The 72,089-nt window shown below is 33.1% G+C and overlaps 1 protein-coding gene and 1 long non-coding RNA gene across 2 annotated transcripts; both read right to left on the bottom strand.

Annotated features, from left to right (window-relative positions):
* Nucleotides 1-3,585: 3,585 nt before the first annotated feature.
* Nucleotides 3,586-21,315, bottom strand: LOC144442088 (uncharacterized). Its single transcript, XM_078131358.1, has 10 exons — nt 21,226-21,315; nt 20,075-20,098; nt 17,684-17,879; nt 11,611-11,906; nt 10,753-10,867; nt 9,028-9,170; nt 5,477-6,767; nt 5,154-5,184; nt 3,634-3,900; nt 3,586-3,589 (listed from the first exon to the last, which is right to left on the bottom strand). Exons 1-10 carry the CDS (start codon nt 21,247-21,249, stop codon nt 3,586-3,588), a joined length of 2,391 nt encoding a protein of 796 aa, XP_077987484.1. The 5' UTR covers nt 21,250-21,315.
* Nucleotides 21,316-29,212: 7,897 nt separating this feature from the next.
* Nucleotides 29,213-68,768, bottom strand: LOC144442182 (uncharacterized). The gene is made up of 3 exons (XR_013481607.1): nt 68,717-68,768; nt 68,456-68,588; nt 29,213-29,376 (listed from the first exon to the last, which is right to left on the bottom strand). It is a non-coding gene; the product is annotated as an uncharacterized LOC144442182 (long non-coding RNA).
* Nucleotides 68,769-72,089: the final 3,321 nt, after the last annotated feature.

The raw sequence follows: 72,089 nt of genomic DNA, 5'->3' as shown, positions 1-72,089 counted from the left end.
AAAATATAGTTTTTATCATTTTCAACAAAATGTTTTCTTTGATTACAGGGCACACTAGTCAGGTCTGCACTATCTCATAACTTTGTGAAATCTATGGTTTAGTCTTCAAACTGTCCTGGCATACAGTACAATTTATTTCAAGTGGTGTTGATGTACCTGTGACTGTTATGCCACTGTTGAGACGTGATAAAACCATGGATACTAATCATCTCAGATAATGCAATGCAAAATTCTATACAGGCCCAGGTCTGCTCTATCTAGTTATATGTATATAACCTTGTGAACTCTATGGTTCAGCCTATACACTGTACTGGCAAACAGTAAAATTTATTTCAAGTAGTATTGATCTGTGACCTTTATGCCACTGTTGACACATAACAAAAACTTGGACAAATAACAATTTTGTTGGAAATGTGTGAAAACATTTCTGTTTACAAATTACATTGAATTTTAGTCATTTCATGAAGACTATATTTGTTCTCTTACAAGTCAGGTACTGAAACAAATCAAATTAAGTAAGCAAACCTTGGTCAACATAAAGAATACTGACTATGTTCTCTAATTTATAAATGACATGTACCATACAGAATGAATGTTACAAAACAAATATCTGATGTGGTGAATATGGCTTGATTTCTGTATTTGCCTCTATTTACTTCATTAAGTGTTGTGATGTGATGTTTATTTTAGATTTTGTGGTTCTGGGACTGGTCCCTACAATAACCCAAAAGAACGACAAAATCAAAAACTGATGACACTAAATGAAGGAAATATTTGACATTAAGAGTTAAAAAGTATTTAATACATGTCAGAATTTTAGTAAAACAACAATGTAAAACAAACTTGGTGGTTCCAGAATTAAAACTGGTGATTTAAATTTTATAAAAAATATTTGGCTTGGCTTCCTTTGGGGTGTGCAGCAATCCCATGTGTCGATGCCATTCACAAGTTTATGATTTTTGAATTCAAAGATATTCAGTTTTAAATTGACAATATTAATTTCTGATGTTTAAGTTAGGAGAATTACCTCAGTACAGACTTCACTTGGGAGAAGCAAACAATAATAGCATTACAATAAACTGTTCAACTTCTCCTCTGAATAGTCTGTGTATGACTCAGCCCTGCTAGTTCAGAATACAATAATTGAATTGCAAAATGTAATCACTGAGTGTATCTTAATGGAACTACAAATGTACATGCACACTGACTAAAATAATGAACACTGACTAAAAATAGTAAAATAATGAAAGATGGAAATAAACTGCTAACTTTACTTCAGGTTTACTTGCTGTATACACATGTGTACAATAACATATAGCAACGCACACTATATAAGTCTCACTTTTGACTTCTTCTCAGATCAGGTGAGTTGCAACTTCTCCGGTTATGCTTATTTGAGGCTTCCCCCTGATAATCAGAAGTGCCAGTAATACCTATTTGAAGACAAGATAAAACAAAATTAATGTTCCTGAAATCATGGATTTACCTTAATACAGAGTTCATTAGGACATTAATTGAAATGGCATATTGAAGTTTAGAACCTACATATCATGATTGCTCTAGTCTAGTTCCCATACGGTGTCAATATTTACGATATAAAAGTTAGTGTTCATATGTAATATCCATATATGGTATATTTGTCAGCTTAGGATGCTACATACACTATTTACATCACTATAACAGATGGGGTTCACTGATTGCAGGAACATCTTGTTGTGTTGATTGATTGACTTTGACCAGACATGGTTTAGGTAGAGACCATGTTGGCATACTGACTGATGCTTGATCTTGTACATCTGTACATGTGTACTGGTACATAAATTTCGAAAAGTATGATTCTTTGCATCCCAATACCAGGTGTCAATTAGTCTGCAATTTTAATCAAAGAGTTGTGAAACTATTGCCTATCTGCAGGCGTGTAAGACTAATTCTACAACACTATTTCCGCTATCCTAAACTGATATTTCCATTGTTACCACAACTGAACTGATAAGGCTCAGCAGTGCTATAGGCATGACATAGTGTCTGTCTAGCTGTACGACTGTGTGTGTATAAACACCTGAAAGTCAATAACTGCTAGGCCGATAACCATAATATTTTGTGAATATATTACCTTGGGTGTCTAGATGGGAAATTGTTCAAATCAAAATGATCTTACAGCATATGTGTGATTTGGGTCAAAAATGTGGTTTTTGGTCAAAAAACTTAAACTCCAAAACTTCTGGACAGATTGGTCTGAAATTTGGTGGGAACGTTCTGAGGGATGTTTAGATTAAGAATGGTTCATGACGTAAGGATCCTATCAGTGATCATTGCATGGTGAATGGGGCTGAATTTTGATGGGAATGTTTCTGGAGGGTTAGTCAGCAGTTATTGTTTAAAACATTTTGGCCACACTGACCATATCAACCATGACAATGCCCTTACCAACAGTGAAATGATGATGTACATTACAAAGATAACAACAGGGATGGGTAGGTAAGTGAATAAAGATTTTAAAAATGTATGCAAATAAGGCTAGCAACAAGACCACACCCATAGTAACAGCCAAATGGTTGTTTATATTGCAATGATGAAAACTGGGAAGGGTTGGCAAGTGAATAAACATTCCAAAAATCTGTGATGTATTTCACAAAGATAACAACAGGGATTAATAGGCAATTGAATAAACATTCAAAAAATGTATGTATGTACATGTTGCCTAGCAATAAGACGCCAATAGCAACAGCCAAATGATCAAGTATATTGCAAAGATAACGGATTACATAGACAAATTAATAAACATTACAAAATGTATACAAATATGCTTAGCAACATGACCATGCCCATAGCAATAACCAAATACAATTGTGCTACAATGCCATTGGCGCTATTTTTTGAATTTTCTCTCTATCCAACAAGTCCACAATGATCACTGTGTCACACTTGTCTCGAATGGTATTCTTGTATAGACAATTTTTGAATGAATGCATGAATAAAACATATTTAAATTGTGCCATCAGCTCACATGATGAATCCACAATTAGGTGCCATCACGGAAAAGCGACCTCAATATAATTATGTACACCATCTTCTATTCAAATGTACGCTAATGTTTTGCAAAAGTTTTGTGTGGTGAGGTATGGCTTCTAGACCAGTGTGACGATCAGCTATCATTGTAGACAATTATTGGACAAAACGAAAATTAATAAAATCAACATGTCAGTTAGGATATCGGAAATAGTTGTTGTAGCATTAGTCCTACATGTCTACAGGTAGGCTAGTGAAAATACACTACCAAATACACTCATCTGAAAGATAGATGTAATATTGTTTTATGATGACTTGAATACATGGTGTATGTTACCTTATATCAGATTACATGAACATTTCCGTTGTCTTGATGCTTCAGCTGTAGGTTGGGGAGCAGCTTCTGTAGAATCATTTTCCTCATCAGTGACAAGTTCAACCACTGTATCTGTAGGTTGGGGAGCAGCCTGTGTAGAATCATTTTCCTCATCAGTGACAAGTTCAACCACTGTATCTGTAGGTTGGGGAGCAGCCTGTGTAGAATCATTTTCCTCATCAGTGACAAGTTCAACCAATTCAGCTGTAGGTTGGGGAGCAGCCTGTGTAGAATCATTTTCCTCATACTCAGTGACAAGTTCAACCAATGGACGTCTGTGTATTTTGGTTAACAATTCTCTCAGGAATCCAAGATTCTTCTTCCCAATGAGCCCTCTCTCTTCCAGTGCAGCAAATATTTGAGCAGGACCTCCTAGTCTTTCCAGTTCTCGTTTTGGCAGTTGACGGCCAGATAGTAAATTTCTTAATTTGTATTCATCCTCTTCACCAAGGCCGCCCTCTAGTTGCTGGTAGAGTTCTGATAAAGGATCTATTCTACTTGCACAATTTTCAGATCTGATAGCAGATTGGTAAAAGAACATTAGAGAAAAAATCTAATATGAAGTGAAAAGTGAGATCTTGGGAAAATAGCTACATTATAGTTTAACACAGCAGAATACAGAATTTAAGTATAAAAATGATTCACATTCATAGATAATAATATGTAATGGTGGTGTAGTAATATGAATTTTTTATGAAGATGACTTTTTATCAGGGCCTGACAGGGTTACATGACTGGCCATTTTTTGAAAATGTCATCTTTCCTTTGCATATATATAGCTTTTGCCATATGGGGTAGAGATGGGTGTTGTCAGATGATGGTCTTAATGTTCAAAATACTTTCTCACAGAAATTACCTTCTCGATCCCGTTTTACAAATGTTAGGGAATAGTACTACAATATGTCACTTTTTGAAAGTCTTGTTAGTTTCACCAAAATAATTTACAGCATTTGTACTTAGTAATAATGGGTTGAAAATGGGGTGTCATTATACTTGCTTCCATGATAATAATTCATGTAAAAAATCAAAACTCATAAACTCATTGTCCTAATCAAGGACTCGTTGTAAAAAAGGAACAAATAATTGAAAAGTTGATTTTTTTTAAAGTAATTAATTGTGACAGCCATCATTGCAACATAAATTAAGATTTAATTTTGAAAGAATGCAGACAAAGGAGAACAAGTCAACATCTAAATGTCTACAAAAGTTTACCTAGATTTCTTTGTAATAATGAATTTGAATTTTCTGGAATTTTACAGTTTAATGGCTTTTTGAATGAGAAATTTGAAAATGCAAAGACATTGATGTCCCTCCACAAGTAAATTAAAATGAGATTAGAAGCCATTTTATATCAATTTCTGTTAACTTAGGGAGTCCACAATTGTGTGTATAAAAGAGGTACTTATTGTTCAAATTGTCAGAATATTAATATTGCATTTTAAGCTAAATAGTAAAGAAATTAAGTTTAATAATCAACCTATAGCTTTTGTATGAGATAAATGACCCTCAAGGTTTGTCATTATTATTCAATTGTAATCTGCACTTTCACAATTTTTATGATCACTAGTCTAGCAAGGCCAATTATTGAACAGCTTTGAACCAATTTTTATTGTGCACAGATCAAAATGTGCATATGAATTTGGCATACTTCCAAACTTCTCCTTAAATACACTATTTGCACATACACCTATTAATCTCTAAAGATATTTTTAGTGTGTGTAGCATGGGGGTAATGTACATGCATGTCATTATTTAGTTATTTACTCACTCAATATCCACATCTTCTTTTCGTTGAGTACCTAAAAATATAAAAGATAAGGAAATCAAATTTACGACTAAATATTGTTACATAATAACAATAGTAATTTAAAAACATTTATTTATTTATTTATTTATTTATTTGAGGTAATAATCACTGTTAAAACCAGAAAGTTTCCTATTTGCTTGTACACCCCTACCAACATCAATTTCAATCAAGATGGCAAAAAGATACAAATTAATACAAATTGTATGTGAATTTTGTTTATGTGCATGAAATTGTCACCTCTTCATGATCTGTCACATATTCAAATAAAGTGAATATCAACTTACTGGTGCTATTGTACCATACGTACAAGTCAGGTTCCTTGCGAGGTACACCTCCCTTATCACATGTCACAACATCTGTCTTGATTGTACCACTTTGGGTTACTTCAATGGCAATGCAGTTGTCATCAACATCTCTACCACCAGAAACCAGCTGTCCAGGTTTGTGATAAGGACAAGTACACTTCAGGCAGGTCCTGTAGGATAGTCCAGGTGAGAAGTTTCGAATCAGCTGGGATAATTCTTTCTCTATTCTTCTTCGAACATCTGTAACTCTCTGGGGTTGTAGTTTATTTTGCTTTTCTCCCTCAGGTGGAATATTCAGTGCTCTTATCTCAATATCAGAGCCTATTTTGCATATGGTAATACTGAGATGTTCATCATTATTGACCAGGATGCGACAGCGGTGTTTGAACAATGACATCCATTGTGACCATTGCTTGAAGCACCTTACAACCAGTCTGTAGTAAAGTCCATCAGGAAGAAAATTACCAGGGAAGTGAAAGTAGAGTGGGCAGCAGGTTGAACTCTCTTTTGGACAGATGACATCTTTCTCTTCATGTCTTTGAAGGAGGTATGGCAAATAGTAGATATCTGATTGAGGATCTTCATTTGATGACTTAGGTTTCTTACAGATGACATCATACATTTCAAGTATCTTCAGCAGAACTTGTTTATCTTCTATTCGGCGATGATCTTTGAGGATGTACTCCACCAGTTCTTCATGTAATCTCCCATCAATGAACAATTCATCAACTAAGTTGTGGACCCTTGCTGGAGTTTGAGGGTTCTTCCTATAAATAGACGGTTGTGTGATCACCAACTTGAATAAACCAACCAGCCATCCCATGTCAAGGATTACTGTATTCTTTAGGTCTGGATCCTCAGAAAAGTGTAAAATCTCACCAACACTGTGGTAAAACTTCAAAGCCTTGTCTACTTCACTTCTGTCCAGGTCAATCTCCTCTCCTATCTTGTACACTTCTTCCAGCTTCATCATCTCCTTCTTCATCTTCCTCAGAGTCAGTTCAAGATGAATCCACTTCACAGGTATTTCACCAAGGAAGAAATGCTCCACTGCAAGCTTCTTTATCAGTTTTCGAAGTTCTTCTATCATGGGGTCATTTGCATATCCTGCTTCCCTAGATTTGTTGTCAACAGCAATCTTGGCTACAATATGATCACTGGCCTTAATAATGTTTGTCCTTAGATAATCTCCAATAGCCATCAGTCGTTTATTTGCTTCTTCCTCTATATCCCTTTGATGTTCATGCTCTTCTTCCTTTGTAGAGCATTCCTGAAAAGAAAGGGTCATGTCTTTTAGCACAAATGAACTTATGTTCAGTGCTATAGGCATGGCTAAGTGTCTGTCTGTCTGTCTGTCTGTTTGTCTGTGTGTGTGTGTGTGTGTGTGTGTGTGTGTGTGTGTGTGTGTGTGTGTGTGTGTGTGTGTGTGTGTGTGTAAACAACTTAAAGTCAAAAACTGCTGAACTGATTGCCATGATATTTTTGGGGTATATTACCTTTGGTGACTAGTTGAGAAATTGTTCAAATCAAAATGATCTTACCATCAGTGTGTGATTTGGGGAAAAGATACGAGTTTTGGTCAAAAAACTGAAACTCCAAAACTACTGAGCTGTATTGGGATGTACATACATTTACATCCCTATAGACATCTCCATTAAATTTCATCCCAGTCTGCCCAGTAGATTTCAATTATAGGCTTTCAACCAAAAGACACATCTTAGCCCTAATTTGCATATCGCTGATGGGATCATCATGTTATGAACAATTCTTAAATTAAACACCCCTAAAAACGTTCCCACCAAATTTCAGTCAAATCTGCTCTGTAGTTTTGGAGTTACAGATTTATGACCAATATAATACATTGTTAGCCCTAATTTGCATATCACTGATGCAATCATCATATCAAGAATACATCTTAATCTAAACACCCCTCAGAACATTCCCACCATATCTTAGCTTCATCGGCTCAGTAATTTTTGGTAAAATAGACTTGACCAAAACGACACATTTTTAGGCTTAATTTGCATATCACTGATGGGATCATCATGTCATGTACAATTCTTAAACTAAATACCCCACTATGTGGCAATATTTATACAACTTACTTACTTCATAGGTTAGCTTAAAGTGCCTCCTTCCCATACAGGTTTTAGCCTTCAATGGCTACAAAAATTACCTGTGTCCATCCATCTGTAGGCATTGATTTTATCTCTGACAGACTAGTTTCAACCAAATGTGACACAATTATCAGAAACAGTAGAGTATATGTGTGCACATCACTTTCCTTTTGTGAACTTGAACAACAACATATTTATCATAAAACGTAAACAATTTTACCACAACTCAAGAACCTGAATACATCTAGATATCAATGCCAATATTTTCTCGGGTAAGTTTCTTTTTTATAACTCGACCTATGACCTCATCCTTCAAGATAAAATAGGATTTTGTTTATATCCAGAGATTGCACAAATTTATGTTTAGAGAGGCTCACACTTTCAAGCCATTGACATTTGACAGCCTACATCTTCAAGGTCAAATAGAAATTCGGTGTACCCAGATAAATAACTCGAGTGCCTGCACCTAAAATTTACTAATTCGACACTTAACTTTGACCTTCATATTCACAGTCTTTGTTACCAAACCTCTCACTGCTGGTGGCTCTGTCTATGTACATCTCCCCAAATGAGAGTGAGGGGAAACCATGTTCCAACTACCCCCAGACTGAAGTCACACAGTACATTTCTTCCAAGCATAAAAAATAAGTTTAGGTGGCCAGTGTTTGTTGTAATATATTTCAGTCACTTGTGAAGTGATAATCTGTAGCAAAGGTACCTAAATCGTTCAGCCTGCAATGTTGGATGTGACGTACTCCCCATGATGCACTGCTCCATAGTCTACTTCCTGTGTGGGATAGTTGGCATCTCATTTCCCCAGACTCTCGTTTGGGGTGGTCTCATAGGCAGAGCCCCCAGCGGCGAGAAGGTGAGTAACCGAGATTATCATATTCAAGGTCAAATAAAATGACCATGGTTACTAGGGCCAGTTGTGTCACTAAATGTTGAACAATGTCTACAGAATAACACCTCCAGAAACATCCCCAACTAATTTAACCATTCACCATGTAATTTTTAAAAAGTTTTTCACCAAAATTACATATTGCTGATGGGATTATTATGTTGTGAATACACCTTCAGAACTACACATCTGCAGATATATCCCCATTCAATTTCAGCTGAATCTGTATGACAGTTTTGCAATAAAAGGTTTTTCGACCAAAAGCTACATTTTAGACCTAATTTGCATATCACAAATGAAGAATTCTTATTTAATCTACTCATCACTAAGAATGTTCCCAACACATTTCAGAACAATCTGCCCTGTTGTCTGATTTTTTTTACCACAAATGACATTTTTGACCAAAATCACATCCCTGTTATGTGAACAGTTTGCTTTCAATAATTTCCAAACTAGACACCAAAAATAATGTCTCCACTGAATACCAAGACAGTTTTTAAGTTTAATTTTACCTTAATGAGTAAATCTTTCTTTGCTCCAACTATGATAACAGGTGGTGATGCTGTTATCTGTCTTTCTGACTTTGAGCCTCTAAATGGGTCAGGTTCAGGTGTTCCATGTGCATGAATAGAATTCATCCAGAATGATAGGAATTCTAAAAAGGGGAAGATCAACGTATATTGAGAATAGGTACAAACATTAATATTGCTTGAAAAAGTATCAAAATGCAAAATGGTGGCAATGGCATTGCAGCACAACTGACTTTTCTGAAAATTTATGATTTGCAGTTGCTGTGGCCATGGTTGCTGGAGATTACAGAAATTATTGCTGAATATTTATTTTCTAAAATGCATATGGCAATAATACATGTCATTGAACATGCTCACATCTATATTTAAAATAGTATTACTTTTACAGTGGCATATATTACAAGCAATGTAAGTGAGACATGAAAGAGGTCTTCTAACAATCTGTCACTGTGAAGTAGTAAAAACTACAAACTCAATTGCAGCCATACAATACATATCAAATACAAATTAATCTATTCATTCATTTTGTTTTTTAAATTTTATAACAGTATACGTTTTTGAAGATGATAGTTTTTCAAATTTCTGGTGACAGTAATTTGCTCATTTAGTGTACTTGTTATTTTATGATACATGTATTAGAACACATGACAATTCTTTGCATGATATTTCATATCGTGAGATGGTAAATGAAATGTTATTATATGATATAATAGCATGAAAATGTTGTTTTGCACTAAAATTATTGTAATGTAAACCATGTGTATAGGAAAAGCAAGGAGGTGCAGTAGCAATGATGAATTTCCTGTATACAGTAGATACCACATTTTCATTTACATCCACCTCGTGCTGCTGGTAAAAGTAGCAATGACTAGTTCTCAAATTCATTATCATATTTCCTTGAGCTTTGTGTATTTATAGGTGTGTACAATAGTATTCGCATTGTGGATTATGTCTGACTTGTTCATCAATGATTTGATAACAGTGTAAGTGCACACTCAACCTAATACATGTAGTGTCTCAAGGGACAATAGTGATGACAGTTTATTTAAAGATTCTTACTTTTGTCAAAGAAACATCTTCTTTCTTACTGTCTATCTTGTTTTGTTGGCCAGCAACTAACTAGATGGCCGGGACTGCCACAGCTTTTTCAAATCAATTGTACTATTACATCACTCATTCTTCAATCAGTCAATGTCATCATATGTATGATGAAATTAATCGACAAATTAGTTCTACCATTACACTTCACAAAGTTCAATTGGTTAATATAAAATATAAATAATGTAATCCTACAATATGTGCAAGTTTGAATTCCCATAAACTAAAATCAATGTTGTGAAAAATTATCAAATGCATTGTAATATTACTGTGACTGAGATAGGCAGCTAGACTTTCAAATCAGGTAAGTTTTCATGTCCAATGGTAGACGATAATTATATTGAATTGTGTTGTTTCATCATATTGTGTTTGGGATTCCTATGTCATTTATTACACTATGGTTATTTCAATGGGGACATGGCTAATGTATGCAAACAGCTCAATCCTGACAATCAATCATGTTAACTGCCTTCTATTGTGTGTGGCTTGTCAGCGAAGGTTGGTTGCCATTGGTAACATCATATAAACTTATATATATATTGGTTAAATTAATTAAACTAAAATTGATTCAATTAGTAATCCAGTAATTTGTATATGCTCATGTCAAACCTTTGACTGTCCAATCATCCCTTATAGGCCCTTCTGTGTTTGATGAGATGATGTCATCCAGTGCTTTCGTGAGATCTGTTACAAGAATGTAGATAACTCTGTGTGCTAGGAATACCTGCAATGCACAAATAGAAATCGACAATGCCGACACTACGATTCATATCAAAATAAATTATATTTAACTCTTCCATTGACACCTTATTTTTCTCACCACTTTAAAATCTCCCCACTCCTCATTTTCTATATCTTTGTATGTCTTTTTTGAACATGTCTCCTTTTGGTAGTGTAAGTTCAGCAATTTGTGATATCCTGCTGTAGTCTGTCTGTCTGTCTGTCTGTCTGTCTGTCCCTCTCTCTCTCTCTCTCTCTCTCTCTCTCTCTCTCTCTCTCTCTCTCTCTTTCTTATTTTGTGTCTTTTACTCACCCATTCATTCACTGATACAAGGGCATAACTCAAAACAATCATAGATTGCAATTGATATATACATTTTGCTATTTTCGTCCAAAACCTGTATGGTACACGATGCTAAACTGCCATCCTTTTCAAATGTTAATTTTTATTCTTCCACAATATCCCTCTTTTTGTTGGTAGTTATATAAGTTCTCAATGTAAATTAAACCCTAATTGATATGTGTATTATAAAGTGAGAGCGAAACCCTCGTTACATATAATTTATGAGGGTAAAATTATTCACATATCATTACTTAGTTATCTGCTGAACATCATTGTCAACAATGAAACACTTAGAAATTTTAATTTAATACTGTAAGAAAATTAATGTTTTCAAGGTCAAATTGATTCCCCAGGTTTAGAGAAAATATTGGATAGATATTACAACAATGCTATACAGGTTGTACCTGATGTGTTATATAATATAAAATCTGTCCAGCAGTATCCCACAGACTGAAGAACAGATCTGGCTTATCAACATCCTCGACAGTTTTCAAACGTTCATCTATACGTCTACAAAAATCATTATCAGTCTCAGCTGTTGATTTTAAATCTTCTAGAATCTTCCTCGTTTTGGTCGTAGCTGGTTGCATACCGATGAATGATTCATCATCATCTTGTTGCTTTTTGATTCCAGACACAACTGCATCTTCCATCATCTGTCTTGTTTCATCCAATGACTGCTCTCCTTGGTATTCATAGTCTGTCAAATGAAATAAATATTAACATCATTAAACTTTATATTCTGACTACAATACAATTGTTAAAATACAGTGAAAGTGGAAGGGGTGTTTGAAAAACAATAATTGATTACTTACATTTTATATCCATTATTTAATCTTGGTCGATTACGCAAATTATATAAATTCTAATTTTGTGTCCTGGCACTAGTAGATTGCTAATTAATGAGCTAACTAATGTGTGTAAATATCTTGAAATCAAAAGTTACTGAGTCTTAGTGTATTGTCGACGTTCTGTTAGAAATTTGGTTCTACATGCAACTAAACTGCAACACCTCAATATGTATTCAGTGTTCTACTTAAAGTGCCAAAGGTCTAAATTGTCTAATAAAGTGTGTGGTTCCATTGAACAGGGTAACAAAATATACTTGCAATTACATAGTGATGCCATTGCAATGATGAAATAATAGTGCAGGTTTCATGTATATACAGCAAGAAACAACAGTGACACTTTCTATTGTAAACTTTGATTATTTCCTTTATATTAAAAATGGGAAATTTGATATCTTGTATTGTGCAAAACTGGCAAGAATGACAGTAATTACTTCGTTCACATTACTGAAAATCTTGGTTATGGCCTGGTTCCAGTAAACAAATTAACCTCGGCTTAAATTTTGTTTTGCTTTTTGTGTCCATCCAGGCACTGATAAGTAACACATTTACTTATCTGTGATCCAGGCTGGGACAAAAAGCAGTGCACAGAGCCCGTCAGCACTGTACCATTGTCAACATGGCTGACTTCGACAACAGAATGCTTTTTGTAGTGTTCCTGATTTGTTTTACGTGTTTTGCATTTCCAGAGGAAAATGTTGACAAGTTGGAGATTTCAAAGTAGTCTGTCAAGATAGTTTGATGAAGCGACGCATCAAGGAGCTGAACTATCTAGACTGTATCGTCATTTTAGACATTGCTTTCCGGTGATTCAGACTTTTTCTTACTATCCCTGTATGCATGTGTTTCTTTGATAGAAACTGTGAATCAAACTATTTGGTCACGTTTATGTAGCAAGAGTTGGTGGGAAGATCCATGTCATATACTGCTGTAAGGATTTGTATTTAGTATTCATCTAGGACCAGGTCTGTGTTCACCTCAGCAAATTTGGTCCAGACCATGACCTGGGAATGGCAGGTTAAACCACCCTTTGCTCCGGGCCTTAGCCAGGGTCACAAAAACAAGTGTGAACGGTTTTGCCCTGGCCTGGCCATACACAAAATGTGCAATTTGAAGTGTTCAACTCTCTGTAATAATATACCAAGTATTTTATGACATATTTGTTGACCAAAATAAATGTTTTGTACCTAAGCTTCATTGCAGAGATCATATCAAAATATTAGTGACATTGATGTTGAAAAATTTATCATCATATATTACTGTATTATTGAATTACTTCTCAAGAAATACTTAAGCACCCATAAAATAATTATTGTAACCTAGTGATGTATTCCCACAGCTTTTCTATCTCTGCAGGTCAGTTCAACGTCATGACGTTCAAAGTTATGAGTTTAGAAAGAAATGATGCGAAGCTAGTGAAAGTCAATTCTGAATTATTGTAATATATCAATTTCTGTCACTGAAGTAAACATCTTTTTTGTGTATTGCTGAAATGAAGATATGTACTTTAAGGGCAAAGTCAATATTTCAATATTGGATAAAAAAATAATGGTTAAGCTTGGGAGTTGGGGTGAGGAGTTGGACCATTTAAGTTCCCATCCAACAAAATAATGCTACGATGGGGTTGAGTGTTCTACGCATGGTGAAATGTGTGCATGTGTGTGTGTATGTATGTATGTATGTATGTAGAAAAAAAATACATAAGGAACGAATTATACAGTCCAAATAAATAAATACAATCCGACGCTTGGAATCAAAATTCATTATCTACAATATCAACGCATGATATAAAGCACCCGACTATATATCTGAATTATATATATATATATATATATATATATATATATATATATATATATATATATATATATATATATATATATATATATATATATATATATATATATATATATATATATATATATACTAATTCAATGTAAGAGGTAAGTCATAAACTGAAGGAAAAGCGCTCAATACTGCGAAGTAGAGCTGTATTTACACAAAATACACAAGTTATGGTACGGAGCCGTTACTCAGAGTTTCACGCTTGAATGCGATGATCGTCCGATGATCGCATTCAAGCGTGAAACTCTGAGTAACGGCTCCGTACCATAACTTGTGTATTTTGTGTATATATATATATATTTAACGGTAAGGAAACGCAGATACTATATTCCATTCTACCCCTGATGAGTGAGGACTACGCACCTTACGAAACGGTTCTGTAGGGTCTATAGCATATAATTTGGTTCAAATTTTCAAAACCTGTATATAATTCGCTCTACTACCCGTATTGAGCACTTTTATGTGGTTTTATCTACATCCAGTCAATTATATATATATATATATATATATATATATATATATATATATATATATATATATATATATATATATATATATATATAATATCCTATAAGTATGTATGTATGTATGTATGTTCTACAAAAAAAGTAGATCAAAACATGTGTTTGCTTGTTGCTTAAGAAAGCTTTTGATAGTGTTTGGCATTTAGGATTGTTCTACAAATTATCAAAACAAGTCATCACGTGTATTTATAATAATATTGGTACCAGACAAGGTTGTAATCTAAGTCCCACACTGTTCAACCTATTCATTAATGATTTGCCAATGTTACTTCACAGAAAATGTATTGATCCTCCCTTGTTGATAGATAAGAAATTACCGATCCTTATGTTCGCTGATGATATTGTAATGTCAACTTCTAGTCATGGTTTACAACATTCACTGAGATTACTTGAATCCAACAAATGCAATGAATGTAACAAATAGCAACTAACAGTGAGTCTTAAAAAGACAAAAGTTATGGTGTTCAATTCTAATTTTAAACCACTTAAATATAGTTTCTTTATTTATAATGAAAGAATGGATATTGTTGCATCCTACACTTATTTAGGTATTTCATTAACCCCTTCAGGAAATTTCAAAAATACTAGAGTGGCTTTGAGAATAAAGCTTTGAGATCTCTGTTTGCTTGTACACTAACTTTAATACACATAATGGAGTTTAAGTTGATGTTCAATTGCATCTCTTTGACTCTTTGGTCAAACCAATATTATTATATGGATCTGAAGTTTGGGGTGCCTACATATTCCGTAGAGTTGATGTTGGTAAATTCAATGAATACTTTCCTAAGCCTATGATGAATGATATTGAATTTACACACATAAAAGAATGCAGATATATGCTTGGAGTTAACAAAACATCATGTATTCATGCATGTTTAGGTGAATTAGGTCGTTTTCCATTACTAATTACTGTTATTGAAAATGTTGTCAAATATTGGTTTCGGTTAAAACAAGTTAAAGAGGCATCTTTACTTGATTATGCATACAAATTAGAATTGAGGTTGCATGAAAAACACCATTCCATATATCTTGATTTTGTTCATTTAGTATTTTCATTATGTAACTGTTCCCATTTTATAGTTGGTGAGAATTATAAATTGTCTACTATATTAAAGAAAGTTAAAGATTCTTTGAAATCAAAATTTATTGACTTGTGGAAGAAATCTGTGGCAAGTTACAATAAACTTCGTGTTTATTCAAAAATTAAGTTCACTTTTCAATGTGAAAAATATTTATCTGTTGTTAGAAACACTTTTGATAGAATATCTGTTACAAAATTAAGGATTTCAAACCAATTGAAACTGGCTGTTACAAGAACATTGAAAGAAAACAGAGATTATGCACCTTGTGTAGCTCGAGTATTGGAGATGAATTTCACTGTGCATTACTGTGTAAAAATGAAAAAAAATCAGAAGATAAGAGATGAATACTTGGACATTTTATTTAGTTTACAGTCGCAGTTACTTAAATTTGATAATCATTCTCTATTTAAGTAAATTTTTTTCATTTGTAGATGATACCCTACCAAGTGTCACAGCTAAATATCTCAGTGATATACCTAATATTTTCAAGACGTTGTAAACATCAGTGTTTCATTTGGTATATTTTCTTGCCAATGTCACTTCTTGTGTACACGGCTTAATAAATAATAAATAAAATGTGTATGTATGTATGTATGTATGTATGTATATATGTATGTATTTATGTATGTATGTATGTATGTATGTATGCTGGACCCCCATGGAATTAATACATTATTTATATCATTCCCTAATATCTACACTTATTCTCTCTTTCAGGCATGTTCTATGTGGTTCTTTATGGTGCACGTGATTTAAAAATCTTTTTGCCTGTACCTAACCATTGATAAATACTTGCGCAGTTGTCATTCTATTCCATAACATTTAGATATATAGTTGGGTGGTAACCTGCTTTATGTCGTGCCTTGATAAGGAACTTTGATTCAAAGTATCGGATTGTATTTATATATTCGGGCTGTATAACTCATCCTTATGCATTTCTATGTTGTATGTATGTATGTATGTGTGTGTGTGTGTGTAAACACGTACATTTGTATGTCTGTGAATGTGCAATATAAGTATGTATATTTGAATGCATTGATGCATTGAATAAGAATGCATGTGTAGATGTGTGTATGTATGTAATGACTTCAAGTCAAACACCGCAAGACTGGTCGTCTTGATATTTGATGGGGGTATTACTTAGGGTATGTAGAAGGAGAATTGTAAAAATGAAAATGACCTCACCAGAGATGTGCACTTTGGTTGAAAAATGTGATAAAAATTTGATTTTTGGGAACAATACACAATTAACTTTTCTTTCACACCTTACACATATAACAAGTCATTGAGAATGCCATAGTCCCCGCTATGATTGGGTTTTAAGGAATTATCACTACTCTGATCACGCAACAACACTTGTGAACTTAAACCAAACAGACTTAGATATGTTGTGTCTGCTTGTTGGACATGGAACATGCCTACAACAGGATTGGTCGGGTATGGGGGAATCATATCACGATGAAAATGGATATGCACATGTATGTCATAGAACACTGTCCTAATACCAACTTTGAATATGATCTATTCAAGCATGTCTGAGTTATGTCTTTGGACATAGAAAAATCGCAAACAAAATGGCTGCCAGGCGGCCATATTGGATCGTATCACAACAACAATGAATATGCACATGTATGTCATAGAACACTGTGATAATACCAACTTTGAATGAGATCTGTTCAAGCATGTCTGAGTTATTGCTTTGGACATGGAAAATTCACAAACAAAATGGCTGCCAGGCAGCCATATTGGATCGTAACACGACGAAAATGGATATGCACATGTATATCATAGAACACTGTCCTAATACTAACTTTGAATGAGATCTGTTCAAGCATGTCTGAGTTATGGCTTTGGACATGGAAAATTCACAAACAAAATGGCTGCCAGGCAGCCATATTGGATCGTATCACAACGAAAATGGACATGGACATGTATGTCATAGACCACTGTCCTAATCAACTTTGAATGAGATCTGTTCAAGCATGTCTGACTTATGGCTTTGGACATATAAATTAATCTCAAACAAAATGGCTGCCAGGCGGCCATATTGGAAAAGGGGGTGTACATTAAGTTTTTCATTCAACATCGAATCTTGTCCCTTAATATAGTGTATGTGATCTTACTATCCACAACATTCTAATTCTTTTAGTGAAAATATAAGCCTTTAAAGTAAATTACCTTTAATTATCCATTCAGTTATATCAATGCCATAAATATCAGCTCCATCTGTACTCAAGTGTAAATCCTCAAATGCTTCGTTGAAAAGACTCCGTTTAGTTGATGTTTTTCCGGAACCAAAAGCTCCAACAAACATTATCCGTCCACGATATAGTTTTTTATGAGTACCTTTCTGATTAGCTGCCTTTTCAAGTTGCTGTGTAATAGAACGAGCTTCATTGTTAATTCCTATAATTATAATACGACTATCTCACTTTAATTGTCTCTACCAGTCTGTGATTTTTTTTTGGGATTTCACATTTAGTCAAAAGAGTGTTTGAGAGGAGCTTATCTCAGAAAACGTGTAATCTAATACAAATGTATATTAAAGGCCAGGGTTCAACCATAGTATAGTTTAGTAGTATAGTATATGACATGACATAATGTAAAAATACATTATCTAGAGTCATAAACAACATGCAGAAACAACAAAAACAAAAATAATAGATAAGTATAAATTATATAGAAAACACATGTATACATATCATTCATTCTTGTATGAGTGTTGTCTTATAAGAGTCATGAGAATTACTTTGGGATTCTTCTTTTATATTTGGCCAACTTTCTCTCTAAATCTGTCAGACTCCTTAGTGCTAATCCTCATCTGAACTTGGCAGTTTACTTATGGGGCTGTTATTATTTATGGCTGGGGGGGGGGGTTGCAAGAATGGTAATGAAAAAATTGAAATATGGGAAGCCCCCCCTCCACCGTTTTGCTCAAAAACATTAATATCACCCCCATCTGACATGATACATTTGAGTGACACTCCCCTCCCCACATACACACACACACTGCATATATTAATAATATAAAGTGATGTGTTTTTAGAAGGCAGTGACTCTTTCATTTCATTTAATATGAATCAAATTGTTTGATAGAATAATTATTTTAAAATAATTATATAGTAAACAATGGATGTAATTATGTTGCAATTATCCTTTTCCAAAAATGTTTAATTGTCCAGAACAATTCCATTACACTGCGTCCTGATAGACCACTTTGAACAATTTAGAAAATCACGTTTGGTGAAAGGAAAAATCGGTTTTATAAATTTTTGAATAGTGTTTTTGAAAGCCATACTGCTATAATCAGGGATAGTGAAGAAACAAGTTACAGCTTCTTTAACTAAAAAATAAGAATAATGATTTTCTTGAATGGATGTGACATAGGAGTTTTAAATGCTTTCTTTTTTCTAAGCTGTTCTACAGCAAAAGCTTTATTACATTTTTCTACATATCCACACTTATAGTCTCAACAGGAATTGATTGCAATTCATACTTTTACTGAATTCATAAAAGGTTGAACCACAGACATTTATAATATTTTATTCATATAGTATACATGTATACACACTTTATTTTCACAATCTTTACTATTTTATTTGTCATATTTATTATTGTCACTTCTACCAAGTGTTGAATGTCTGTACTTTCCTGAATGGCACAGAACTTGGACCATTTTAAAATTGTCAGACATAAACATGATCAGATCTCAAAGATGTTATATACACAGTTGATATGTAATCTGTAATAGCAAAGTGTTGTCATCTAATGTTTTCAACTCAAAGTAGGATACAGTACTGCTAAAAAATCATTGATAATATAATTACAATGCCATATTAAAACAGTTTGTGTATTTTCAGAGAAATTTCTAGAGGGTATCTGTATAAAACAGTAGAAACGAGAACTTACATGAAGTATTTTTACTACATCATTTGTTTATTATATTTAAGTTGAAAATAAAAGTTACATTTTTTGTTGTATTAAAAGTTTACTTCAGAGTATTATATATGATAGTGCATCACACTGATGAGTGACAATTTTGTTTGAGTACCCCCTCCCCCGTTTCTCTTATTTTCCAGTAATCCCCTAAGATATTGACATTTTCGAGTGCCCCCCCTCAATTCCTCTGACCCTCCACCCCACTGTAAATAATGACGGTTCCCTTATCTAACGGAAACAGCTATACAAATAGTCAATGTACTATACAACACCCATTGCAATGAAGTCTAGCTCTTCTATTATGAGCCACTAGCAAGAGGTAAAATGGTATTGCAGGTACTGATAATTAGTGATTCATAAATAAATATTGAACATGACCTTTGCTAAAACAACATTTTGAAACTCTGTAAGGATCAGAGAGACAACTACTTTTGAGACTTTCTAGCTGATGCGCACAAACTAGGAATATGAACCCATTTTTTAAAAGCTAAAATAGACTTTAAAAGCCAATGAAATTACTAGCATTTCATGTAAACTTTAAAACATGTGATATATTTATTCATATTGCCATAATGCCAATTCATAGTTAAACATGACTTTTACAATTTCATGATTGTTTTTAGTACTTACCCTCTTTATCACATCAATATTAAACTAATCACCATAGAGATTAACAACAAAGCGGACGACAGTGGAAGAAATGGATAAAAAAAGAACATTAATTAAACCTCATCGATACCTATCTCAAAAGAGAAGAATATTAATATGTATTTAGGAGTTGGCTCCATGGCAATATTATATAAGTTTCTGTCGCCACTCTGCCATTGCACAGTCAATATGACATATTTAATACATGCATTTTTGTTGTTATTGTAATTCATATCTTTTTTAAAACATATAATTTGTGAATAAGACCTTAAATTCTTACAATTGAATAATTAGTCTTGGAAGTATTATGAATCATAACTTATAGGCTGTAGAGTGGTTGTGTTCATTTCCAGACAAGGAAGGGCAGACAGGATATTCAAATTCATTGGCAGAAACAAGAAAGACATTTATAAAAAATAGTTTATGAAATTGTAATTGAAGTTCAGCTGGAAGAGGTCTAATCTATGATCATCTCTGTAGATATTGCTTTATACACAGTTTTCTAACAACTTACTCAATCACATCTTCAGCTGAAATATTTGATTTCAGAATTGCATTTCAGATATTGAAAAAGGACATTTGATGTGTACATGATTCAATTGTAATTAGATAATTCGCAAAAAATAAACATTCTTCAATTTCAATTTACAGGCAGAGTAAAAGTGATGTGAACATTTAATCCAAGGAACAAACAAATTAATTTTTAACTGGGCACTTCAAATTCATTGAAATACAAGATATTGAAATTCAAAGGAGAAAAAGAAAGAAAGATATTTGTATATAATTCATTAAAATTGATGATCAACTACACTGTAAATAAGTGTGACATATGTGAAATTAATATCATTACTGTCAATCTAGATACACTCAAATATTTGTCCAATTTACTACCACACATGACAGAAATCTATTAAGTAATAAAATGTATACATACATTTATATAAATAACTAGTAATCTATAACGAAATAAAAAATTACATCAGTATATATATTTCTTTTGAATAAGTGTAAGTACATGATATTTACCAAGAATATTTTATATACAAGGACTTATATCCAATTAAACTCTAATATAAATAATGCATATAACTAGTAATAAGGTAGTAAATAATCCTTCCTTTATTATAACTTACGTCCTGTAGAGTAGTTGTGTTCATTTCCAGACAAGGATGAATAGACAGGATATTAAAATTCACAGGAGACAAGGATAAAAAGAAAGATATTATTTATATAGTTCATGACATTGATGATCAACTACACTGTAAATTACTTTGACATATATGAAATGAATATCTTTACTGTCTATCTAGATACACTCAAATATTTGTCCATTTTAATACCACACATGACTGAAATCTATTCCGAAATAATCTGCATACATACATTTACATAACGAACTAGTAATCTATAACTAAATTAAAAAAATTTACATCATTATATATATTTCTTTTGAATAAGTGTGAAGTACATGATATTTACCAAGAATATTTTATACACAAGGACTTATATCCAATTAAATTCTAATATAAATAATGTATATAACTAGTAATAAGGTAGTATATAATCCTTCCTATATTATAACTTACAACCTGTAGAATAGTTGTGTTCATTTCCAGACAGGGATGGATAGACAGGATATTAAAATTCACAGGAAAGAAGGATAAAAAGAAAGATATTATTTATATAATTCATGACATTGATGATCAACTACACTTTAAATTAGTGTGACATATGTGAAATGAATACATTTACTGTCTATCTAGATACACTCAAATATTTGTCCATTTTAATACAACACATGACTAAAATCTATTCCGTAATAATCTGTATACATACATTTACATAACGAACTAGTAATCTATAACTAAATAAAAGAATTTACATCATTATATATATTTCTTTTGAATAAGTGTGAAGTACATGATATTTACCAAGAATATTTTATAGACAAGGACTTATATCAATTAAACTCAAATATAAATAATGCATATAACTAGTAATAAGGTAGTAAATAACCCTTCCTTTATTATAACTTACAATCTGTAGAATAGTTGTGTTCATTTCCAGACAAGGATGGACAGACATAATATTGAGTTCACAGGAAAGAAGGATAAAAAGAAAGCTATTATTTATATAATTCATGACATTGATGATCAACTACACTGTAAATTAGTGTGACATATGTAAAATAAATATATTTACTGTCTATCTAGATACACTCAAATATTTGTCCAATTTACTACAACACATGACAGAAATCTATTATGTAATAAAATGTATACATACATTTACATAACGAACTAGTAATCTATAACTAAATTAAAAATTGTACATCATTATATATATTTCTTTTGAATAAGAGTGAAGTACATGATATTTACCAAGAATATTTTATACAGAAGGACTTATATCCAATTAAACTCTAGTATAAATAATGCATATAACTAGTAATAAGGTAGTAAATAATCCTTCCTTTATAATAACTTACCTCCTGTAGAATAGTTGTGTTCATTTCAAGACAAGGATGGATAGACAGGATATTAAAATTCACAGGAAAGAAGGATAAAAAGAAAGATATTATTTATATAATTCATGACATTGATGATCAACTACACTTTAAATTAGTGTGACATATGTGAAATGAATATATTTACTGTCTATCTAGATACACTCAAATATTTGTCCATTTTAATACAACACATGACTAAAATCTATTCCGTAATAATCTGTATACATACATTTACATAACGAACTAGTAATCTATAACTAAATTAAAGAATTTACATCATTATATATATTTCTTTTGAATAAGTGTGAAGTACATGATATTTACCAACAATATTTTATAGACAAGGACTTATATCAATTAAACTCTAATATAAATAATGCATATAACTAGTAATAAGGTAGTAAATAATCCTTCCTTTAGTATAACTTACTAACTGTAGAATAGTTGTGTTCATTTCCAGACAAGGATGGATAGACATAATATTGAGATCACAGGAAAGAAGGATAAAAAGAAAGATATTATTCATATAATTCATGACATTGATGATCAACTACACTGTAAATTAGTGTGACATATGTAAAATAAATATATTTACTGTCTATCTAGATACACTCAAATATTTGTCCAATTTACTACAACACATGACTAAAATTTATTCCGTAATAATCTGTATACATACATTTACATAACGAACTAGTAATCTATAACTAAATTAAAAATTGTACATCATTATATATATTTCTTTTGAATAAGAGTGAAGTACATGATATTTACCAAGAATATTTTATACAGAAGGACTTATATCCAATTAAACTCTAGTATAAATAATGCATATAACTAGTAATAAGGTAGTAAATAATCCTTCCTTTATAATAACTTACCTCCTGTAGAATAGTTGTGTTCATTTCAAGACAAGGATGGATAGACAGGATATTAAAATTCACAGGAAAGAAGGATAAAAAGAAAGATATTATTTATATAATTCATGACATTGATGATCAACTACACTTTAAATTAGTGTGACATATGTGAAATGAATATATTTACTGTCTATCTAGATACACTCAAATATTTGTCCATTTTAATACAACACATGACTAAAATCTATTCCGTAATAATCTGTATACATACATTTACATAACGAACTAGTAATCTATAACTAAATTAAAGAATTTACATCATTATATATATTTCTTTTGAATAAGTGTGAAGTACATGATATTTACCAACAATATTTTATAGACAAGGACTTATATCAATTAAACTCAAATATAAATAATGCATATAACTAGTAATAAGGTAGTAAATAACCCTTCCTTTATTATAACTTACAATCTGTAGAATAGTTGTGTTCATTTCCAGACAAGGATGGATAGACATAATATTGAGATCACAGGAAAGAAGGATAAAAAGAAAGATATTATTCATATAATTCATGACATTGATGATCAACTACACTGTAAATTAGTGTGACATATGTAAAATAAATATATTTACTGTCTATCTAGATACACTCAAATATTTGTCCAATTTACTACAACACATGACTAAAATTTATTCCGTAATAATCTGTATACATACATTTACATAACGAACTAGTAATCTATAACTAAATTAAAATTTTTACATCATTATATATATTTCTTTTGAATAAGTGTGAAGTACATGATATTTACCAAGAATATTTTATAGACAAGGACTTATATCCAATTAAACTCTAATATAAATAATGCATATAACTAGTAATAAGGTAGTAAATAATCCTTCCTTTATTATAACTTACAGTCTGTAGAGTAGTTGTGTACATTTCCAGACAAGGATAGATAGACATAATATTGAGATCACAGGAAAGAAGGATAAAAAGAAAGATATTATTTATATAATTCATGACATTGATGATCAACTACACTGTAAATTAATGTGATATATGTGAAATGAATATCTGTACTGTCTATCTAGATACAATCAAATATTTGTCCATTTTACTACAACACATGACTAAAATCTATTCTGTAATAATCAGTATACATACATTTACATAACGAACTAACAATCTATAACTAAATAAAAAAATTACATCATTATATGTATTTCTATTAAATAAGTGTGAAGAATATGATATTTACCAACAATATGTTATACACAAGGATTTACATCCAATTAAACTCTAATATAAATAATGCATATAACTAGTAATAAGGTAGTAAATAATTCTTCCTTTATTATAACTTACCTCCTGTAGAATAGTTGTTTTCATTTCCAGACAAGGATGAATAGACAGGATATTGAGATCACAGGAAAGAAGGATAAAAAGAAAGATATTATTTATATAATGCATGACATTGATGATCAACTACACTGTAAATTAATGTGACATATGTGAAATGAATATCTTTAATGTCTATCTAGATACACTCAAATATTTGTCCATTTTACTACAACACTTTATTAAAATCTATTCTATAATAATCTGTATACATACATTTACATAACGAACTAGTAATCTTTAACTAAATAAAATAATTTACATCATTATATATAATTATTTTGAATAAGTGTGAAATATGTGTTATTTACCAAGAATATTTAATATACAAGGACTTATATCCAATTAAACTCTTATATAAATAATGCATATAACTAGTAATAAGGTAGTAAATAATCCTTCCTTTATTATAACTTACCTCCTGTAGAATAGTTGTTTTCATTTCCAGACAAGGATGAATAGACAGGATATTGAGATCACAGGAAAGAAGGATAAAAAGAAAGATATTATTTATATAATGCATGACATTGATGATCAACTACACTGTAAATTAATGTGACATATGTGAAATGAATATCTTTACTGTCTATCTAGATACACTCAAATATTTGTCCATTTTACTACAACACATGACTAAAATCTATTCTGTAATAATCTGTATACATACATTTACATAACGAACTAGTAATCTATAACTAAATAAAACATTTTACATCATTATATATATTTCTTTTAAATAAGTGTGAAGTACATGATATTTACCAAGAATATTTTATACACAAGGACTTATATCCAATTAAACTCTAATATAAATAATACATATAACTAGTAATAAGGTAGTAAATAATCCTTCCTTTATTATAACTTACACGCTGTAGAATAGTTGTGTTCATTTCCAGACAAGGATGAATAGACAGGATATCAAAATTCACAGGAAAAAAGGATAAAAAGAAAGATATTATTTATATAATTCATGACATTGATGATCAACTACACTGTAAATTAATGTGACATATGTGAAATGAATATCTTTACTGTCTATCTAGATACACTCAAATATTTGTCCATTTTACTACAACACATGACTAAAATTTATTCTGTAATAATCTGTATACATACATTTACATAACTAACTAGTAATCTATAACTAAATAAAACATTTTACATCATTATATATATTTCTTTTAAATAAGTGTGAAGTACATGATATTTACCAAGAATATTTTATACACAATGACTTATATCCAATTAAACTTTAATATAAATATTGCATATAACTAGTAATAAGGTAGTAAATAATATTTCCTTTATTATAACTTACCTCCTGTAGAATAGTTGTGTTCATTTCCAGACAAGGATGGATAGACAGGATATCAAAATTCACAGGAAAAAAGGATAAAAAGAAAGATATCATTTATATAATTCATGACATTGATGATCAACTACACTGTAAATTAATGTGACATATGTGAAATGAATATCTTTACTGTCTATCTAGATATACTCTAATATTTGTCCATTTTAATACCACACATGACTGAAATCTATTCTGTAATAATCTGTATACATACATTTTCATAACGAACTAGTAATCTTTAACTAAATAAAAGAATTTACATCATTATATATATTTCTTTTGAATAAGTGTGAAGTACATGATATTTACCAAGAATATTTTATACGCAAGGATTTATATCCAATTAAACTCTAATAAAAATAATGCATATAACCAGTAATAAGGTAGTAAATAATCCTTCCTTTATTATAACTTACCGCCTGTAGAGTAGTTGTGTTCATTTCCAGACAAGGATGAATAGACAGGATATCAAAATTCACAGTAAAGAAGGATAAAAAGAAAGATATTATTTATATAATTCATGACATTGAATCAACTACACTGTAAATTAGTGTGACATATGTGAAATGAATATCTTTAATGTCTATCTAGATACACTCAAATATTTGTCCATTTTACTACAACACATGACTGAAATCTATTCCGTAATAATCTGTATACATACATTTACATAACGAACTAGTAATCTATAACTAAATAATTTTTTTACATCATTATATATATTTCTTTTGAATAAGTGTGAAGTACATGATATTTACCAAGAATATTTTATACACAAGGACTTATATCCAATTAAACTCTAGTATAAATAATGCATATAACTAGTAATAAGGTAGTAAATAATCCTTCCTTTATTATAACTTACCTCCTGTAGAGTAGTTGTGTTCATTTCCAGACAAGGGTGAATAGAGGGGGGGGGGGGGGTACTGTGTCCTTATTAAAATATGTGTAGCTGGGAGGAGGGCACGAAAATTCTTGGGTTCAATTTTTTTTGGGGGGGGGCATGACATGACATTTTTTGAGAGTGCGAAGGTTGGGTGCTGTGACGATTTTTTGACCAAAATAATTTCTCCCCAGCACCCCCCTCCTCCACTGTAAATTCTGACTCCAGCCTAAGCTAATATTGATGAGAGATAGTTTTGCGGGAACGTTTTTGACCTGGTTTCTATTTGATATTGACCCGAGAACCGAAAACACTTCACAACTATAGTTAAGAACTTTCAAGAAAAACTTGTAACAAATGCAACATACGAGGTTCTCTTTGTCTTTCTTGGTTTACCATCTTAACAAAAATACTTTATGGTACACATCTTACACGATGATTTTTTCACGTGATGTAGCTGCATACGCAATTGTTCAATAATGTCATAGGATGGAAGATATGATTTTCAATATAACTTAAGAACTTAAGGATCAATTAGAGTAGATTATCACAGGTAATGTGTATTATTTATGATTATTGTCAGTGTAGTCCACTAAGACACCTTTACAGCTTTAGCATTGTATATGTAACAAGAAAGGGTGGGCATTGTAATTAAAATATTGTCAATAGAAATCGTGATAATTAAATATCTACAGCAATACTGCCATGTCAAGATTTCTCAACAATTTAAGATTCAATGTCATGTTATTTTGGGAAACAACTACTAATATAGTTGATAGGATAAAATACAAACGGATATGCACAGAAGAAGTTTCATACTTAAAGTTGTTGTGATTGAGAATTCTCACTAATGTCGTGGGACTCAAAATACTTGGAATAATACTTACGTCTAGAGAGAGAGAGAGAGAGAGAGAGAGAGAGAGAGAGAGAGAGAGAGAGAGAGAGAGAGAGAGAGAGAGAGAGAGAGAGAGAGAGAGAGAGAGAGAGAGAGAGAGAGAGAGAGAGAGAGAGAGAGAGAGAGAGAGAGAGAGTTATTAGTACACTTGTCTTGTTATCAGCTTCCTTTTGCTTAGTCTAAATATACACAAATTGGGATCAGATGAAGCTGTTGTTTTCTGGTAAGGATTATGAGAAGTTTCATGTACACACTTGGACGCTCTGTTTCTATAGTCCTTTGGAAATAAATGTTTAATTTTGCCAACCTTTAGCTAGCTTCTAATCTTGCAAAACAGTATATATATAAATTAATATGACCTTGTAATAACCCTCTAGTCTAAAATAAACTTAAAAGCAAGGAGTGGCAAGGTGCTCTCCCTGTGATGACATTTTACCTTTAACAAAGGTGTACATGTTTTGTCTGATTTTTATGAAGTCAAAATGTTGTCTACAACGTCTTAGGTAAAGTCAAGCATGTCAGCCCAAAATATGCAAATTATAAAATTGGAAGGATACACATTACTTCACCTTTCCTTTTACCGAAAACGAAAAAGGAATGATAAATTAATGTTTCCTTGAAAATGATAAAATTATCGAAATACATATTTTAATGGGTGTGATGTGACATTATATTGAGGATTAGTATCTAGTATCTTTTTTGTTATACAATTAGGTGAGACACACATAACTAACACCGAATTCAATTTTATAATAGAAACATACATTAAGTTTCTATGGATGATAGTAAATGATACCTAATCAAACGATATAGTTGATAAGAACTTGATGTAAACATGAATATTGTTATGGATAATATGTTTGTACATGTACATGTCAGTCTAGATTACACAACAAAAGAAATTGTTATTTGTTTCAGAAGAAATAGGTTGTATGACGCACGCATTCCCGTTTGTTTCTTTTGATGATCTCATGATCATTAATTTTTAATTTATCAGAAAATTTGGATTGTCAATTTTTTATATTGATGGCAAAGGCATCCCTACAATGACATGTAATTATTGTAAAAACTTTGTCTATTCTAATTTTCTTCGATATTTCAGTATGGAAGGTTTTCCTCCAAATGAATTCTAAATTGTTATCTAACAAAAATATCGTGAACTCGGATTAAATGAGTAATATGTACCTTCTAGATCACGAACTAAATCCTTTCTTCCAAGTTTTGTCAACATGGTTTGTAGAAGTTTTATAACATCTTCTGATACATGGTTCCTCTTCGTCTTAGCTGTAATCAGGTCTTTCGTAGTCTTTATCGTCTCAAGATCCCTTTCGGTTATGTAATCTTTGTAAAGTATCTTCAGCCGTAGGAATTCATCTGTTTATTATTTACAGGATAGAATTACAAAAGTTATAAAGTCAACTTTTAGATATTATCATAAAGTTGACTTCATGACTTTTGTAATTAAAAAAAGTACGGGAAATACGATTTCAATTAAAGGTATATATTTACTACTCTACGGTCTTTTAAAATTTGTGTCTCTTGCGGTTGCTGTTATCATTGTTAGAATCAATGTGATAGGTGCGTGCGTTTGCCGTTGTTGTTGTTGTTGTTGTTGTTGTTGTTGTTATGCTTACCAATATGTCTTAATTTTACATTTTCGATGAAAATCATATTCAAATATTTACGACAAAGTCTGTAGTATGCAAAGTTGCAGAATAACGAAGCCTCCAACAGAGCAGAAGTCCAGTGCCTTGTCTGTTGATGGTAAGGCCCACTGAAGGTGTTTTAATGAGCGAGATGGTCCAATACGCGACTGCATTTTTTCAAGCCAAGACAGACAAACAATATGGCATAAAAGGAAAAATTAGTCTATAGCAAATGGACTAAGTAAAGAATTACACTTTTTTCCATGTTGGTATTAAATTATCACTTGTTATAAGTATCACACAGTGTAATAACTATGATCATCTGTTAAATTTACATCTATATTAATCCCAGGCCTTTACACATTAGCTTAATTATAAGTTCAAACATTCTCATTAAAATACACTTATTGCCTTAATCTTGTAAAGTGGTGTAACATCTATTTAGAAGCATTTTGGACTCTCTGTTATATTTGCTATGACATTGTATTCCAATTCATGTGTAGTCATACAGAAATACTGGCGTAATCATTTGAGTTTAGAATTTTGTATTAAATGTATGTGTGAATAAATTGCCAAATGTTATAATGCACAATCAGTACGACTTCTACACACAGCATTGGTCACATAAATCCTCACCAGAATGACAAATTCCATAGTTACAGTTGACCTCTAGGTGGCGATATGATTAGCTGAATATAGATGTTGGGTAGTTAGATATCCCCCTATTTCTGCAATTATAACTTTTTCTTAATTCATTCGATGAATAATTTCGGTCACATATGTACCAAGTATGTATCTGTCACTTTTTAGTTTATATTATTAAAGTAGACCTTTGATGGACAACTTGCAATAGGGAACTAGAAATAAATTAGGGGGGGGGGGCTTGTGTTTCAGAAGTTCAGTATATGAAATAATTAAAACCACCCTCGCCCAGAGCTTGGACAAAATTGCAGACACCCCTCCTCTGTCACTTGAATATTTGTCATAAAGAATATAATTGCACAAAAAGTGACCCTCCCCGAACAATTTGCATGAAAAATAATGACCCCAAAATGACACACCGCCCAACCTCTGTGTCTAGACCCCCCCCCCCTATAGTACACAAACACACAGCTGCAACCATCTCCCCAAATGTGGCTGAGGACACGATTCCAATAATAACACATACTTGGCACCATGTTTAACATTAATTATTACACGTAAGTAAAGTGTGTGAGTGGTGTGAGTTCTCAACCATTTCATGTAGAGTCTATGCGGAAACTAGTACTTAACAACTTTGTTTTAGGGCATAGTAATTACTTCAGTCTGCTGATAAAGTCCTTAGTGAAAGGATGAAAGCTTTAGGCCAAAATAAGAATTGTTTATGGTCAGCGCACTCATCACTTAAATAATGGCACTTGCGTCGATCTTGTTTGTGTGTGTATACGTTTGTCCAGCCCATGCAGTCTGCAGGTCCGTGGGGAAACACAAAAATGGCCCCCGGAATAGCCCTCCCTACTTCAGTGAAGACAATTGCAGAGCAAATCTTGAACAAGCAAATGACGTCTGCCCCCATACACACTTGCTCTAAAGTACTAAATGAAAAGAATAGTAACTGTCATAAATAAATAGTAGATTGAGTGACCGGTTTGTTGAGAATCACCGTCGTCGCACCATTTTAGACAAACTGACGAGAAACATTATTCTTTTCTTTTTTTGGCCTTAGACACAACTTTCTGACACTAATTGTGTTGGAAATTGAAAAGTCTATACAACATTAGTATGGCTAATACCACACAGTTTAACTTACATAGAACTAGTAAGACTAAGTTTTCAAGTCTATCATATGTTAATCATTTCCTACAATTGTTCATTTATGTACTTCATTTTAGGACCTGCTGAAAACCATACAGTGGCTACACTATTACATAGCAACAAACTGTAAACTTCGCCACTGTATCATCAAAGGTAAACAATAATGTATTACTTTTGTTAGTAGCTCGTTTTTGTACTATTATTTCATCTTACTGCATATTTCTAGATGTTACCTTCACTGCATGAAAACAAACATTTAAGTTTTTATAAGCTATAAAGTAATGGCGTCGGCTCAGCTTCGTTTGCCGTCGATTTAATTATAGTCTAGGTCCAGACTGGCCATATTACGTACTCAATGTACTCTTGGAGTAATTATACTGACAGTATAACTACTCCAAGATGTACTCCATTACTATCATCTAGCTCAGTTCCCTAACGAAAGGTTTCAAATGTGTTTGAACCCCCATGGTTAGTGAAGAACGAATTGCGCATGCTCAAGTAATCCATCACAAATTGACAGGCTGTCATCACCAAACGTCCTAGACCTTTCTCATGTTTGTAGAATGACTCCTCCCAGTCTGTTTAAACTAAAATCACGTGGGGACGCCAGGACATCATGATGTTTATATGAACACTGCAGGAGTAGCACAAACATCTGGGCGATCTTGGGAACTGAGCTAGACTGGGATTAGTAATGAAGTACATTGAGTACGTAATATGGCCAGTCTGGACATAGACTACCGTCAATTAAGCCTCAGGTGTGACCGGCAGAAACTTATTCATAATCTTAACACTTACGATGTTACACGACCTGTACGTCGAACCATCAATAATGCCTAATACATGGTTCAGGGTTCTATTTATAGAAATGATTGTGCTGTTGAAGGGGCTGGCAACGTGTAGAAAATCCGATATATTGGTGTCGGAAAGGGTTACCCTAGTGCTCCGAAGTTACTTGCGAGTGGTGTCAGTTGACAGACGGGAAAACCAGATCTGTTAGTACCGGTATAACAATGGGGAAGAGTCGTGTCTATTGTACAATACTGGCAGTGGCATTGTCTAATTTGCATCCAAAAGATTAATATCATAGGTGTCAGTCCGATATCAAAATCAATCTGCATTTTACTTGTCGAGATTTCACTTCCCAATTTGCAATGAACGAAACTATGAATATATGTTTAATCGTATTACTATCACGAAAGTTTTTTCTTGCAATAAAGTTGTCATTTGGACGAAAAACCACTGCTCGTAGGCTAACTTTGCAAAGTAATGGCAACATAAAAAACTGCCAATCATTCTTGCGTAAACATTCTTTGCTAAGCTGTGATATGCTTGCTCTGTAAACCACCACAGACAAGTAAGAAGCCTTCTTACTTGTCTGTGAAACCACAGACAAGTATTAAGAAGGCAGATTGGTAATGGCTATTGTTCGAGGTGTTAATCTGGGAATTAACAGCTCAATCCTTGCCTTGGGTACACTACAAGGGTCTCTAGCACTTTTAACGTTACACCGAAAGCTACCGAAGTCCCTCTTCGGGTACTATCGGTGTTTTGTTGTTTAAACAGCACTGCCTCATAGGTAAGGGTCAAAGGTCCGATGGCATTATTTTTAACCAGAAGGCAACAATTTCTGCGGAAACAGCTTGAAAATTGTGCGAGATTTAGCTGAGTTATTGCCTTGTAAATCTTGCTTGTTTGGGACGGTCAAAATTACGAATATATAATGAACATAGTTGATTTATAAATGCAGAAATATGGAATTTGTTACACACTTAGACTGTCGACAGTCGCTTGCGCCTTTTTTCCCTACGTTTTATCTAAACTTAAGTCGTTGCCACGCTCCGATCCGGCGCAATACTACTATAATCGCACACTGATATCGAGGGCCGACATGCATGTACCCCTGTCCCAATCAATGTAAAAAGACGCAACACTATATTTTGTTGCAACAGTGTTGTGTCTACTGTGACCTGGAAAATTACCCGCATCGTGCCAAACACATGTTTGTGTATATAGTGTCGGTCGACAACACGAGATGGTACATGTGTTTACATGTCAACGATATTTGATCTGAGTCTGCTTCAAGTTCACATGTACGGTGGACGAGAAGGACATTTCCGCGCTCTCCGATGACATGGACGTTCAAAGCAATTTCCGCGCTCTCAATGACTGGGCGTTCAAAGCAATTTCCGCGCTCTCAATGACATGGACGTTCAAAGCAATTTCCGCGCTCTCAATGACTGAGCGTTCAAAGCAATTTCCGCGCTCTCAATGACTGAGCGTTCAAAGCAATTTCCGCGCTCTCAATGACTGAGCGTTCAAAGCAATTTCCGCGCTCTCAATGACTGAGCGTTCAAAGCAATTTCCGCGCTCTCAATGACTGGGCGTTCAAAGCAATTTCACCGCTCTCAATGACTGGGCGTTCAAAGCAATTTCACCCTCTCAATGACTGGGCGTTCAAAGCAATTTCCGCGCTCTCAATGATAAGAGTTTCAAAGCAATTTCTGTGATGTCAGACATTTCCGCAACAGAAACGATTTCTCTGTCAGAAGCGATTTCCCAGGCGTACAGAAGTGGAATCCCCACAAGTCACGTGTTAGTGACATATGTTTCATGTGTACACACAAGTACGGAATTTGGCTGAGTCATGCAGAAGCGTTGTTAGTGACATATGTTTCATGTGTACACGCAAGTACAGAATTTGGAGGAGTCATGCAGAAGCTCAATTGTTGTATGCAAGAATTTTAGAAAGATTGGTACCCCATCCATAAATTGTAACAATGCACTTAGTATGCTTGAGGGAGAAATAATCACTTTACAAATGCCAGTTGATGTTCATGAAAAATAAAAATGTCTTCAGCAGAAAATGTTGCAGAACACGACAGTAATTTGTAACTCATTTATGTCCACTATATGTAATATCAATTTTATGTCCTTGAATGATTAAAATTATGTAGCCCAGACACTTCGCAAATGTATTTATGGTGTATCAATCTGAGACTTCCAATAGTTTGAGATTGAAAGATAGTCGGGTGCGTGACTAACGACGTCCAAGTAAAATCCTATCTGTCCAGAGATGATATGATTCGTTTTCAAACGACATTTAGAAATACAAGTAATTTCGAAGTTGATTTTTGGATGTTGATATCGATTTTTGAACATCCATTTTTTGAGACTCATCGAAAATCAAAACATTAACCATGTTTCACTTTTCTCAGCTGTGCACTTTTTATCGTTACATTATTGTGCCACTAGGCTCGACTCAAAGAGACATCGCAGGGAAGAGAAACGGACGTCTTCGTTAATATCCCGTCGATCATCGGGCATGACGTGGCACAACAAATCGATAGCCCCACTTTGAGTACGAGGAATTCACACATAGGGTATAATAAACTATCATGTCAGAATACTGGTTTAATAATATTCTAAGCTCGGCAACCTTGTGTTCATAGTGGTCTGAGGTTTAACACAAACGTATAGTAATGACTATGTTACGTCGATTCACCCAAAATGTGCTGGAAAGGGGTAGGGGTTTTGTGCGAAGTGCCGTCTTAAGTATTCAGATCAAGGGTCTCGAGCTCTGTAAGTTTTTGGGTGTGTGGAATGTCTAGAGTTTGGGTTTTACCGTTTGGATTTGGAAGTCTCAGCAGAGTCATCTTATTTTGTTTTACACAGTCTAGTTACGCAGCCGGCCCCTCCCCATCCCCGTCTAGGTAACAACACAAATATATTTAAACTGTATAACATCGTCGGTATGACATCACAATAAATACATTTGATTGAAAAAATAATGCCGACGATAACTCACTACCTAAAAACAATTCTTGTATAATGTACAAACAACCGTCACTGTATGGGATGGATGGCTGGTGTCAGTTAGTCATGCAATATGTGCCAGAAACGAGGTCCCACCTCAAACATCTGATTACAAATTTACAATTTATTTGTACATTTAGGACGTCCAAAAGGGTACGTTCATATTCCAACGGTATCTGTTACTTGTTGTCTTTGCTTTCCTTTGATCTTCGCTTTGATATAATTTTTAGTAAACAACCTGCAAACTTCATAGAAACTGTAGATAGTACGAGTAAAAGGTGTCCCTAACGTTCCAGTAAAACGTTGAAACGTGAAACGTTGTTTGTGGTTTGATTTTGATTGCGTTTCAAAAAACGAAAGTTCGAATTTCGATATTAACACCTAAAACACTAAGTTCCAAATTCACATGTAATTTCAAATGTTGATTGTTTAAACACGTAATCATGGTTTGAAATTACGTCAGAAACGAATCACATCATATCTGGATAGATGGGATTTCACTTGGACGTCGTTAGTCACGCACCTAGTCAGTATGCAGACAGAGTATCGAGGATAGACTTCACGTGTTGTCATCAGAATGTTGAAACAACTATTCCAACATAGGTTGCAGTCAGTATATATGAAAGTTATCAAGAAATTGATATTTGTGTAAGATGAAAGGACTATGATGTTGTGATTATTGGTAACAGGACACTACGCCCCCAGACAAACAACCCGTAGGATAAATGCCCCCAATCACGCCTACAAATACACATACACTTTCATTTCAAACATGCTGATAAAGACTGAAATATTGATAATGAAATGAAATTTTAGAAAAAACGAAGTGCGATAAACATGGGATTTGATTTCTAAATAAACAGTTATTAACTCATAAACAGGACCACTTTCGACCCTGCCCTAGTATGTAATTATCCCACCTGAGGCCTTTCTCCGGGGGCATTTTTTTCGGGGGGGGGGGGGTGCCCTAGAACCGTCATTATTATGTTAAAGAGAAAAAAATAGTGTGACGAACTCGTGGAAAGTACACGAAAAACTCTGATATTTAACACCTAATAAAACACTAGAATAGATTGCCTACGAAAGCTAATAAGTGGTAGCGTTAGCAAGCCTTCGATCAATCTGATTAAAATCTGATGTTAGATAGGCTGGTATTCCTGTTTTTACATTTATTCCATCGTTATTGCGTCTTTTACGTGAGTTTTTTTTTCCTGGACGAAATTCGGTTGGAAAGGCGTTCGTCCAGGAAAAAAAAACTCACGTAAAAGACGCAATAACGATGGAATAAAGGTAAAAACAGGAATACCAGCCTATCTAACATCAGATTTTAATCAGATTGGCCTTCGATAAGCGTGAAAAACCCTCTCCGTCACACCAAGCTGTTTGATTGACCTTGTGTATGGCAGAACATACACTATATAAACTTGAGTACAGACACATTCGCCAATGCCAGCGTCTCTAGACTACTGCACAACCCAGGAAACCTGAAATATCACGGCCAACTCGTGAAAATAAACGCCTCAACCTCACGGAGGCATACAAGAAAACGTTTCCCTAAAGGAAGAAGTAGGTTTTAACAGGAGAGAGAGAGAGAGAGAGAGAGAGAGAGAGAGAGAGAGAGAGAGAGAGAGAGAGAGAGAGAGAGAGAGAGAGAGAGAGAGAGAGAGGGAGGAAGAAAAGTGTTGCTATAGCTACCTGACCAAGACTCCACCCCTCAGCAACTGACTGGCATATGAAAAGTGTGTTTCGAATAAAACACGGGATATCTAGACCTGAAGTACTGGGAAAAATCCGACTTTCTCCATTAAGGTACTGAGACGAGCCAAATACAGGCACCCGGGGCGTGACACCCACAAGCTTTCCGCAACAACTATCTGTGACAATACCTGTTACTATAGTTATCTCTGATAATATCTGTTACTATAGCTATCTCTGACACTACCTGGTACTATAGTTATCCCGGACAATGCCTGTTACTGTTACGGCATTAAATCTCCCAATACTAGAATGTATTTCGTGCAACTCTAGAATGTATTAAATGCATTTATTACAAGTTCCCTGGACCGTCCGCCCGATCTTAGAATGTATTTCGTGCAGTCAGAGAATGTAAAAAATGATTTCTAACTTCTGTTAAAAAAATGTAAAACGTGCATGAGTTAAATGTAAAAATGTATTTCCTGCAAAATATATGACTTCTGGCCATGGATGCAATACCTGTATAGTTATCTGTGACAATACTTGTTACTATAGCGATCTCTGACAATACCTACTGTAGTTATCAATGACAATGTGTACACACAGGCACCGTCACTGTGTCCACAATTTTTACCAGTTACATGTACTTCCGGGTCACTAACACGTGACTTGTGGGGATTCCACTTCTGTACGTCAGGGAAATCGCTTCTGTCAGAGAAATCGTTTCTGTTGCGGAAATGTCTGACATCGCGGAAATTGCTTTGAAACTCTTATCATTGAGAGAGCTGAAATTGCTTTGAACTCTATCATTGAGAGTGGTGAAATTGCTTTGAACGCCCAGTCATTGAGAGCGCGGAAATTGCTTTGAACGCCCAGTCATTGAGAGCGCGGAAATTGCTTTGAACGCTCAGTCATTGAGAGCGCGGAAATTGCTTTGAACGCTCAGTCATTGAGAGCGCGGAAATTGCTTTGAACGCTCAGTCATTGAGAGCGCGGAAATTGCTTTGAACGCTCAGTCATTGAGAGCGCGGAAATTGCTTTGAACGCTCAGTCATTGAGAGCGCGGAAATTGCTTTGAAACGCCCAGTCATTGAGAGCTCAGAAATGTCCTTCTCGTCCACCGTACACATGAGAGTTCAAGTGCCGATATTGCAAGTCATCTATTACATTTGATGATTCTGTCAGTAGGAAAACAAACTTTCCCATCGAAATATAGCGTAGCATCATGTGGTGTGTTGATTTATGCGAGACTATATTGGGCAGACTCACACATTGTTGAAACGTAAATAATATTGGTGTGATTTTAACAAAACATATTTTTTAGAGCTGCCTATAACTGTTTACATATTGCAGTATATACGGTCGAGGAAACGATATCATCATGTTACCAATATAGACAATCTTTGTACGTCACCGAGGATGTGTAGTGCGTACATTACGACAATCCTAGAAGGGTGTATACCCGACGGCCATAAATATCTACAAGCAGCGTGCGAAATTAACGCCGGTCCTTCGGCCCGAGACCAACAGATTTCCGTTCGGACCGGCAGTTTTTCAGAATTACAACAACGTATCGGTCCTTATGACCGATTGAAATTTGGAGTAAATAATAACATTTATTCAAAGATATATCCAATTTCACCTACATGAATCTGATCTTGTGTTACCTATTTTACTCTCGACATCTCATTCAAGTCAAGCGACACAGAGCTAGCTCGCTACGTGTTGTTGCCAATGTTGATATCATGTCTACATGACGTAGCATACAGCGTCTTATCAGAACGTCTTAGACATTCAGACTCATTTTACGCATTCAGCGCATGCGTCTTTTTCCGCCGTGATGTTGTAATCATGTACGGAATTTCATTGTTGTAAAGTTTACTGTTCGAAGTGTATGAAACTTTTAACTTAACGTGAGTAGTATTATAAATGAGGTTTTTGGCGCAGTTAAAGCAACATCCCCCCTTTTTCACCTGTTATAAAGTAAAATAAATCTTAAAACTGTATTAAATTAATTTTAGAACTGGTTTAAACTGGTTCTAAAACGACATACCACTTATTTAACCAATTTTAAGGCAAATAAAGCGTTAATATACATCGTACACTCAATTAAACAAATAAAAGAGATATGTATATACATACAAGTGTAGCATAAATTCAAAATGTCAAACGAACAAAGTCAAAATTCAACCACTTTCGAAGATGACACAATCGAATCCAGTCTACTTAGTCCTCTTAGTTCACACTCTCTGCTTGATCCTGCTATAGCTAATCCTATAGAGAATGGTGAGGATTTAATATTAGATATTTTAAATGAAAAAAGAAAGATCCAAGAGGTTCCTACAATCAAATGGAGAGAAGTTCCAACAGAAAAAAAAACATTTTTGATTACTCAATATCATGAGATCCATTCTTCTTATGGTCTCGGATTATGGATTTGTCTTAATAATCCAATAACTCTTAACCAACTTTATTATACTTACGCTCCTAGCAGAATGATAGATGAGATTATTACAAATAAACTCCCATTAATAGTTGTTTCACGTGGATTAAAAAAATCTATTAGAAATCCAAATAATTCGTATCATAGTTATACTCTAATGGATTTTGGTGTAGTAAAACAAAAATTAATGGAAAAAAAGAGTTAAACAATAATTAAATGATCATTCTCTCACCTGGTTAAATATTAATTTTTTGGTTTCTTTAACTTAAGTTTTAAAAAGATTTGACGCCATCGTAAACGCCACCAACTAAATCTCACTATCTCTGGATATTCTGCATTCCATTTATCCCAAAATCGTTTAAAAATTTGATTTTGTGAAAATGCTTCCATTTTCAACTCTGGTATTAGTGTAGCTTCCTGATATTCTCCTAAATATAATAGAATTGCTTTTATAATTACGCTAAAATTAAGTGATCGATATCGTGTTGGGTTTATATAAACTTCATCAATTGATGAAAATATTATAGTAACAGTTCTTAAAAGATAATAATTTAGTTTATATTTTTTTTAAACTTTTTTAATGTGGTTTTTAGGGTTATAGATGCTTCGACTTTTTTGTTTGTTTTGATCATGTTCAAAGTTTTCATCTAAAGATTCATCTAAAGATTTATCTAAAGGTTTGTTTAATGAATTACAACAGTTAAAACAGTGAAACCTTCCATAGATCTTACCACAAATGTTTTTTTACAAATATCATCATGAGGTATATTGAATTTTCTACATATGTTACAATGTACGATGTTATACCAGTTTATTTTTTTGTTCATTAAATCACAACAAAGTGTACTGAAAATGTTAGTACGATCACTGGCTACAGTTGCTACACCATTTCGTTTATATAATTGACATTCCATTATATAGTTAGTTTATTAGTTTATTAGTTTATTAGTTTATTAGTTTATATTATATTATATTTTTTTTGTTAAATAAACTAATAATATTCCACCACCAGCTAAATAAATGTATTGATATAACTTCATATCATCAGAAGGTTGGTAATAGTCACTAAATTCGGGTTCATTTTCAAGACTTGTGAGTGTACTCTGTGTACTCTCTGGATGAAATTCAAGATATAAATTTAAGTTTTGATCAGTCAGAATCAGATTTTGTCTCGCATGAACATCTAAATTGTTTTGTTTCGCTATAAAATCTAATATTTTCTGCCTATGTTCCAACCATACTTCTCGATCTTTATTGAAATTCTCCAAAGCTAAATCATGTCTCTTTAATTCTTTTTCATGTTCTTCTTTCATATCGTCGCCGCCTGAAGCTGCCTTAGCTACATAACTACCCCCAACAAAGGCAGTTGCATTTAAAATAGCTCCACCAACTATCATCGCAACAGCTGCACCCATTATGTATAGTATATATATATTATTAAGAGTAGTATATATTATATTAAATTATTAAATTATATTACATTTTTTTAATATTCTTTTTTTATTATCCTTTATATTTATTTATATTTATCCTTTATAAGGATCAACTGGTAACATATTTCTTTGTTCCAACATATCTTTCTCTAATACTGCTCCACTCACAGCTATTGCGAGAGAAGCAAACTTCTTGAATGAAGTACTTGTTTTAGGACTGTCTGGAGCCATCTTTATAGTCTTGTCAAGTATAAAACTATTAGTTATTGTTAAAGCAGATAAAACTGCACCATCATATAGACCATTCACGATTAGTTTAGTATAGTCCGTCATTGTGTACTGTGTATATATTATATAATATATATATAAAAAATAAATGTAAAAAATCATTAATTATTACATTTATTACATTATTTCATTATTCCATTTCAAGTAGAGCTTGCGGAGTTTTATTTTTAACTAGTTCTAATGTCGTTAATTGTTTAGACTCTGATGACGACTTGAATTTATCACTTGATTGTAAAAACCATTGTCTTTTGTAATATAAACCAGCTGCCCCAATTACTAATGAACCAAGAGTTAATAAAACCATAGTATTATTAAATTGCGAGCTTTCATTGCTTTTATTATCTGGCTCAGTTGCCTTAGTTGCCTCCATTGGTTCCATTGATTTAACATTATCGACTATCATGTCTTTCATTTTTAATTTTTTTTTGTTTTTTTGTTTCAGCTGAAATTACTGATAATTTTTTTCCCCATGCAACTCTTCCTGGACTTTTAGTTTTACTGTTTGTAGTAACAGTCTCTACTTGAGTTTTTACTTGAGTTTCTACTTTGGGTTGTGTTACACTTTCTGTATCACTCATTTTTTACACTAATATATATATATATATATATATATATATATATATATATATATATATATATATATATATATATATATATATATATATAAACTATATAATACAAAATATTTGAAATATTTGCCTTTTCAAGTATTTTCAAGTATTTTTAAATTACTTTATACTTTATTTTTTTTGATCAAGTCAATTTTCAAGTTGTTTTCAATATCTTGATCAAGTTCTTGTTCATGTTCTTGATCAAGTTCTATAGCAAGTTCTTAAACAAGTTCTTGATCAAGTTGACTCAAGTTATTAAATTCATTCAAGTAATTTTTTTCAATTTGACTATTCAAGTCATTCAAGTCACTTTTCTTGGGACAAGTGTGTGTTGCAAAGTTAATATTATTTAAAATGGTGAGACAACCACTTGTCAATGCCAAAAGAGGACCATAACTGTATGCTAACTTTCCAGTAAGTTGTTTGAATTGATTTGTAACGAAAAATTATTTTTCAAGTCGTCACTTAATTTATTCACATTTTGTACTAGAAGCACAAGTCCTACTATTTTACTAATCCCAAAGAAAACTCCATTTACAATGTTGTCACTGACGAGAGAACTGTAAGTGCTTTCATATATCTTATAATATTTTTCAATTTCTTTATCGCTTGCTTTTTCAATATATTCGAGAGTGAAATTTTTTCCTAAGAAAGCTTTTGATTGTCCAGCAGCAATGATACAAAGTAATCTTTCTCTGTACTTAACTATTGGAGACACTGTTGTCACTTGTTCTGATGTTACTGTTGTTGGTATTGATTCAACTGGCTGTAAAATTTCTGCCAACGACTGTTCCATTTTTTTTATGTATATGTATTAAATATTTTATTTTTTAAAAATAGTATATGATACCTAACTGAATAAATATCCACAAAATATCATTGATTAACATTATACCAGATCTATACTATATGGTTGTCTTAAACGAAATACTAATTTACTATAAGGAGTATATTTTAATTGTTTTATATATTCACTAATTTCTTCCTTATTTAATTCCATTCCATAGTTTTCAATTATTTCTTTCACATCATTTTTACTCGGTGTGTAATATTGAACGAGCATACCGATGTTTTCACGAAATGTCTTAGCGATACTCGTAAATTGTTGCGTAAGTACCCATACGCTAATATTATCATGACGAGCTGAAAATGCTAACATAGTTAAAATATTGACACGAGATTTGACATCTTTCGTGAAAGCGCAGTCATCTAGTATGATTAGACTTTTTGTATTTTTATAACACTCATACACGAGTTCAATACTTTCATTTATTTTTTCTATGTTGGGAATCATTATAATAATGTCCGAGTCTTTGTAAATACATTTCTTATCGTAGCTTTATTGTTTATGAACGTCGGACAGATTATGATTATATAATCGAATACGTTTTTATAATACGTTTGTAATAGTTCCATAATGAACTCTGTTTTACCCGAACATGTCGGTGCACTAATAAGCATATTGAAAGGAGGGTCAAGCCAGATCATTTTAGAGTATTCTATACTATACTAATAATGTTAATAATGTTAATAAATAATAGATTTTAATTTAGATTCTTGAATTTTAAGCATAGCATCACTTATAATGAAAATATTTGCAGTTATTTTTTCTTGTGGGTCTGCGGATTCTCGTTGAATTTCCAGTTGAACCCCATCTTTTGTATTCATGACTTTCAGACCACTACCATGATATCTATTATCCTTAAAACTTCTTAAATCAATAAACAAACAATATTTATTTAACAGAAAGTTTTCCTCAGTTATTTCCTCTAGTTTATCGCAACAGAACTCGGATGACATGAAATAACGTCTGGTTTCTTCCCAAAATTTTCTAGGAGATAATCCCTGTGCATACACTTTATTTGCGATACCTTCTATCGTTATTGCAACAGAATTAATACTAGGATTAAAGAATAATTCGGTATCTAATGCATTTTGTAGCAGTGGTTTACTGAATAATACAAAAATTCCTTTCAAGCTTCTACGTGGTACATTAATATTCTCGTTAATAATTGTATTTGTACCAGAGAAGTTAATTGTTCTGAAATGTTGAATATGTTCGTAAAGAAAACTTTTACCGCTGTTATAATAACCCTTAATTTCCATAGCTAACTTTGAATCTCTTATCGTTTCATATTCAAGTTGGATGTTTGTTAAAGTATAATCCCAACGATCCGTGTCTTCACTTACTAGGATTTTATTAACGGGAGCGAGAGTAATCTCCCATTCGATATGACTTCCTAAGCTCGAAGGATATACGGCTCCATGACCATTCATTATAGGATGCAATTTCGCGAGATCGATCGCATATTTTTTACCGTATGCCTTATGAAGTGCACCCTCTCCTAAGTAAGCCCCACCCCCAACTCCATCGATATTATCGCTTCTCAATTTTCGGAGATTTTCTGACTGAATTCCATACAGCGTTTTATTTGTTCTATCTGAATACAGATCTTTATACGTTTGTACTAAATTGTAGTTTGTTAAATCCATTAAGATTTCCCCTTCGAATTTTAAAACTAATCGACTGATGATGTTAGCAGACAGGTTTTGAACAATGAAGTTCTTATTATGACCGTTTAGTTTAAGATCAAAAACAAGATTGAATTTACCCGTTAGAACAACAGTGTCTTCTAATTTTGGACATCTGATATATAAAACTTCACCGGGTTTTGCACGATTTGGATTATACGTTACAACGTGATGAGTTCGTTCTCCTTTACTATCGAGTGCGTTCAATTTTGAGTAGTCACCTTGTAGTTCTCTGTTGTAAGGCATTTTTCTTTTACTATATCTATACTATATATTATACTAAAATACAAAAAAATATTAGTATTTTATTTTTTCATTTCATTTTTATTTATTTATTTATTTTTTTATTCGTTTAGTTAAATCCATTCATAAAGGTATACCGCTATTGCAGTTGCCAACAGCCATACATGTTCAGCTATAAATCCTACAACTTGTCCCGCTGTTTTTAAAACGAGTGACACGATAGTACCGATAATACCCGGCAGTGCCATCGCTGCTTTATTACCTAACCATTTTAATACATCCGCAACACGTTTAATAACTGCTTTGACTGGACCACCACCACTACTACCACTGCTGCCGCTACTACCAACGGGTGGTGATTTTATACCTAATGTAATGGCTATGGTAGTTATGACTAAACCGAGTGCTGTTGCCAATGAAATTATAGTAACCCCATTACGTTTGAAAAGAATCACCAGTTTATCTTTAATACTAAGATTTTGGTCTTTGAGTACTTCTTTCAAAGCAGATGTCTCAGCTAACTTATTGTGTAAAATATCAGTTTCTTTATTATATTTTAAGATATGAACCTCAATTCTACCTAATTCCTTTTTTTCATCTTGCGTTAATTCTTCGATTTTTTGTCTGTTTTCCAATTCTTTTTTTCTATCATACAAATCTTCTAAACTCTTGACTGCTGTATCAATTTCTTTACGCATGATTGTATATTCAGGGTTGAGTTCTTCCATTCTTCAATTTTGTTTTCAATCTTACTGATTTCATCTTTATTACCTACAGTGTCTCTTCTGAAGTAGGCTTGATAGTCTCTTAATTGACCAACCGTTGGTGGTGTTAAATCTATTGCTTCGACTTCATCCACATTTAAAGGTAACGATGAACCGATAGCAGCGGTGTCCTCGAAAAGTCTATCAGCAGCCGCTTTACCAATTTTACCTTTTATTGTACTATAAGCTAAAAGTTTACCATTCTTGTAATATTTTGATTTTTTACATTATCATACAACTCTCCATCCTTTCCTACATATGTATTTAATTGTAATTCAGTTTGATTAACTGGCACGCCACTTTTTTTGATAACTGCATCAATAGTATCTTCCAATATTTTATTTTTAAATTCAGTCAATTTAGCTCCAGCGGGACCTGTGGGTTCAACTGTAGGGTCAACTGTAGGGCCAACAGGATCTGTGTATGATGTTTCCTGGAAGTCTGTCATTTCCAGGTCTACTCTGGGGTCTCCAAGGTCATCTACATTTTTGTTTTCAAAAGGATTAATATCGAAAGGATCAAAATCAGTCATCTTACTAATATTATAGCAAAGCTAAATGTTATACAAATACTATATAAATAAGTAACTTAAAAATATTATCCCAACTATTATTCCCATCGTTGAATATTCATGAACAACGTCACGCTCACCAGGCGCTGTTACTTCCGGTGTTACTGTTACACCTGCTGGCACTGCTACCGCTGCTTCGACTTCGACTGTTGGCACTTCTGCTACCGATTCTGGCACTGCTAGTCGTTCTACTGGATCATCATGACCTTCCATTTCTTTTAATGCTGATTCTTTTACGTCATTATTTATGTTGTTATAACCGAACTTCATATCTTCTGTCGCTTGTTGTAAGAAATTGTTATAACCCGCCACATTCGTATTCAAATTTATAATCATTTTACTCGGGATTAACCATAAAGAAGGAGAAATGGCTAAATCTAACTTTACTAATCTAACTTTGTTGCATTAATTACATTTTGATAACGTGGTATACTATCGTCCTCATTAATGCCTCTCGTCTCATCCTCGAGTAATGAAATCATTTTTTGTCTCGTTTCTTGACCAGCACCGCCAGAGTTTGCTATACTTACTCGCGTGTCTGCTTGACTTCCTAACACGCAATATACATAAGATTCGATCGATCGATTTAATCGTCCTAAACCCGCTTGCGTAAAACCTGTACTGTTTGGTAAAACAAAATAATTATATTGTTTATAATCGGGATTTTGAAATCTATACCAATGCCAACTTCTTCGAGCCTCATCTGGAGCATCAGGGTTTTCAACCATTGTATCTTGATATTTATATTGAATATCTTTTATATATGGTTTTTTCCACCACTCATAACCAACACCCATACCATTGTTTCCTGATGTGTCATACGTGAATCTGAAATCTGTATTATAATTTAATCCGAATTCATCGCATATTCTATGATAAGACGATACATCATATAAATTATCGACTTTATTAAAAGTGTCGGGGTCGTCAGGTAGTGGGCAAGAAAGTTCATTCAATATTCTTCTTATAGTAAAGTACACGTGAAATCTAAAAAATGATTGAATCTGTTTAGGGATCTCATCATTATACAGATGATCGTGAATACTAACACCGCATCCGGTCGTAGCTAACCAAACAGCAAAATTCAATTGTTGATCCCAGTAACCCATATTTGGATCTTTCAACCATTTGTTGGCACTGTCTGCATTTTTATAAATTAATATATAGTTTTTGAATATATCTCTCAATGTTATATTGAATCGATCGGTTTCGCTTACATAAACAACCATGTTGACTAGTATGTCTCGTATATCCACGGACATTATACTATCAAATGGTTGATGTAGTGCATAGTTAGCATCTTGTGCTAAAGTAAATGGTTTTGGAAAGTGCAGCAAGTGAGGTAAATGCGGCTGTTCCGGCACAGTAGCAGGTGTAGTAGAGACAGTGTCAACAGTCTCAGATGTAGCAGACTGGACTGTTTCTTTGACTTTGTTTTTTTCATTAATTTCGAGTATGGTAATCCTAATGACCACATTTTTTCAAGTTCTATATATAAAACTTTATAAAAACCTAAATAAAACCTAAATAAAACTACATAAAAGGTACTATTAAATTTCCATAATTATCTTGAAATATACGTCTGTTCCTTAGTATCTTCTTTTAATTTAAAAACCCAGTATTCATTTAAAAATTTAACTTCTTGATTGTCCTCTGGCTCTGGAAATAATTCTACGAATTCAATACGTTTAAAAAAACTCTTTTTTTCGACTTCTTTACAAAAGGTTAAAATAATCTGATATAATTTTTGATCTTTCAATTTTGCCCCTGTATTTACTATTAATATGTGCATATTTTCCATTCTCAAGTTGTCCCATTCTAGCTCTATATTAAAACCAAGGATGTCTCTGAACTTCTTTAAAAATTTACCTATATTATGTTCTCCAAACATTTTATAATGTACTATACATTATATTATTTTAATTTTTTTAATTTTTTTAATATTTTCAATCGGTTCCCAAGAATTGAATTTATCGCCATATCCTAACCATTTTACCAATGCGTATTCATGACCTTTGATTTTTTTCTTACGTAATATTTTTTCAATTTTATATTGCTTCGGATGATGTTTCGATTCCTTAGTGGCTATATTATCAATCGATAATTCTTGCTCATAAAACGTGCCATCAATGTCTTCACCCGATAAATCTTCCAGAGTGTAAACAATAACGGGACCAAAGATAATTTGTTTGATTTTAAAAAGTTCACGCGTATAGTTTGGTAGATATCCTTTGGCAAACACGTTCTTGTATTTGGAAATTCTCACGGTATCACCGATATTAAACTTCGGAGTTCCATATTCAACAGTGAGATAAGCACCGTATAAATTATACCAAACGATATTTTCATTCCTCGGTAATGATGCTTCCTTCGGAGTCATGTGGATTGAATTGTGGTAGGTATTGTTATAACCATCCACTAATCTATCTAGTACGTCGATCCAATTTCTAGTTTGTTTATCAGTAAAATATTTATATATACGTGATTTAAGTGTCCTGTTAAAACGCTCGACAACCGATGCCTTTTTATCTGACCGTGTACTAAACCACTCAATTTCACGATTTTCAAAGAGATCTTTATCATTCTTATTGTAAAATTCCCGTCCTTCATCAAACTGTATTTTATTCGGTTCACGGTCTTTAAAAATTAATTCAAAGGAGTCAGCCATTTCAATACCACGTTTTGACTTGAGTGGTATCGCCCAGGCATACTTCGATAACACATCGATAACAGTCAGGATGTAACGATACCCCTGGTCATTGGACATCTCTACAATGTCAGCTTGCCACTGGTCATCGATTCCAGAAACAATTACTTTGCGGTAAGGGAACTTTTTAATCGCTGGTTTGTGCATAGTGTAAACTTCTTGTTCTTCCAGCCATTGTTTCAATTCCTTATACTTAATTTTATATTTAATTTTTTGTTTCACTCCGTTTACTCCATTCACTTCCTGATCTGCTTTGATTTTACGCCACAATTTTGTGATGCCGCTGTATGCTAAATCAGAATTATAATACAAGTCTCGCAAATACTGATCCATAGTACAGTATTATATTAGTAAACATTTTTTTTTTTTAATTTCATTATTTGACTATTTTTGATTTCATATCTGAATAACCATTCAGTTTATAATACTTTAAATAACGTTCCAAAGGTGGAGTATAATTGGCAGCTTTTTGCATTTCGAGAGACTTCATAAATACTTCCTGAATAAATTCCTGAGGTGTTTCAGAGTAAATATTTGCTTGCGTATATGTTAGTAATTCTTTGAAATTCTTATATTGTACTTTTAATCGTGATACTTTATCCGATAATTTTTAAGTTTTGGTTAACAACTGTAACAACTATAGGAACAGCTGCTAATAAACTAATAAAAACTGAAATCGCTGGAACAGCAGCTAATGCACCAACTCCTGAAATAATTCCACTAGTAATAAGTATCCCTTTATTAACACGACTTAATAATTTATAAGAACGTCTATAAGATAATCGTGTAAGATAATCGAGTAGGTCTTGTATCGGTTTAATATTTTGATCAATCATTTTATGGTATCACTTTGTATCACTTTATATATGTAAAAATATTATTTTTATATTATTTTATAACTATAATTTTTAAAAGGTTTGATAATTAAAGTGGAATGAAACACTACTTTTAAATATTAACGATTTGGTATTTCAATAGAATTTAATTGTTTCAAATTCATATTTAAAGTCGTATTCTTCTGGAGGTATATCAGTTATATATTCAAAAATATCATTTTTAAAAGGTTTGATAATTAAAGTGGAATGAAAGACTACTTTTAAATCTTGACGATTAAATACCACAAAATAAGAAGTAATTTTCGATTTATTTTGCACTACTAAAAATCGAGAAATAGATGCTGGTATAATTTGTTTGTTTATAATAAATGTTGAATGAGTTATAGTTTGTGTATCTCTAGATCTATCGGTAGAAAACTTTAAATTAACATTAATTATTCCCCTCTCATTATTATCCTTTAAAATACCACCACTATCTATAAAATGTTGTATATGATAAGTTCCTGGTAGTATATAGTTTGTTTGTTTTCTGTCTCTTCATATATTACTTTATTTGTGTTTATTATATGAGAAAATTCATTTAACATTATTCTAATAATTCTTTTGCGGTTTAATTGAATTATTGCAATTTCTGGTTCTTTTGATTCTTCTGGTTCTTCTGGTTTTTCAGTTTTCACAGGTTTTGGAGGTGGAATCGGTTTTAATTTAAGGTGGAGATGCACAAAGGGAAGGTTTTAAGGGTGACATATTTTCAAGTTATTGTTTCCCAACAATGAATAAAGTTTACACCATCAACCCATATATTTTCTGAAAGGTTTTTCTCTCCTCCTAAATGCTATTGTATTTTCTATTGTCTTTGACTGAAAGTGAGAGTTTGTTTAAGGTATGAATAGAGGTGTCTTGATTATCTCAAAGCGCCAATATAAACGCCTCGGAAGAGACCACCTGTCACCCGATTTTCCATTTCTTTGGTGTTTTAGAATGTTCACTTCACACATAACAAAAGCGTGTCTCACTTTTTTTCTGCCGTCTGTCGTTCTTTTACAACATGCCTCGAAAGTTGACAAATTACTAGTATAATGGGAAGCTTATTGACAGATTTTTCTCACTTAATCATCAATTTCACACGTAATAGAGCGAACTTACAAATTCTGAGACACACCTTGTAAGAACAATACCTAAGAAAGCACCAGCGAAAATTTCAATTGATTGCGAGGAAGTACTGTCGACATCGAGACTTTAGAACTTAATAGTCTGGGGGCTTGAAAATGTAAACGGAGAAAATGCCGATTTTCGAAATAGAGCGTAAAATTTGACTTGCAGAAGATTTCCCGGCGTGTCATGCAATAAAAATATCACCAAGCAGTGGATAAAACGAGTCTTCAGTTATTCTAATTGTCGTTTTGATTAATACAAGTGTAGCATCGTAGAAACACGGCAAATCGAGGTCGTTCGACTGGAATGTGATACACAAGATCACATTGCAAATGGCGCGGAAGCCCAGTCTATTGACGTCATCTCATTAATTAGTAATCAGAGGCGTGGCCAAAGTCAAGTCCAAGGTTATTATGATGTTACTCTGTCCGGCGGCAGATCCGACCACGGTGCTATCTATAGTGGCCCCGTGTGTCTAAACTTCACTTTTCTCGGAAGCACTTCCCGATACAAATATTTTGTTTTGAATTTAGGAATAACTGCATTACGTTAAATTTTGCTCAGTTTCGATCGTCAAACACGGGAAATTTCGTAACTAGATGTAGTAGCATCGCCACTTTCTAAACCACGGCGGAATCACCATGTTACTATTTCGTTCAAAATATTGTCTGAAGCTTTGAATGTGCGATGAAAGGGGTAACCTAGGTGATTTTACACATTGCCACATAAATTTAGTAAAAAAATCAGTGTCTGCTTACGTCTGTACGTACACACTCCATTAAATCCAAAAGGGGAAATTTTGCCTGAATTTGGCTGTTACATTGAACCCAAAATCTTTCCACACGGCTAGCTTGCTACAAATTACATGTAAAGCGTTTTCTTTTAGTTAGTTGGTTGTGGTGTCTTTCGCGTTTGATTGTCTGACGCATTGCTCATGTTGGCATCTAAAAATGGCTAAGTCTTTCGATTAAAAATAACTTTCAATATGTATTGGCACATCACTGCGTATCAGACACATCGACTGATACTCGTAGACAGACGGATAAACAAAACTAGACTCGATTGTTACGGACCGGTTTGTTTGGAAAATTGAAATCGCCAATAGAAATACATAAGCTCGGGTGATACTCGCCATTCAGTATAACTCGGAGGAGTACAAGGACGTGAACATTGACTGTTTTCTGGAAATAGGACAAGTCTAGTCAATCATAAAACAACCTTAACCGACAATTTGTAAGAACACGGAAGGAAAATAATAGGAAAATCAAAGACATTTTAAAACCAACTCGAAATCGGAGATGCGAGATATTATGGAAGTATTCCGGAAGTACAAATTAAAGCAAGCTCAGATTGCCCTGCGTTGGTGATTGTTACGTGCATACGCTACTTGTGAAGTTTATTTTGAACCGAGATTTCCTGATCCAGTCAAAACACGGCCCAATATGTAAACCATAACAAATTGTCATCTATCTAAAGATTTTGGTGTGTTCAAATGACCGATCGACCGACCGAAAGCCTGACGTGTGTAGTGTACCGTACGTAATGATTTTCACAGTGTGTATGCACTGACTCTGTGTCGCGCCGGAAGGTTCTGAAACTAAGACAGTTACTAATTCACAGGATTTTGGAGTACGTTATTGAAATGTGTCAGCTTACATTTGACCGTGACCAGCAAAGTATCAACAGTTTTCAAAGTACAAGAATCAGATATTAGGACGTGAGTAGTAAATCTTGAGACGGTGTACGAAACTAGGTCATCAGTGAATTTCGGAAACGTATGGTCAAATATCGGTATTCTTTGAGAGGTTTTACTCATTTGTTCATATGCGTTATACAGACGTTTTTGACGTTATTAACGTTGCGACGTCACTACTAGAAGAGAAATAAAGTTACGCCCGGGATACCCACATCTTTTTCTTTCCTTCATGGTCATGGAGATATCTCCCCTTTTACTCCATATGGTTACAGTGCTAGTGATTCGTGTGTGATCTGAGCATGCGCGAATTTGACACCGCGTATATTTTGCATAATCCTCTGTCAATCGTCTTAGTTGTATGCAAATATCGTGAGTTTATAGTGATAAAATAGGGCTTCTTTAGCGTTTTGGTACCCGTGCATTTGTTTACTTCTTTTTTTTCATGATTTTTCGGGATTTGCAAAACTCAAACCCAGTCCAGTTTTCTCTGGTTGAAAGAAAAATATTTTCTATGGCAAAAGAGCACATAATCTCAAAAATGGTCAAAATAACGATTTTTTGTGCATCTCCACCTTAAACATATTATGTCCATATTCTAAGTGATATTTAACACCTGTGATTGGTTTCTTAATTTTAATATCCCTAAGATTATTGAGAGATAAGCTGCGAGAGTTTATTGTTGTGGTCATTATTATGTGTATATATAATTAATTTATTTAAAATACTTTAAAATCTAAAAGAATCATACGTTTCAAAGTTATTGTTTTAATATCTAAAAACTTTAACCCTTGTGCTAATTTAAATGATAATTTATTTAATTTATTTGTTTTCTCTAATGCTGACTCTACTTCTGTAAAAGTAACATTGATATTCTTGTTATCAATATAAATTTCAATAGTTAATAATGTACGTTGGTCACATGCTATTGCAAATCCATTTAAAAGAGTATCATATTCACCCTCAGTATTAAATTTAATGCATTCAATAATAATGGTACCATTGGTTACTTTCTTTATATTGTTCGTCATCGCTTCAAAAGGAGTAATCAATTCTAGTTTAGCCTCGTCCTCATGCGGTTTCAAACCGTGTACTTTAAACTGCGCATCATAAAATAACTGAATACTTCCTTCTTGAAGGTCATAACTACAATACCATTCCCCTGAATTTATAATTCTATGAAAAGTATTATCATTTTTTACTATTGTATTTATAACATTTAAAATTAAATGAATTTTTGGGTTCAGAGACAGGTTTTGACTTTGCATTTTTTTATTCATTTGTGTATATACTATATAAAATAATATATTATTTATTTAAATAGATGCACTCAAAGTATGATGTCAATATACAACATTTAAAATACTTTAAAATCTAAAAGAATCATACGTTTTAAAGTTATTGTTTTAATATCTAGAAACTTTAACCCTTGTGTTATTGTATGTAACACTTCATTTACCTGTAATGCTTCAGCTAATTTAGATGACACTTTATTTTCTGTAAAAGTAACATTGATATTCTCGTTATCAATATAAATTTCAATATTTAATAATGTACGTCGTTCACATGCTATTGAAAATCCATCTAAGAAAGTATCTTATTCACCCTCAGTGTTTAATTTAATACATTTGATAATAATGGTACCACTGGTTATTTTTTTCATCTTGTTTGTCATCTCTTCACTAGCAGTAACCAATTCTAATTTAGCCTCATCAATAGGTTTCAAACCGAGTACATTAAACTGCTCATCATAAAATAAGTTAATAATTCCTTCGTCAAGGACATAATTACAATACCATTCCCCTGAATTCATAATTATATCAAAAATACTGTCATTATCTACTATTGTTGTTTTCGTATCCATTTTTAAATGAATCTTTAAATTCAACAGGTCTAGTCTAGGATCTGGTTCCGGTAAATAATGTCTGATATCAGCTAAACTAAATGTTTTATCATTGTTATTATAAACTGACACATAAGGAACTCGGTCAGTTAAACCATGATCAATAGTTAATGGCTTTTCAAGCATTTCAACATAATCTCGTGGTAAATCAAAAGTATAGAACGTAGCAGCTCTGTTGCTATACGCAAAACCAAATGGCACATGATGTTTTGATACTTTATATTCTTCGATTGTATCATCTACATCATTTAGGTCTACTAAATTGTTAGTATGTTCGTGTGATTGAACTGCCGCTGGTTCTATATTAGATATTTTCTTTTCATTTTTCCATCTTAAAACAAAATCTTTATTATTATGTCGTCCGGATAAATTCGGCGCGTTAATATCTCTGAGATTATTAAATGTATTTCCTTGTGGTGTTATCTTACCTAGTCCAAAAATTGATGGTGATGGCATATTATAGTATGTAATATATTTATGTATTATATATATATATATATATATATATATATATATATATATATATATATATATATATATATATATATATATATATATACTATACTATTAAAAAACAATGAAGTTATATATATATGAAAAATCTAATGATATTACTATCAATTTTACAGAAACGCTGATTGGTTATAAACAGATACGATTGTTGGAGTGTAAACTATATAATTCCTGGCATAATATTACAAAAGAAAACAATGAAATTGCTTTTACCGCTAACAATAAAACGTCAGTTAAAAAAGTAGAACCAGGTAATTACAATGTAGAAACATTATCGCAAGCGATTGGTAGATCACAATTGATTAATTTTAATAGAATTTTATCAACAGGAAAAACACGGATGGCACTCGGTGATAAAATTAAAGTAGACTTTTCAAAACCTATGAATTTTGCAAAAATACTTGGTTTTGAAGAGAAAGAATATAGTGCATCAGGTATTAGTCCAAACAAAGTAAATTTCTTCATGTGACTGAATACGTAGTCTATTGCGATATTATAGATACACCTACTAATTACATCAATGGGAAAAGGTCTAATTATTTACAAATTTTAATGTTAGATGATAAGGGTGAAATAGGAAAATCTGTCACTTATTCATTTCCCACTAATGTTCCAGTACCCATCAAGAAAATGAATATAACTATTATTCGAATTTGGATAACTAATAAAAAAAAACGAACTAATAAATTTTAATGGTTATCCAATTTCATTTCAACTTGAGCTAACTTAAAGGTTACTAACGTTACTTACCGTTACTTACCGTTACTAATGTTTACCTAAAGGTTGGTGTGCGCTCAATTAGAGAGATAACAACACAGGGTATATATACATATTCAAAGTATTTACGAATATACAATGCGAGTTAAATGTGATTCTTGTAATCGTTCAGCACCTGAGTATATATGCGAAATATGTAATAGACATTTTAAACATCAACATAATTTAAATAAACATGAAAACACAAGAAAATGTTCTGAGAAAAATGAAATCCAATATATTGATGCATGCCCAACATGTGAACGTGTTTTCCCTGAGTTTACTTGCGATAAATGTAAATTTGCTTACAAATATGAGTCATTTAAATAAACAGAAGTACACCTTGCGTTAAACAACCTAAGAGATATATTTGTAAATGTAGCTTAGAATTAGGTAGCTATTTTGCGTTGTACAGACATAGAAAAAAAACTTGTAATTTACAATTAAATAAATAAATACTTTAATGGATATAAATCTTTTTTTTTACATTCTATACCATGACAAAGATTTTGAACCCACGCACTAACCGAATGATAACAGTTGGTAGACGTGTATACAATAAACTTATACGGAATGGTGATTTACAACCTTTGCCTAAGAATATCTTAGATTGATCAGTATCTAATAATCTTCCTCGACCATTAACGGAACAATATATCATTAATCCTATTACCAAACGTATGGTTAAAACATATCAAACTCTTATTAACAGAGGTTATCGACATGTAGGTGTTGTTCTAATACCACCTAAATATCATGAACTTGAGAGAGCTTTTAATGGATATGTGAAGTCGTATGAAATTGTTATTACTGAAAAAGAACTTCATACGCAATTAATTGAAAATAAATATTTAATAAAAGAACTCTTAAAACAAAATTTACAAGATACAGGTGGAATAAAAGCAATATTAACCTTGAAGATAAAATTTGTTAAATATGATCAAAATATGGAGACAGAAATAACAAATGATGATTATTTTAATAGTAGTCCATTGCAAATTATAAATACTGATCAAATAGATGAACAAATTAATTCAAGTTACGAAAGAATAACTGAACGCATCGCTAAATGGTTACGTGAAGGTTCTGGTTTGCAAATAAAAACACTTCTCAATTTTTATGTAAATATGTAAGATACGAGCCTTTACAAGGTAACTCGTATATCAAATTACCAAAAGAACTACAACACGCAATGAAAGGCCTCATTAACATTCAAAATAATGACGAGAGTATTTTAGATGGTGTCATTTAGCGTATAAGTTTCCAGTTGAAAATGATATATATAGACCATCTAAATACAAACAACATATCAATGATTTAGATTATAAAGGAATAACATTCCCAGTAACTATAAAACAAATACCTAAAATTGAAAACCAAAATAATATATCTATTTCCGTATTTGGGTATAACAATAAACAAGCATATCCAATTTACATTAGTAAACAAACTAGTGAAGATCATCTTGATTTACTACTAATAACTCATGGTGATAATCAAAAACATTATTGGATTAAAGACTTTAATCGATTCATGTACGGTATAACAAATCATAAAGGAAGAAAGCACTTTTGTAGATATTGTTTACAACATTTTACAACCGCAGAAATTTTAAATAAACATATTCCCATTTGTTTTGAAATAAATAAGACGCAAGCTATACGATTGCCAACTGAGGAATATAAATGGTTATCATTTAAAAATTACCCAAAACAATTAAATGCACCATTTGTTATTTATGCAGATTTTGAATCTATAACCGAAAAAGTAAATAATACTAACAATAATACAGTATTTACGCAACATTATCAAAAACATGAAGTATGTAGTTTTGGATATAAACTAGTCTGTTGTTACGATGACACATTTAGTAAAAAGAAGTGTTATTTATAGAGGGCCAGATGCATCTAAGAAATTTATGGAAATGATGTTATCGGAAGTTTATTATTGTAATAATATTAAACAACAACATTTTAACAAACCTCTGCGTATGAGTAAAAACGATGAAATATGTTTCTTAAAAGCAACGCAATGTCATATTTGTGAAACATCATACGAGAAAGATTGTATATGAGTCCGTGACCATTGCCATATTACCGGTAAATACCGTGGTTCAGCGCATGAATCCTGTAATATCAATTTTCAAGTAACGAAGAAAATACCCGTTATATTCCACAATTTAAAAGGATATGACAGTCATTTCATCGTACAAACCCTTGAAAAGTTTAATGAAAAGATTAATATTATCCCACATTCTATGGAAAAGTTTATGGCTATAATGATTGGTACTCATTTAGTCTTCATAGATAGTTTAAATTTCTTGAATGCTTCATTAGAAAAACTCGTCAGTAACACGAGTGATTTTAAATACACAGAACAGGAATTCCCCAATAGTTTAAAATTATTAACGAGAAAGGGTGTGTATCCTTATGATTATATGGATTCCATTGAAAAATTCGATGATATTAATCTTCCACTAAAGAAAACATTTTATTCTATTCTAAATGAGACTGGTATTACCAATGAAGATTATAAACATGCGCAAGATATTTGGAAACATTTTAATATGCAAACCATGGGTGATTACCATGATCTATATCTTAAAACTGATGTACTTTTATTAACCGACGTATTTGAAAATTTCCGAAAGACATGTAATTTATACTATAATCTTGATCCCTGTCATTACTTCAGTGCTCCAGGATTATCTTGGGATGCCTGCTTAAAAATGACTAAAATTAATCTCGAATTATTAACGGATATAGATATGCATCTCTTCATAGAAAAGGGTCTTCGTGGGGGTATTTCTTATATATCCGCTGGCCATGCAAAGGCAAACAATCCATACATTAAAGATTATGATCCTACTCAAGAATCAAAGTACATTATGTATTTAGATGCAAATAATCTATATGGTTGGGCAATGACACAATCTTTACCAACGGATGGATTTAAATGGATTGATGTAAATGAGCTTGATTTAAGTAATTATACCAAACGAAAGTGATCGTGGATTAATTCTTGAAGTTGATCTTGAATATCCTAACGAGTTGCATGATCTTCACAATGATTATCCTTTAGCACCTGAGAGATTATGTATTACTGAAGACATGTTATCGCCACATAATAAAAAGATACGTGACTTATTTAATATCAAATGTGGAAATATAGAGAAATTAACTACAACTTTGAAACCGAAAAGGAATTACGTACTTCATTTCCAAAACTTAAAACAATATTTATCACTCGGTTTAAAAGTTACTAAAATCCATAGAGCTATTGAGTTTAACCAATCAAAGTAGATGTCGCAATACATTTTATTTAACACGGAAAAAAGAAAAAAAGCTAAAAATGCCTTCGAAAAAGATTTCTTCAAACTAATGAATAACTCTGTATTTGGACGAACCATGATGAATGTACGTAAGCATCGTAATATAAAGTTATGTACAACAGAAAAACAAATAAAAAAATTAGTAGCTAAACCAACGTTATAACTAAAGGATTGGTTGCTGTTGAAAATAAAAAGGAAAGATTAACTCTAAACCAGCCTTTATATGTTGGGATGAGTATTCTTGATTTGTCCAAAACTTTAATGTATGACTTTCATTACAAATATATCAAAGAAAAATATGGTTCATTAGCCAAATTATTATTCACAGATACCGACTCATTAATGTATGAAATTAAAGCTGTTGATCCCTATAAAGATTTCTATCAAGACAAAGATCTGTTCGATAATAGTGATTACTCATCTGAAAGTCCATACTATTGTGATTTTAATAAAAAGATAATCGGTAAAATGAAAGTTGAATGTGCCGGTTTACCAATCACTGAATTTATTGGACTTCGAAGTAAAATGTATTCTTATATCACAGAAACTTCATCAACTCGAAAAGCAAAAGGAATGAAAAAGATAGTTATTAAAAAGAACATAACTCACGAGGAATATAAGACTGTCCTTTTTAAAAATTTACAAATGAAGCATTCTATGAACACTATTCGATCGATAAATCACCAGATCGGTAGTTATACAATCAATAAGACTTCTTTGAGTTGCTTCAATGATAAACGTTATGTTCTCGATCATCGCAACACGTTAGCATATGGTCACGTTGATTTAGGTAAACGTTAGTAACTGTAAGTAACGTTAGTCATAGTATACTATATGTAGTTTGATGAGTTGTGTTACTATGTTTATGTTATCAATATGTTATCAATATGTTTAAAAAAAATTAAAAAAAGAAACCCAGTTCACTGTTGTAACGGACTTTTTTCTTTTTCTATTTTTTTGGTGTCAATCAAATCTCAATTTACTCTCGTACAATTAGTACGGGTTTAATTACTTTTAGTTAATTGCCAATTTAAATTATTTATTGAGATCGAGACTGTGTACACATAACAATTTTAACTATGTTATGTGTACACAAAATTTTTTGTCTGTTACAACAGGGGCCAAGCAATAGGTGCTATGGTTCCTCACTATGCCTGTCTTAGGTCGGTACCCACACAAGTACACTTACCCGTCGTCGGCTGACAGTTTCTGGAACCATAGCGGGCGCTTTCGCATGCGCCAATTATATACAATTTTTTTTCCTTTATATAGGTACGGTAGGTCCCACCCAGCCAGGACTTCACTTCACTCATTTTTCACTCTATCTACGGTTTGAGTGTTTTGCATGTAATGCATATTACTACTTTTATTAACAGTTAATGTTCTTGAAAAATAATGTACAAATATACAACCCAATTATAGGTTAATAATTATATAACTAAAACCATAAAATTTTAACTAAATTTTGTGTAATTCTCATTAATTTGTTTTTTTCTTGTTCACAGTAGCCGAATAGCATCATGGGTATTTATTTCTAGGAAAAAGTGAGTCATAGTAGATTGTATCATTAGCGGCCTTATTTTCAACAATTTCAACTCGCCGTAACTTCCACTAGAGTCCACCATTTTAGATACTAAAAACATCCAAACTTTTATTAACATCTCTTCATTCATGTTAGCAACATAAATTTTGAAATTACATTTAAAACTACTGATTTTATACCGAATTCGGGACGCATACTAAGGCCTCAGTGGTAAAAAATCACGGTGAGACGACCTCTACTCCAGTGGTACACTATTATCAAGCAAGTCACGAACCCATAAATAGTTTTATTGTAAACATTCTATTGAAATACATTAACCTTTTGACTAAACACGTTACGCTGTTACGCTGGCTGGCGTATGAATACAAATAATGGACCATGACTAAGCAACAATGTATTCACAATAAGACTACACTGATTCTATTCAAATAGCTTACAATGGCTTTTCAATAGATTATACCATTTATTTTTAGGTAAAGCAGGTACGATGTATATTAACGCTTTATTTGCCTCAAAATTGGTTAAATAAGTGGTATGTCGTTTTAGAACCAGTTTAAACTGGTTCTAAAATTAATTTAATACAGTTTTAAGATTTATTTTACTTTATAACAGGTGAAAAAAGAGGGATGTTGCTTTAACTGCGCCAAAAGCCTCATTTATAATACTACTAACGTGTTTGAGACAGTTCCACGTTGCATTTATAAAGTATGTGGCGATATTTAGAAGGCGGCAATGAGTTTCCGAAGAAGAAGACGAAACATACTGTTTTTTTAAAGGCTGGTATTAAAGCCGGTAAATGTTAGCGTGTTTCCCGATCACTTTACCGAAGTTCCCCATGTCTGTTGCCACGATCAAAACAAACTGACGGAAAACATACGAAAGTGGCGTTTTACTAATAAAGAAGGCAGGTACACTTCGTAAAATACCTTCAGTACGATAGTTTTTTTTTGTAAAAACAGTAAAAAATGCGTAGTCTGATTGCTTTCAATTTGATGCATATGATAATGTACATCCTGTCATGTTGTAATAACGTGTAGACTTAGAAATGTTGCATTTTTGTTGCCATTGTTGTATCTGGAAAATTACTGCATCATGCCAAACACGGGTACATAGTGGATGACACATTACACTACATGTACAGTTACCATATCACGTTCCCACGTCAAAAAAACTCGCACTGTAAGACATGCTTAGCCATAGTTCTCTTCATCATGGTCAGATTTCTCACACAAACAGTCAGAGACGATACTCAATACACCACGGTAGGGTATACGAGTAGGGCTTTATGGGGGGGGCTTCGATTTCATGACATATTTGTAAAGAGTGAAGGAAGATGAAACCACTCCGTGTCACTGTGTGGATGGAAAAAGAAATAAAGCAAATACACAGTTTTCAAGAGGGATAGTTATGCGATAAAACTTTCTGCTATGATGAATGTGTGGGTCTACATGTACGTTCGCTAAGAGTTGGAAAGCTACATCAGCTGTTGCAACAGACGATGACTCTGACTTTGGATTATCGTGATTCAGAATTTAGTGAATCGTACAGAGAGGAAGGAGAGGACAGTGATCTCTTAGAGATTGCAGATAATGTAGATTTATTGATTCATTCACCCATATTATCTACAATCTATGGATCTGTATTTCTATGGTGGAATGGATACATTCAGTCTCAGACCACTATAGTCTATAGGAACAGATTATGCGAGAATGAATATTCGTAGTCTCTGGGTCCATAGTTACAAATGAAAATCTCTACTCACAGAGTCAAAAATTACTTGGTTGGGAATCCAAAATTTACTTCCAAGTTATTTTTTGACTCTCTGAGTGGAAATTTTATGAAATAATAGTGGATAGTGAACAATTCGTTGTACTCTCTTTTACTTTTATATCTAAAGATATGTTGTATCATATTAAAGTTCAAAATCATTTAATCTGTAAATGGGGGGGGGGGGGTGTAGATACAGGTCGTGAACATGAACTGCATTGAGTATGGACCAGCAGTTTTGCTTAAGGACCAGCAGCATTTGCTACATGTCGGTCCTTATGACCAGTAGTCATTTTCGCTTAAGTTCACACACTGTCTACAAGTGATAAAAAAACACGATATACCTGGTATACGATAGTTCATTTTTTTGAAATATGTGGTTGCCCTAAAACGTTTGTTTGTGTGTGCACATATGTATGGCTATGCGCAAACTTCACCGAGAGAGTAAACTAAACAGAAAATCGCCATTTCTAAGTGATTACCGTGACACATCGAATACGAAGTATGATTGTCACTACTTCCCACTTCATTAGTCGTGTTAGCCCCTATAATTTCAAAGTCGGGGGAAATCTGACTTGTGGTATGGTACCTCTTGGGGTAATTATACTGACAGGGTACCTAAAGCCGAAACAACCCGTACTTCCACGTACAGACAAATACATGTGAAAAGGGGTGCTTTTATTGTGATTTTATTCTCTGGCTTTATGCGAACAGAAACAGGCGTTTTTTTATGTAAGGTCCCGAAATTGGCAAAGTGAGCGTCAACCTGCGCGTAATTAAAGTGCTCAACGCTCCTAGGCATGAAATACTTAGCAAAAACAGGACGTCTTCTACCTTATGATCTTGTCTAATTTCGATACGAGACGATGGTGGATTTACACAATATCCCGTATTTATCGGCGATTTTGTTATCATACTTAGTTATAGCGTAGACCCTCCACTCACGTTAATCTTCATTTTCGTCGTATTGTCGTTTATATTTTTATGAAGTTGCCGTTCCTCGATCTATTTTCGAGTACCAGTGTGCATGGTTCGTACAAGTTTAATTATATGAATATTGCATTGGCATCTTTAGCAAACGTTGTTACTTGCAGTACATTGGGTGCTCAACGCATGTCTTACTATATGTGACATCTTTATCATCTTTGATCGAAACAAGGAAATAAACAGTTAAAGTAAACGACATTCACCAATGAAACAAAGTATGTGTTGACAAGAATGCCTCTGTAACTTGGGCGCATATTCTGTACGTAAGGTATTGTCGCACTTGGGTTCCCACATGGTTTGGCCTTGTAAAAATACAACCAAGCCCTCCACCTTAGTTTAGGCCGAAACAATTGTATGGTTCCGATTACGCTCAATTTTAGAATATGTGGGGTAGGTAGATTTTTTATTTATTTATTTTCATATATAAGTGTCTAGTTCAGATACTTATGTTTTCCATATGTTCTCTGTGTTATTGGTTTCTTCCCATCAGATGTGCATCCATTGCAAATTGGAAGAACAATTTCATGTTGTCTTTTTAAGTTGATGTCAGTTTTTTGATCCGCCATTTCCCGCAAGACTTCACAATTTCCTCGATATTTTGTTTTCTCGAACACGTAAAAAAGCGTTTAGGATCGGCAGTGAAAAGCTAGCGGGGTCGGGTAATCGGGATCAAACAATTTAAATATGCTCAATTATTTAACCCAGTCATAATACTTAGTTGTAGCTGTTGCTTTGGTCCTCAATGCATAAAATGTGCATGTCTGTAATGGACACTGACTTCTTGCTTCACATCTGTATTTTTTTCGCTAAATTGTAAGAAATGATACTATGTTAATTGAGCGGCGTAAAGAAAATGACGACTTTATCCATATGCGAGTCCATACTAACACTAGGTGTTCATTAGCTGAATGACTATCCAGTTGCCTATCCAACCATGTTGCTATCTTTGTGATATACGCGATCATTTGGCTGTTGCTATGTGTGTGGTCATGTTGTTAGATATATTTGCATACATTTTTGAATGTTTTTGTTCACTTGTGTATGAATTCCTGATATTATATTTGCAATACAGGTGATCATTTGGCTGTTGCTATGGGCTTGTTGTTGCTAGGCATATTTGCATACATTTTTAAATGTTTATTCATTTATCTGTTAACCCTTTCGTGACTAGAGACGCGTTTTAAATAATATGGGGACCCAATTTCTATGAATATTTTCATAATTACAATAATATTACTTTATTAGGAAGTAATATTTCTTTAATTCCAGTCTAAAATGAAGTTGATATATGCCAAAAACTTACATAAAACAAGAATTTTGTCCAAACAATTTTGGCGGGAATGTTTTCAGTATTGAAGGGGTTAATCCTCCTTATCTTCGCAATATATGTGATCATTTGGCTGTTGTTATGGGCGCGGTCTTGTTGCTAGGCACATTTCCATACAATTTTTTTAATGTATTTTTATTTGTCTTTCAATTCGTTATCTTTGCAATATACGTGATTATTTGGCTGTTGCTATGGGCGTGGTCTTGTTGCTAATTGATATACATTTCTTTAATGTTTATTCAATTGTCTATTAATCCCTGTTATCTTTGTGAAACACACGACCGTTTGGCTGTTGCTATGGGCGTGGCCATGGTTGCTAGGGATATTTGCATACATTTTTTGAATCTTGCCTACCAGATGATCTTGTTATTTGACCAAAATGTACTAGCATTTGGTTGTTGCTAAGGGCGTGGTCATGGTTGCTAGGGCCAATTATGTCAAGGTCTGCAGAATAGCTCTCACCAAGTACTTTTTGAGATATAAATTTTTGACCAAAATTCACATTTTTACACCTGATTTGCATATTACTGATGAGATCATTACATGCTTAGTATTTCTTCATCTATACCCCCACAGATGCATCCCTGTTAAATTTCAGCCCAATCTGCTAATAGTTTTGTCATTAACAAAAAGACACATTTTTAGCCCTGATTTGCATTGGATCATCATGTCATAAACAAATCTTACTATACACCCCCTTAAGAATATTCCCACCAAATTTCGCACAAATCTGCGCAGTAGTTTCTGAGTTTAAGTTTGTTTTACCAAAAATCACATTTTTGACCCAAATCACACACCTGTGATGCGATCATTGAACAATTTCTCAACTAGACCCCACAAGTAATGTCCCCACCAAATACCAAGGCAATCGGATTGGCAGTTTTTGAGGTTAAGTCGTCTACACACATATACAGACACTGACTGACAGACAGACAGACAGACAGACAGACAGACAGACAGACAGACAGACAGACAGACAGACAGACAGACAGACAGACAGACAGACAGACAGACACGGCTCGATGCCTATAGCACTACTGAACCTACATTGTAGTTCAGTTGTGCTAATGTAGGTTCAGTAGTGCTAAAAAACAATTCAATTTTATAACTTTTCTTGTAAATTCCTGCCGATAGAAAGCATGAAGACTTGGCCTTTATTCTTGATTTGTAACTTTAGGGACAGATCAGTTTCTCCAGCCTGGGGGGATTCTTAAATCGGGCCAACAAAAACTCACTGACACCCCCCCCCCCAACCTGTAAAACAAAAAACAGGCTGACCCCCCTATCACTTGATTCTAGAGGGTTTTTTACTCTGGAAAGTCAATTTTGAGACTATTCAGACCCTTTCAGACAATAATTTCCAAGCTTTTCAAGACAACACCAACATGTAAAAAGCAACTACATAGGGTTGAAATACTTTTGAAATATACTTTGATAGCACCTTTAAAGTAACAGGTAGGGGAAGACCTAGAGACTGGGATATGTCCACTTCATGTGGGGATCCAAGGGGTATCCCTCTATAAGCCCTGGAGGATTTTCACTCTCAAAGCTGATATTTAGGCTATTCAGCAATAACTGTATCCATGCTTTACAAAACAGCACCATCAAGTATCAGAAACTATTCTTTATAACTTACATACATGTAGGGTTGAAATATGTTCTTGAAAAGTTCAATGGCATCATTATAGTAAAGGTCAGGACATCTAATGGTAGTATCAGTGGTAGGAGGATTTGGAGTTTTAAGGCAATTTTAGACTATCTTGGCAAACATTTCACATCTTTAAAAGACACTATCATCTCAAATTAGAATAGGGTGAAAATTTTTAAGAAAAGTTGAATACCATTATGACAGTAAAAAGGTTGTTGGTACATCTGATTGTTGGTTGAATGCATGAGTGACCTCTGGGGGTGAGGGAGTCCTTGGGGTTTCCTCCTGGCAGATCTGGAATATTTTGCTTCTATTAAGGCAATGTTTAAGTTATTCATAGCCTTTGAGGTAATATTTCCAAGCTTCGAAAAGCTAATGTAAATGTAACTTTTAAATGAGTTTCCCATGTCACATAAAAATGGGCTCGTAACATTGGTATAGGGGTATTAATGTTGCATGTATAGTAAAGTCAGCGGTATGTTAGAGAAATTTAGGTGGTCATACCTGATGTATAATAGAAAATGGAATCTGATGTGATCACCACGATTTGTAGTGTCAATAACATGTAGTGTCCAAAATAGAAAGTGTATTGATCCCTTCTTTTATAAACTATCTATGAAGATTACCATTACGAAACCTTCAAGTTCACTGTTGCCCCAAAGTGCAATATAAGTGAAACATTGATTGTGAAACAGCCGAGCATTTACATGACATGTTCTGTAACTGGTGTGGTAGCGAGGTAATACATATATATGTATATATATAGTTGTGTTTGAACTAATAAGTAATATTAAAGAATGCATGTAAGAAACAGGGACAAGAACAAATATTTACATGTACCACATTTCAGACAAGGCTATATGCCATTATAGATGTAGAAAAGGATTATTTTCTTCCATCATAATCCAAAACACAATGATCCCCCCCATCCACAATTTCAAAACAGCATGACCCCACCCCCACTGTCAATTTCAAAACCAGGGTGACCCCCTACAATTCCACCGCCCCCCCCCCCCGGCTGAAGAAACTGACCGGTCCCTAATGTTTGAATACTGGCTGAAGACACACAAATTTGAAAATACTGACGCATTACTGTATATAAGAAGCTCATTTGTAAATTGTGGTATTGTTCTATCTAATTCTCCATTAAATTCACAAAATTCAGACGGCGTTTACCATATAATTTTCTCCTTCTTTTTGTCCGTTGGCTTTTTACTGTAAATATCACGACGTTAAGTTTACAAAACTGACCCATTGTATCTCCCCTGAAGAAAGCAGTTGTCTAGCGAAGATGGATACTACTAGTATTTCATATTATAATGTTCCTGTATGAAAAGTTCTACATGTACTTCCCGTGCATTTGGTGGATTCGACAGTAGTCGACGAAGAGCCCCCCCCCCCATCCCCCTATCTATTTAACATGTGATTAAGATTGACACATGAAGTCTTTCACACTTCAGGCGACCAAACACAGACATACGTGCGTTCTGCCAGGTTTCAACCATAGTATTTTGAACATGCATATCATTTGCTAAGACAATCCCCAAGATCCCGATCGTATGTCACCATCAAAAGTTATAAACGCACAAAATCCATATGGAATTTATACTGACGAGCATTTTGTAGCTGTTTGTGAAAGTGTATTAAAATAGGCATATATCATATCCCATTGTGTTTGATTTCACTGTCATGAAATCGGCTGATACGGATATGTTTGTCTGTGTACTGTTACTTGCCTAATAGTGTTGAAAGTAGTCAAGTTTGATAAATACCAGCTATTATATTGTAAAAGTGGCACATGTTTTCGACCGAACGCAGGCGATGTCACCCTCCCGGGACATTGGACACCCTATCGGACGTATAAGCCTTAGCTGGTTCAAAGAATTTTAAGCCACGCCTTACACGTCGGAATATGATTATGAAGCGGATAAGCCGAGCGGTTCACCGAAGTACAAACAACGGTTGCCACTGCCGGTTCTCTGCCGGTCGAGTCGTAAACAGCTTTGAACCGCTGATCAACCAGTGTTAAACCGAAAGCTTAAACGTCAGTTTTCATGCACATTGATTGATTTTAAAATGCAATGTTTGGTAGGGTAGACCTGTGTCTTGGTACACTTTTGTTATCCCACACAGTGTCATTATATTCGGTCAGTGACCATATCACGGAAGTTCAACCCAGTGACTTGCAATAATCGACCAGCCATTTTGGACGCTGAACCCCGTGTATAAAAGTTGGCATTAATGTCCTTCATCATGACCAGCAATGTTTTAAGTTTTGTACTCTTTTCAATATTTTTGAGTTTCTCTTCAGTTTAGCACGGGATCTTTTTACTGCGTCTTTGAATGCCAACATGGTTAGTAAAAATATACAGTACACATGTATGCTATTTTTCGAACACATGAAAATAAACACAAAACTTTACAACTTGCCTTACCTTAACTTAACCTTACCGTTTGTTAACTCTTTATTTATCTTGTCCATGACTTCACTCCAGAACACGCCTTCCATGGTATGCTGATTATTGACACTCTTCTATAACAGAACCACTACAAGATATTTGCTAACCACGATACCTCTGTAGATCTGCCGAGAATGTAAAGTGCAAGTTCATCTCAATAAATTTAATTTAAAAGTGTTTTATCTCATTAAATTCTTTATAAGTAAATCATCTTCGTAAAAGTGGGTTTATTAATCATAGAATACATACCTACCTATGCAACAAAGTCCAATGAGTCATTTGGTATATTGTTTACTGCTTTGTGAGCTACTTGATATAAGCCCTGTGAAGAGCGACTCCAACGGTGAAATCATGACAATTATTCAACTTTTCTCTTTATCTCTTCACAGAAGCACCTACCAAAGCCTGATTAATGGTCCTATATTTTTAATCACGTGACCTTCTGGATTAAACAAGGAGTACATTAACTTATTTAAGTAGCAGTAAATAAACGCTTTCATTAAATGTGTGATTATTATCAAGTCTCGACGCATACTGTGTTACTATGGTCACTATCAACATGTAATTCTGTGTCTGTCAAAATGTGGTGCTAAAATGTCGCCATCCTATTTATAATTTGAATCAATAAGTTCACCACAATATCTACTTTCAGGTGAAGGACTTGAGCTGTTTTTACTACTCGATCTTATCTTGGTAATGTTCTGGTTGAACGTAGAGTTTGAAGTAACTGAACAATACACGACGTCAGTTCAAGTAGGGCAGTGTGAAGAAGTCGTATAGAATTTGTAATTATGTCTTTAAAAGTTTACTTACTGCTAAAAGATAGGCTAATGGCTTGCTGGTCGATTCTATAAAAATCACAGCGGTGACAATTATGATGACAACAACACAACTGTAGTAACATTGAGATATATATAAATAATCTCTTACAATAACTAAAATCTAATAATTCCATCCAAATTTCTGATGTATTGTACCTAGTTATGAATATGTATTTATTAAGTATATTGCAATGTCAGTTTAAAATTTGAACATATTTCTATAATTCTTTATCCATTCAGTCTCAGTTATGGTCCAAAAACATGAAGTATGTTGGCAAACTTATAATTCTTATCTCAATTTGTTGGCAGAGTCCAATTACATTTGTAAATTTAGTCAGGTAAGACTATTTCAGACAATCCATAAACAAATTTATGCCCACACTAAGCTAAGTTAAGAATGTACAACAATATAAAACACATCTTTTTTTTTTCTTTCTCATTTTAGGACGTGAAATTGAAGATTTTCAGTAGAGTTTTATCATGATAATATAATGTAGCTCAATCGCACCAGTTTCGTTTTATACAAAGGGGAAGTTAAAAGCCATTTATGCCATATATGATGGTGTTTTCGATCGCCACATCACCGTTTATTATAGTAAGTAGGTCAACAGCATTGACATAACCTATGTTCATCTACTAACTTACATTGGAATTTCATTAATATCAATTATGTTATTTTATCACAGTAGACCCTTGTATGAGTAAAATTGACATTTCATTATTATCAATTACGTTATTTTATCACAGTAGACCCTTGTATGAGTAAAATTGACATTTCATTATTATCAATTATGTTATTTTATCACAGTAGACCCTTGTATGAGTAAAATTGACATTTCAATATTATCAATTGTGTTATTTTATCACAGTAGAACCTTGTATCATTATTATCAATTATGTTATTTTATCACAGTAGAACCTTGTATGAGTAAAATTGACGTTTTATTATTATCAATTATGTTATTTTATCACAGTAGACCCTTGTATGTGTAAAATTGACATTTCATTATTATCAATTATGTTATTTTATCACAGTAGACCCTTGTATGAGTAAAATTGACATTTCATTATTATCAATTATGTTATTTTATCACAGTAGACCCTTGTATGTGTAAAATTGACATTTCCTTATTATCAATTATGTTATTTTATCACAGTAGACCCTTGTATGAGTAAAATTGGCATTTCATTATTATTAATTATGTTATTTTATCACAGTAGAACCTTGTATGAGTAAAATTGACATTTCATTATTATCAATTATGTTATTTTATCACAGTAGAACCTTGTATGAGTAAAATTGACATTTCATTATTATCAATTATGTTATTTTATCACAGTAGAACCTTGTATGAGTAAAATTGACATTTCATTATTACCAATTATGTTATTTTATCACAGTAGACCCTTGTATGAGTAAAATTGGCATTTCATTATTATCAATCATGTTATTTTATCACAGTAGAACCTTGTATGAGTAAAATTGACATTTCATTATTATCAATCATGTTATTTTATCACAGTAGACCCTTGTATGTGTAAAATTGACATTTCATTATTATTAATTATGTTATTTTATCACAGTAGACCCTTGTATGAGTAAAATTGGCATTTCATTATTACCAATTATGTTATTTTATCACAGTAGACCTTTGTATGAGTAAAATTGGCATTTCATTATTATCAATCATGTTATTTTATCACAGTAGAACCTTGTATGTGTAAAATTGACATTTCATTATTATTAATTATGTTATTTTATCACAGTAGAACCTTGTATGAGTAAAATTGACATTTCATTTTTATCAATTATGTTATTTTATCACAGTATACCCTTATATGTGTAAAATTGACATTTCATTATTATCAATTATGTTATTTTATCACAGTAGACCCTTGTATCATTATTATCAATTATGTTATTTTATCACAGTAGAACCTTGTATGATTATTATCAATTATGTTATTTTATCACAGTAGAACCTTGTATCATTATCATCAATTATGTTATTTTATCACAGTAGACCCTTGTATGAGTAAAATTGACATTTCATTATTATCAATTATGTTATTTTATCACAGTAGAATCTTGTATGAGTAAAATTGACATTTACTCATTTCTCATTTCAATTATGTTATTTTATCACAGTAGAACCTTGTATGAGTAAAATTTCATTATTATCAATTATGTTATTTTATCACAGTAGACCCTTGTATGAGTAAAATTGACATTTACTCAGAAGTCGTTAGAGCAACTTGACTGTATCATGATACCGTCATTGCTTCATAGTATTGTTTTATACATGTCATCTGAATAAAGCTATGCTATGTGTATTTTCCAAACATCTAAATCATCCCCTATCCGTGTTGTCATTTTATTATACTGAATGAAATATGCTCAAAATCAGTAAACGTCTAATAGTGGTTTTAAAAAAAACTGTTGGTTTATATAGTTTTCCACTCTGTGCTCGAAGCGCTTTACAATTATTACTCTTGGCACGGATCTATAGCGGCACAACAGCCCTTTACTTCCTGATACAAATGAGCACACAATTCATTGCATTCTCTATGAGCGCATAGAGTTAATTAAAGCATTCACATTGCAACCTCTATCATACCAGGTGCCTCATTATACAGCTGGGTTGACTATAGGACATAATCATGCCTCCAATCTTGCCCAAGGACTTTAGCCTCTCAGAAAGAAACGGCAGCGACGGGGCTCGAACTTGATTTGTCTAGTTATTTTACTCGACTTGTTTGATATTCCAATAGTGTCTGACAGTGTATAATTACATGTTTCTCAAG

Source organism: Glandiceps talaboti, chromosome 11, assembly GCF_964340395.1.
Source record: "Glandiceps talaboti chromosome 11, keGlaTala1.1, whole genome shotgun sequence".
Taxonomy (NCBI): domain Eukaryota; kingdom Metazoa; phylum Hemichordata; class Enteropneusta; family Spengelidae; genus Glandiceps; species Glandiceps talaboti.
This window is presented reverse-complemented; position numbering and strand designations above follow the sequence as displayed.

Bases quoted from the DNA above. Each gene is read 5' to 3' on its own strand.
- LOC144442088 (XM_078131358.1), bottom strand. From the start codon at position 21,249: ATGAACACAACTACTCTACAGGAC. The intron at 11,907-17,683 runs GTAATTTACTTT...TTCATTTGACAG, and splicing joins AACTGAATGGATAATTAAAG to ACTATGAATACCAAGGAGAG. The intron at 3,901-5,153 runs GTGAGTAAATAA...ATCTGCTATCAG, and splicing joins AAAGAAGATGTGGATATTGA to ATCTGAAAATTGTGCAAGTA.